The 72089-nt window shown below is 47.5% G+C and overlaps 1 protein-coding gene across 2 annotated transcripts; it reads left to right on the forward strand.

Moving 5' to 3' along the window:
* Nucleotides 1-19817: 19817 nt before the first annotated feature.
* LOC144739944 (PABIR family member 2-like) lies at nucleotides 19818-38140 on the forward strand. Of its 2 annotated transcripts, none has more exons than XM_078622824.1 (9): nucleotides 19818-20379; nucleotides 22613-22691; nucleotides 24638-24684; nucleotides 25713-25764; nucleotides 27444-27608; nucleotides 28332-28411; nucleotides 29539-29603; nucleotides 31690-31807; nucleotides 32980-38140. In XM_078622824.1, the coding sequence occupies exons 1-9, from the start codon at nucleotides 20234-20236 to the stop codon at nucleotides 33119-33121; spliced, it is 894 nt and encodes a 297-aa protein (XP_078478950.1). In that variant the 5' UTR covers nucleotides 19818-20233; the 3' UTR covers nucleotides 33122-38140. The 2 variants fall into 2 exon arrangements, with proteins under 2 accessions (XP_078478950.1, XP_078478951.1); XM_078622825.1 differs by having other exon boundaries at nucleotides 28335-28411.
* The last annotated feature ends 33949 nt before the right edge of the window (nucleotides 38141-72089 follow it).

The raw sequence follows: 72089 nt of genomic DNA on the forward strand, positions 1-72089 counted from the left end.
GTGATGATGATGTTGTTGTTGTGATGATGATGATGTTGTTGTGATGATGATGATGGTGATGTTGTTGTGATGATGTTGTTGTTGTGATGATGATGATGTTGTTGTTGTGATGATGATGTTGTTGTGATGATGATGTTGTTGTGGTGATGATGATGATGATGGTTATGTTGTTGTGATGATGTTGTTGTGATGATGATGATGTTGTTGTGATGGTGATGTTGTTCTGATGATGATGTTGTTGTGATGATGTTGTTGTTGTGATGATGATGATGTTGTTGTGATGGTGATGTTGTTCTGATGATGATGTTGTTGTGATGATGATGTTGTTGTGATGGTGATGTTGTTGTGGTGATGATGATGATGATGTTGTTGTGATGGTGATGTTGTTGTGATGGTGATGTTGTTGTGGTGATGATGATGATGATGTTGTTGTGATGGTGATGTTGTTGTGATGATGATGATGTTGTTGTTAATGATGATGATGGTGGTGGTGATCATGATCATCTTTCAAACCCCTTATCAGTGGCCGACCTTGTTACAGACCAATTCAGACCGCATTGGTCACCACGTGTTCCTTGTAAATCTCAACGTTCATCCTACAAATCGCCATCATCATCATCACCACCACCACCACGAGGGAGATACACGCACAAATAGACAATTAAGATGTGTGGCCCCTATTGACAACGGCTTCACGCCGTATCAACCTGAAGACTCAATTTGCCTGCTCAAGAATACCGGGTGAACCGTGTGGGTTGACAGCTTTGCGATCACGACCACGATGATGGTGGTGTTGGTATTTTCTGAGCTCTTACAGATTTGAATACGCAAAGAATGGGGAAATCCATTTCCGACATGAACGAGATTCCGTTCTCTGCAGCACTGATTTGAGGCTGAGTAGACCTAGGGGAGGCACAGGTTACCGGTTCAGATAATCGTCACCGGTGGTGGTGGTGGCCTTGAGTGGGAATCGAACCCGGGTCGCCAGGTTCGTAGCGCTACGTAGCGCGCTAACCGCTGCACCACCGCTCCCCAGACACACACGTGCACACACACGTGCACACACATACGTGGACACACACACACACGTGTACACACACACACGTACACACACACGCGTGTGTGTGTGTACGTGTACGCGTGTACACACACACGCGTACACACACGCGTACACACACACGCGTGTACACACACACAAGTCGGAAACACCCCGGTGTTTGTGGGCGAATATGAGGAAGTTCTTCCCATGCAAATGTAAACCGGGCCAACGGGTTTCCTTTCTGTCACCCTAACCACTGATTTTTGCATATCGCGTACACGTGTGTGCGCGCGTACACGTGTGTGCGCGCGTACACGTGTGTGCGCGCGTACACGTGTGTGCGCGCGTACACGTGTGTGCGCGCGTACACGTGTGTGCGCGCGTACACGTGTGTGCGTAGATATATTTAGCTCTGTGGCTCCCCCCTCCTTCGAATCGGTGACATGTAGTGTATAGTGTAGTGTATAGTTGTAGTGTATAGTGTAGTGTATAGTGTAGTGTATAGTAGTGTATAGTGTAGTGTATAGTAGTGTAGTGTATAGTGTAGTATAGTAGTGTAGTGTATAGTGTAGTGTATAGTGTAGTGTATAGTAGTGTAGTGTATAGTGTAGTGTAAAGTTGTATTGTATAGTGTAGTGTATAGTAGTGTAGTGTATAGTGTAGTGTATAGTGTTGTGTATAGTAGTGTAGTGTATATTAGTGTAGTGTATAGTAGTGTATAGTGTAGTGTATAGTGTAGTGTATATTTGTAGTGTATAGTGTAGTGTATAGTGTAGTGTATAGTAGTGTATAGTAGTGTAGTGTATAGTGTAGTGTATAGTGTAGTGTATAGTTGTAGTGTATAGTGTAGTGTATAGTAGTGTAGTGTATAGTGTAGTGTATAGTGTTGTGTATAGTAGTGTAGTGTATATTAGTGTAGTGTATAGTAGTGTATAGTGTAGTGTATAGTGTAGTGTATATTTGTAGTGTATAGTGTAGTGTATAGTGTAGTGTATAGTGTAGTGTATAGTAGTGTATAGTGTAGTGTATAGTAGTGTAGTGTATAGTGTAGTGTATAGTGTAGTGTATAGTTGTAGTGTATAGTGTAGTGTATAGTAGTGTAGTGTATAGTGTAGTGTATAGTGTTGTGTATAGTAGTGTAGTGTATATTAGTGTAGTGTATAGTGTAGTGTATAGTAGTGTATAGTAGTGTATAGTGTAGTGTATAGTAGTGTAGTATATAGTGTATAGTAGTGGTGTATAGTAGTGTAGTGTATAGTGTAGTGTATAGTGTAGTGTATATTTGTAGTGTATAGTGTAGTGTATAGTGTAGTGTATAGTGTAGTGTATATTTGTAGTGTATAGTGTAGTGTATAGTGTAGTGTATAGTGTAGTGTATAGTGTAGTGTATAGTTGTAGTGTATAGTGTAGTGTATAGTAGTGTAGTGTATAGTGTAGTGTATAGTGTTGTGTATAGTAGTGTAGTGTATATTAGTGTAGTGTATAGTGTAGTGTATAGTAGTGAATAGTAGTGTATAGTGTAGTGTATAGTAGTGTAGTATATAGTGTATAGTAGTGGTGTATAGTAGTGTATAGTGTAGTGTATAGTGTAGTGCATAGTGTAGCAGTGTATAGTAGTGTAGTATATAGTGTAGTGTATAGTGTAGTGTATAGTGTATAATAGTAGTGTATAGTAGTGTAGTGTATAGTGTAGTGTATAGTGTAGTGTATAGTGTAGTGTATAGTGTATTGTATAGTGTAGTGTATAGTGTATTATAGTAGTGTAGTGTATAGTGTAGTGTATAGTGTAGTGTATAGTGTAGTGTATAGAGTAGTGTATAGTGTAGTGTATAGTAGTGTAGTATATAGTGTATAGTAGTGGTGTATAGTAGTGTATAGTGTAGTGTATAGTAGTGGTGTATAGTAGTGTAAAGTGCATTGTGTAGTAGTGTATAGTAGTGTATAGTGTAGTGTATAGTGTAGTATATAGTGTATAGTAGTGTATAGTGTAGTGTATAGTGTAGTGTATAGAGTAGTGTATAGTGTAGTGTATAGTAGTGTAGTATATAGTGTATAGTAGTGGTGTATAGTAGTGTATAGTGTAGTGTATAGTAGTGGTGTATAGTAGTGTAAAGTGCATTGTGTAGTAGTGTATAGCAGTGTATAGTGTAGTGTATAGTATAGTATATAGTGTATAGTAGTGTATAGTGTAGTGTATAGTAGTGGTGTATAGTAGTGTAAAGTGCATTGTGTAGTAGTGTATAGTAGTGTATAGTGTAGTGTATAGTGTAGTATATAGTGTATAGTAGTGTATAGTAGTCTAGTGTAGTGTATAACAAACCTGTCAACCCTTATTACAAACCAACTCAGACCGTATCCCCCCTGCCCCTTATACGGCTCAACGTTCATCTACAAAGTCCCACCACCACAAGGGAGAGAAACGCGAACAAATAGGCACACGAAACTATTTACTTTATTACCTGTTTGCCCGAATTGTAATTTCTACACACCGTATGGAACTGAAAACTCAATCACAGGAAGACGTGAGGGTGGGAGTGACACGTGCCCCCCCTCACCACCACCCCCCCCCCCCCCAAATGATCCGATCGAAATCCCTAATTTCGATCGGATCATTGGGGTTTATTAGTAATAAATCGATGTTTTGAGACCCCCACTGCCACCGTGTAGCATTTTATTATTATGATGAGATGATAGGACAATAATCCGAGTCTATAATTGGCAATAAGTAACGGCAAAGCGATTATGAGCGACTCAGAATTGTAACTTCCCTGAAGGCATCAACACCTTCAGCGAGCGCGATACCGATCAGCCTGACAAAGCAGTCAACCCACGGCACCTGCTGGGTCTGTCTCGTGACCTCCTCCTGCACCTAGCCTGGCACAGCAGTCAACCCACGGCACCTGCTGGGTCTGTCCCGTGACCTCCTCCTGCACCTAGCCTGGCACAGCAGTCAACCCACGGCACCTGCTGGGTCTGTCTCGTGACCTCCTCCTGCACCTAGCCTGGCACAGCAGTCAACCCACGGCACCTGCAGGGTCTGTCCCGTGACCTCCTCCTGCACCTAGCCTGGCACAGCAGTCAACCCACGGCACATGCTGGGTCTGTCCCGTGACCTCCTCCTGCACCTAGCCTGGCACAGCAGTCAACCCACGGCACATGCTGGGTCTGTCCCGTGACCTCCTCCTGCATCTGGCCTGGCACAGCAGTCAACCCACGGCACCTGCTGGGTCTGTCCCTTGACCTCCTCCTGCACCTAGCCTGGCACAGCAGTCAACCCACGGCACCTGCTGGGTCTGTCCCGTGACCTCCTCCTCCTGCACCTAGCCTGGCACAGCAGTCAACCCACGGCACCTGCTGGGTCTGTCCCGTGACCTCCTCCTGCACCTAGCCTGGCACAGCAGTCAACCCACGGCACATGCTGGGTCTGTCCCGTGACCTCCTCCTGCACCTAGCCTGGCACAGCAGTCAACCCACGGCACATGCTGGGTCTGTCCCGTGACCTCCTCCTGCATCTGGCCTGGCACAGCAGTCAACCCACGGCACCTGCTGGGTCTGTCCCTTGACCTCCTCCTGCACCTAGCCTGGCACAGCAGTCAACCCACGGCACCTGCTGGGTCTGTCCCGTGACCTCCTCCTCCTGCACCTAGCCTGGCACAGCAGTCAACCCACGGCACCTGCTGGGTCTGTCCCGTGACCTCCTCCTGCATCTAGCCTGGCACAGCAGTCAACCCACGGCACCTGCTGGGTCTGTCCCGTGACCTCCTGCCGGCAGCGAGCCTTGGACACGTCACGTGGCTTCTGAGTAGTGGCTGACCGTCGTGGTGACACCACCGCCTCTTAGTGGCGAATGGCGGTTGTTGTTGTTGTTGTTGTGTGGGTATCGTGGATGTGTGTGGGGTGTGTGTAAATGAGTGGGTGGGTGGGTCAGAGGGTAGGTGACGTGTTGGGCGAATTCACGTAGACTCCGAATGTTAAATGTCTGAGTAGAACTAGACTAGAGGAATGTGGATTGTTAGTCAGTTCTTGAGTAAGCATTGAATGCCATTGTTGTTGTAGTCGAATCGAGCATTTAGCAAAGTGTAGGAGGGGGAATGGAAATAACCAGAAAACAATGGTGACGAATGTCCATTGTTCGACGAAACGATCAACTGAACTATTGTCTTGACTTGAAGCTTTCGCAGGAATTCAGATTGTTTTTGGTCTTTCGGTAAAGTCACGTTGGATAGGTTGAAAGTAATAAAAAAATTAACCCGTAAAAACAAAGTTTTTCACTCTAAATCCTTTATATGCGTGGCGGTTAGAGTCCTCTCGTCCTCTGGCTTGAGATGGCTGCCACCTATGGGTCAGATGATTGCCTGCCACCATTAAGCAATTGGTAATTAAATAGTTATTTTAAATTCCCTAAACAGTGTAAAATGTAGGAAAAATTTTTTTTCACGAAAATCAATTGTCACGCACAACGAGTCTGTGTGCAAAATGTCAGCTCGATTGGATCACGGGAAGTGTGTTAAAAAAACGACCGAAAGATTTGCACGGTCGTAAGCGCGCAAGCACGCAAGCACGCAAGCAAGCAAGCAAGCGAACTTAATATAAAGGATTTAAAAATTAAGTCAACAAAACACTACGACGTTTTGATCGCAACACAAGGAGCGAGATAACGATCGCTGGTTGATTACGTTCTTCCTGAGAATGCTCAATTTGAGAGAGAGATCAAACACAGAACCAGAGACATATAGACAGACAGATATCACAGAGATACATAGATATCTGTCTGCTTGTATGTCTGTCTATATGTCTCTGGTTCTGTGTTTGATCTCTCTCTCTCAAATTTAGCATTCTCAGGAAGAACGTCATCAACCAGGTAGGGTGTTGCTGTTATAATCTTAATTTTTGGAGCTTTCGTGACTGCAGGAATAATTATTTGGTTCTTTCGGTTAAGTCACGTCTAAAGATAAAATAATGAATTAAAATAATAAGGGACCGTCACAGAAACGACCCCTCTCTCTGTGCCGATATGTGTCCTCTCTCGGTGTGTCCTTGTGATGTCTGTCTGCTTGTATGTCTGTCTATAGTTTTCTAGTTAGATTTTTGTTGCTATTTCTCTTATGCCTGATGATGATTGCTTGTGTTGCAATCGAAACGTCGCTATTATTTTAATTCATTATTTTATCTTTAGACGTGACTTAACCGAAAGAACCAAAGAATAATGTTGCTGTTATATTATCCGACTCTCTGTTGTATTACATTACATTTCTAAGTGTACTAGATTTGTGTTTCTATTTCATTTATGCCTGATGACGATTGCTTGTGTTGCAATCGAAACGTCGTATGCAAGTATTTAATTTATTATTTTCTCTTGATACGTGACTTTACCGAAAAAAACAAAGAGTAATTCCTGCAGTCACGAAAGCTCCAATTTAAGTTTCAGGTTTTAATTCCCCGAAATCGGGTTTAATTGTATTAAAAAAAACCCGATGCCTGCCGCTGGCAAAATCGGTTTTTAAATCCTTTATATTAAGTTCGCTTGCGTGCTTGCTTGCTTAGGACCGTGCAAATCTTTCGGTCGTTTTTAAACCCACTTCCCGTGATCCAATCGAGCTGACATTTTGCACACAGACTCGTTGTGCGTGACAATTAATTTTCGTGAAAAAATGTACACTGTTAAGGGAAAAAATATATATATTTAATTACCAATTGCTTAATGGTGGCAGACAATCATCTGACCCATAGGTGGCAGCCATCTCAAGCCAGAGGACGAGAGGACTCTAGCCGCCCCGATGCCACGCATATAAAGGATTTATAGTGACAAACTTTGTTTTTACGGGTTAATTTTTTCCCACCCATGCTGTGTTCATAGTTCTTGTTCAGAAGCGACATCACTAATGATAGCTCAGCCAAGCGGCAGATCGTCGTCACCACGTGGAAATGTATCGTAGCAGCCAAATGCTCTGAATACTTCATTAGACCACCTTTGCCAGTACCAAAATATAATAATAGGGTGTTTCCCCTTTTTTTTTTGGCCAAAAGGTTTCAGTTTTGTTTGCCAGAATAAAGGGAAAACCCCCTATTATTACTCTGAATACTATTTCGCTATTTAAATTTCTATTTAAAGCTTTCGTGACTGCAGGGATTCATATGCTTGGTTCTTTCGGTGAAGTCACGTAGAATGGAAATAATAAAATAATAAAAATAAAACATAATAAAATAATTCTCGCGACGTTTCGGCCACAACGCAAGCAGCCGTCCTCAGGTGAAGAACAGGGCTGCCATTCAGACGCTGTCTTTCCGACAGGCCTGTTCTTCACCTGAGGACGGCTGCTTGCGTTGTGGCCGAAACGTCGTGAGAATTATTTTATTATGTTTTATTTGTATTATTTTAATATTTCCCTTCTACGTGACTTTACCGAAAGAACCACGAAGATGAATCCCTGCAGTCACGAAAGCTTTAAATCGAAAGTTGTTGTTGTTGTTTGACTTGCATCCCACTGGGATTTTTGCACACAACGTTGGTGTACGGTGATTTTTTTGGAAGATTCTTGCTGTTTTTTCCTGGATTTTTCTGTTTGCGCATAGTCACTTTAAGATGTTTTCTTGTTCATGTTTTTGTTTTTTGTTTGTTGCGGTTGCACCCGATTCAAGAGCCGAATGGCTCACAGGGCTACACCAAATAAATGAAACTTAAATAAATGAAATGAAACTTCCAAAAACCCTCTGATAGAAATAATGATGCCAGCAACACTATTGTCAGCTGTGAGGAAGGAACTCGTACGAGTTCAGTTTCCAGTAATGCTGTCACTCGCTCAGAGCCATTCTTTGAAGGCGAACCCTGAACAGCTAATGGTATACAAGAACCAGAGGTCGCAAACGGGTTTTGATTCCTTACCCGTACCCGTACCCGGCCGCACCAGGATCGCAAACTCTCCCACTCACTCACCCACCCACCAATTCAGCTACTCACTCACCCACCCACTCACTCACCCACTCACTCACTCATTCACCCACTCACCCACGCACCCACTTACTCACCCACCAACCAGAGGTCGCAAACGGGTTTTGATTCCTTACCCGTACCCGTACCCGGCCGCACCAGGGTCGCAAACGGGTACCCGTGGGAATGTGGTGGGGCCATTCCTGGGCTTTGCGCCAATCGAGAGCCACACTGGTAAAAGTTTAGCAGACTGTGTGACTTTGATGGTGGAGGGTCTTGGGTTGGACCTCTCAAACTGTAGAGGCCAGTCACATGACAATGCAAGCAACGTGTCAGGAAAATACAATGGGGCTACAGGCCCACCTGAAACAAAAAAAAACCCTCTGATAGAGTATGTGCCTTGCGCAGCGCATTCATTTAACTTAGTTGGTGTTAACGCCTTAGACGGCAGTAGCCCAGAGGCTGACGAGTTTTTTTTTAATTCCTTTATATTAAGTTCACTTGCTTGCTTGCTTGCGCGCTTACGACCGTGCAAATCTTTCGGTCGTTTTTTAACCCACTTCCCGTGATCCAATCGAGCTGACATTTTCCACACAGACTCGTTGTGCGTGACAATTAATGTTCGTGAAATTTTTTTTCCAAAATTGTACACTTTATAGGACAAAAATATAATATTTAATTACCAATTGCTTAATGGTGCAATGCAATCATCTGACCCATAGGTGGCAGCCATCTCAAGCCAGAGGACTGTAGCCGCCACGCATATAAAGGATTTATAGTGAAAAACTTTGTTTTTACTGGTTATACTTATTTAACATGTTGCAGTCACTGTACACATTTTGCTCTTCATCCACACACAGAGATGGGGGAACGTCTTTCGGAAGACAGATGTCAGACTGGCATTAAAATCACTGTCCAGTACTCGGTGAAATGCTCGGGCAAAGTCAACCAAGGCACTGTGGAGGAATGACACCCACACATTAGAGAGGCCTTCGGTGGTGTGTGCAATGATTTATAATGAGAAAACAGACACTCGAATTGAGGCCGCTGGACTACGTGCTAAATTGAACACCTTAGGGATGGCGTTCATGGCACATTTATGGGACGTCATACTTGACCGGTTCCACACTACAAGCGTGCACCTACAGAGAAGTGACATTGGCATCTCTGTAGCAGCACAGCTTTTGTCTTCGTTGAGGGACTTTGTGGCGGGACAGCGAGACCAGTTTGAGGCTTTTGAAAGGGCGGCCTTCAATGTGACGGGTGCCTCTCGGTCATCTGAGCACGATCTTCAGCGGAAGAGGAAATGCAAAACATTAGCAGATGAGAGCTCAGAGCCAGATGTGACACTTAAGGGGAGGAAGAAGTTGAAAATAGAAACATTTCGTGTGGTCACTGATAAGCTAGTGGCATGCTTTGAACATCGCTTGGACGCTTACAAGCGTTTGACCGGTCTCTTTGAAGTTCTGTTTATGTCAGATCAGGTGTCTAACAGTGATGTCATCGTGGAAAAGGTAAATGCGATCTCCGCTGCATATCCATCAGACGTGGACATGAACTTTGCCAACGAACTCATCCAATTCTCAAGTCCATCATGTCTGACTCTTGAGGCTGAGAATTGCCCAAGTAAATTGCTAGAGGCGTTGCCTGAAGGCGGTTGCTTGTGTTGCGATCGAAACGTCGTGATCTATGAATTTTCTACCCACGTGACTTTACCGAAAGAACCAAAGAGTATGGATTCCTGCAGCCACGAAAGCTTCAATTCAAGATTGATTCTATGGGAGCGTTTAACATTGAAGTCTATGGGAGCGTTTAACATTGAAGTCTATGGGGAGCCTTTAACATTGAAGTCTATGGGAGCGTTTAACATTGAAGTCTATGGGGAGCCTTTAACATTGAAGTCTATGGGAGCGTTTAACATTTAAGTCTATGTGAGCGTTTAACATTGAAGTCTATGGGAGCGTTTAACATTGAAGTCTATGGGAGCCTTTAACATTGAAGTCTATGGGAGCGTTTAACAATGAAGGCTATGGGAGCGTTTAACATTGAAGTCTATGGGAGCCTTTAACATTGAAGTCTATGGGGAGACTTTAACATTGAAGTCTATGGGGAGACTTTAACATTGAAGTCTATGGGAGCCTTTAACATTGAAGTCTATGGGAGCGTTTAACATTGAAGTATATGGGCGCGTTTAACATTGAAGTCTATGGAAGCCTTTAACATTGAAGTCTATGGGAGCCTTTAACATTGAAGTCTATGGGAGCCTTTAACATTGAAGTCTATGGGAGCGTTTAACATTGAAGTCTATGGGAGCGTTTAACATTGAAGTCTAAGGGAGCGTTTAACATTGAAGTCTATGGGAGCGTTTAACATTGAAGTCTATGGGAGACTTTAACATTGAAGTCTATGGGAGCGTTTAACATTGAAGTCTATGGGAGCGCTTAACATTGAAGTCTATGGGAGCCTTTAACATTGAAGTCTATGGGAGCCTTTAACATTGAAGTCTATGGGAGCCTTTAACATTTAAGTCTACGGGAGCCTTTAACATTGAAGTCTATGGGAGCCTTTAACATTGAAGTCTATGGGAGCCTTTAACATTGAAGTCTATGGGAGCCTTTAACATTGAAGTCTATGGGAGCCTTTAACATTGAAGTCTATGGGAGCGTTTAACATTGAAGTCTATGGGAGCGTTTAACAATGAAGGCTATGGGAGCGTTTAACATTGAAGTCTATGGGAGCCTTTAACATTGAAGTCTATGGGGAGACTTTAACATTGAAGTCTATGGGGAGACTTTAACATTGAAGTCTATGGGAGCGTTTAACATTGAAGTCTATGGGAGCGCTTAACAATGAAGTCTATGGGTGCCTTTAACATTGAAGTCTATGGGAGCGTTTAACATTGCAGTCTATGGGAGCGTTTAACATTTAAATATATGGGAGCGTTTAACATTGAAGTCTATGGGGAGACTTTAACATTGAAGTCTATGGGGAGACTTTAACATTGAAGTCTATGGGAGCGTTTAACATTGAAGTCTATGGGAGCGCTTAACATTGAAGTCTATGGGAGCCTTTAACATTGAAGTCTATGGGAGCGTTTAACATTGCAGTCTATGGGAGCGTTTAACATTTAAATATATGGGAGCGTTTAACATTGAAGTCTATGGGAGCGTTTAACATTGAAGTCTATGGGAGCCTTTAACATTGAAGTCTATGGGAGCGTTTAACATTGAAGTCTATGGGGAGCCTTCAAAATTGAAGTCTATGGGAGACTTTAACATTGAAGTCTATGGGAGCGTTTAACATTGAAGTCTATGGGAGCCTTTAACATTGAAGTCTATGGGAGCCTTTAACATTGAAGTCTATGGGAGCCTTTAACATTGAAGTCTACGGGAGCCTTTAACATTGAAGTCTATGGGAGCCTTTAACATTGAAGTCTATGGGAGCGTTTAACATTGAAGTCTATGGGAGCCTTTAACATTGAAGCCTTTAACATTGAAGTCTATGGGAGCCTTTAACATTGAAGTCTACGGGAGCGTTTAACATTGAAGTCTATGGGAGCCTTTAACATTGAAGTCCACGGGCTGAATGGGATGATAGCACCCTCTCTCGACTCTGTATGGTACCAAATAACATTTCTTTTCGACACATCCCATCAGCCACTCGGCCTCCTGGGAGGGCAATTACTGAGTGAGCAATTTGTCTCATGAACAAGCAACAGTTTGTTTGAATGTTTACAACAAGTATCCATGTGTGGCGGTCAATTTTGGTACTTAATTTCTTGCAAAAGGTTTAATTTATTTGGTGTTTGAACATCTTAACACGACTGTTTTATTCCCAGAAATGTCGTAGTGGGTTCAACTCTCCAACACACAGCAACCGGTTAGTGCTGCACTAGTAACGAGTTGTAAATGTCGTAGTGGGTTTAACTCTCCAACACACAGCAACCGGTTAGTGCTGTACTAGTAACGAGTTGTAAATGTTGTAGTGGGTTTAACTCTCCAACACACAGCAACCGGTTAGTGCTGCACTAGTAACGAATTGTAAATGTTGTAGTGGGTTTAACTCTCCAACACACAGCAACCGGTTAGTGCTGTACTAGTAACGAATTGTGAATGTCGTAGTGGGTTTAACTCTCCAACACACAGCAACCGGTTAGTGCTGCACTAGTAACGAGTTGTAAATGTTGTAGTGGGTTTAACTCTCCAACACACAGCAACCGGTTAGTGCTGTACTAGTAACGAATTGTAAATGTCGTAGTGGGTTTAACTCTCCAACACACAGCAACCGGTTAGTGCTGTACTAGTAACGAATTGTAAATGTCGTAGTGGGTTTAACTCTCCAACACACAGCAACCGGTTAGTGCTGCACTAGTAACGAATTGTGAATGTTGTAGTGGGGTTAACTCTCCAACACACAGCAACCGGTTAGTGCTGCACTAGTAACGAATTGTAAATGTCGTAGTGGGTTTAACTCTCCAACACACAGCAACCGGTTAGTGCTGTACTAGTAACGAATTGTAAATGTTGTAGTGGGTTTAACTCTCCAACACACAGCAACCGGTTAGTCCACACATCTCCTCCATCACCACCATCTCCACCACCTTCACCACAACCACCTCCACCACCATCACTTTCACCATCACCTTCATCACTGCCACCACCATCTCCTCCACCACCACCACCACCTTCACCACAACCATCACCACCACCATCACCTTCACCATTGCCACCACCATCACCACCTCCATCACCACTACCATCTCCTCCACCACCACCATCACCTTCACCACCGCCACCACCACAACCATCGCCACCACCATCACCATCGCCACCACCATTACCATCGCCAGCACGCTTTCGCAACCAACATCATCCACGATAGAGGTTTTTTGGGGTTAGATCGCTTGAATGTATAAACGCTGTGTCGTTAAACCCCGCCACCACCCGACACAGCCAACTAGAAAAAATCGTCACGTGAACAGAACGTGCCAATTCGTCACTGGCGCAGAGGCATTAATCGGCACTCCCCATGCTCCATTGGAACCTCATTTGCCCGTAAAAAATATGATAATTGGTTTTTTACCCTTCTATCTGGCAACAAAACTGACACCTTTTTTTTACAAGGAGTCATGTTTACATAGACCACAATACCTGCAGTCATAATGCAAACATCTGGTCCAACCCATGTGAGACTAGACTCTAAGGAAAGCTGTCTCGGGTGTGGACCAATCAACTTCAAGGACAGTGCATACATTATCAGAGTTATGTGTTTTGTTTGCATTATGACTGCAGGTATTGTGGTCTATGCAAACATGACTCCCTGTAAAAAAAGGTGTCAGTTTTGCTGCCAGATAGAAGGGTAAAAAAGCAATTATCACTCCCCATGCTTCGATTTAAAGCTTTCGTGACTGCAGGGATTCATTTTCTTGGTTCTTTCGGTAAAGTCACGTAGAAGGGAAGTAATAAAATAATAAAAAGAAAACATAATAATAGTGAGAATTATTTTATTATGTTTTATTTTTATTATTTTATTACTTCCCTTCTACGTGACTTTACCGAAATAACCAAGAAGATGACTTCCCCATGCTGTTAGCGGGTAGATCCCCCTTCTCAATTTTGGAGCTTTCGTGACTGCAGGAATTATTCTTTGGTTCTTTCGGTTAAGTCACGTCTAAAGATAAAATAAAAAATTAAATAATAGCATATTACGACGTTTCGATTGCAACACAAGCAATTTCTTTTATGCCTGATGATGATTGCTTGTGTTGCAATCGAAACGTCGTAATATGCTATTATTTAATTTATTACTTTATCTTTAGACGTGACTTAACCGAAAGAACCAAATAATAATCCCCAATTCTCGTCAACAGGGGGCGAAAACGGCCCACTCAGCAACTGTCAGTGACCATGACCCAATGGGCCAACGCCAATCCCTGGAGAAACGGATCCTGGGATGACGTCATCTTCCAGAATGTTCTAGAAGGTAGGCGTGGCTAAGGCAGAGCAAGCCACGGACCTGGTCCGGCTCTGTCATCTCCAAGCCGATAACCAAAGACGGAGCTGAAGGTAGGGACCGGCCATAAATGACGTCACGCGATTTTGTACGATTTTTGACCACCCTCCCCCTCCTCGTCGTCACACGGCGTCACAAAAAGTCAGACCCCCCCCCCCCCTCAAATATGACGTCACAAAGCTCTGCCCACCCCCCCCCCCCCAAAAAAAACTCTGATGTTGTAGGAGAAAACATTTATTAACAAGTCGATTTAATTAAGTAGAACGTGTTCCCTATATTTATTTAAAGTTGCGCATTTTGATGTGACGTCACATTTCTCAACCCCCCCCCCCCTCGTCACAAATGTCTGACCCCCCCCCCCCCCCCCCGGGTGCGTGACGTCATTTATGGACGGCCCCATAGGATCCTGGACCCCAAATTTAAATTAATAAAAATAAAATAAAAATCACGACGTTTCGGAGGCAACACAAGCTCCCGTCTTCAGGTGGAACCATCACACCTGAAGACGGAAGCTTGTGTTGCCTCCGAAACGTCGTGATTTTTATTTTTATTTTACTTTTATTAATTTAAATTTTTTACCTACGTGACTTTACCGAAAAACCCTAAGAATATGAATCCTTGCAGTCACGAAAGCTTCAAATCTAGAATCTCCTGGTCTTGACCACTGACCTCACTCAGCTCCGACCCTTAGAAGGACAGTGGAGTTTGGGGTCCAGGATCCTATGGTCCGTCCATAAATGACGTCACGTACCCGGGGGGGGGGGGGTCAGACATTTGTGACGAGGGAGGGGGGGTTGAGAAATGTGACGTCACATCAAAATGCGCAACTTTAAATAAATATAGGCAACACGTTCTACTTACTTAAATCGACTTGTTCATAAATGTTTCGTACCTACGTGACTTTACCGAAAAACCCTAAGAATATAAAGACCAGGAGGCCTTGGGACGGTCAGGTCCCGAGCCAGAGGGCTCAGAGCGAGCGTGGTCCCAGTGTTAGGAGGCAGTGTAGCCCAGAGGCTATACCTCCTTAGGTATCGGGTGGAAAGCAGAGGTTGCAAACGGGTTTTGATTCCTAACCCGTACCCGTACCCGGCCGCACCAGGGTCGCAAACGGGTACCCGTACCCTACCCGATACCCGGCTACCCGTACCCGGCCGGGTATCGGGTACGGGTACGGGTATGGGTACCCGATTGCGACCTCTGGGATGAAGCCACGTTGCAGGCGCGGGTGGGTTGATTCTAGGAACTTGAATTGTGAGAAGAGACAAGACGTTGGGAAATGAGTGACAATCACGGTGACTCACCAGTGACTCACGGCCTACCCGTACCCGGCCGCACCAGGGTCGCAAACGGGTACCCGTACCCGGCCGGGTAGCCGGGTATCGGGTAGGGTACGGGTATCGGGTACCCGATTGCTACCTCTGGTGGAAGGGGCCGTTACCCCTTTGTGTTAGGGACCTTGTATTCAGTGTAGTTTAATAAATACAGGAAAACCTTGGATTGCGAGTAACTTGGTCTGCGAGTGTTTTGCAAGACGAGCAAAAACTTTAAATAAACATTTATTTGATAAACGAGCGAGGTCTTGCAATACGAGTACTGTAGTACGTACAGTATACGCTTTGTCTGCCAAGCGTCACGTGATCACAACTGAGCCGATGGTTCTCTCGCTGCGGGATTGTGGGTAATCGTCTCCCATGCTCGGTCTCAGTCAGCGTGCCTCACTCGTATAGTTAACATTCGTGCGAGCGTAGACTGTTTACTACAGTATAGTGTTGTGACCACGTGTGTGTGCGTGAAACATTCTTTTAATTTGTGTCCAAGTGTAGTGACTGTTCTTTAGTAACTGTACTGCAAGTGAAAGTCGTCCTACACAATAACCCTCCTCTCGTCTCTCTCGTCTCCCTCACACCAGCCACGGTCAAATTTAATTAAGAAATTGTATTACTTTATATTACATTTAAATAATACAAATATAAAAAGGTATTTTGTATTAATCATTTTTATATGAATACAGTGTTTTTGGGTTGTGGAACGAATCATCTGAGTTTCCATTATTTCTTATGGGGAAATTCGCTTTGATATACGAGTGCTTTGGATTACGAACACATTTCTAGAACGAATTATAATGCCCGCAATCCAAGGTTTTACTGTATTGTCTTTCCTCACCTACGTTTTCCTCTGGTTCCTGACCCACTACACTACTGTAAATTTCCACATGATGATGATGATGATTCACTTGGTTGAACTATGATTTGTGATGGTCAGGGTGACTTCTTTGTGCTGTGTACGCCTTTTGGCGTCCTCTGGTCTAGCACCAATTGAGACGAGGCTCAAAAGAAAGCCGTCTCTGGTGTGGACCAATCAATTTCAAGGACAATGTCAACACAGTAAAACCTCGGAGATCGAACGCTCCAGAACTCGAACAATTTGGTGATTGAACAAAATTTTCGACCATTTTTTGTCCCCGGACATCGAACAAAAATTCGGAGGTCGAACAACTGGAAAGAACCTGTTTGGGCCGAAACGCGTAACCAGGGACAAAGGCGATTGACCCAGTTTACACGTAGCTCTCGCCCAGTGCAGACCCGCAAAACATCGTTCCGTTAACACCATTGGAACCTCATTTGCCAGTAAAAAATATGATAATAGTTTTTTTACCCTTCTATCTGGCAAACAAAACTGACACCTTTTTAAAATCCTTTATATTAAGTTCACTTGCTTGCTTGCTTAGGACCGTGCAAATCTTTCGGTCGTTTTTTAACCCACTTCCCGTGATCCAATCGAGCTGACATTTTCCACACAGACTCGTTGTGCGTGACAATTAATGTTCGTGAAAATGTTTTTCCAAAATTTTACACTTTTTAGGACAAAAATATTATATTTAATTACCAATTGCTTAATGCTGCCATGCAATCATCTGACCAATAGGTGGCAGCCATCTCAAGCCAGAGGACGAGAGGACTCTAGCCGCCACGCATATAAAGGATTTATAGTGAAAACTTTGTTTTTACGGGTTATACTTGTTACAATGCTTACCCCGAGCTCTCATACGCTGATGGTGCATTGTCTTTGAGTTGTGCGCCTTTTGGCGTCATCTGGTCCAACCCATGTGAGACTAGGCTCTAAGGAAAGCTGTCTCGGGTGTGGACCAATCAACTTCAAGGACAGTGCATATATTATCAGAGTTATGTTTTTTGTTTGAAATTATGGCTGCAGGTATTGTGGTCTATGTAAACATGACTCCTTGTAAAAACAAAGTGTCAGTTTTGTTGCCAGATAGAAGGGTAAACAAACAATTATCATCGCTCCGTTAACTTTTTCGTTAATTTAATTTATTTTAGTGGTTTTTTTTGTGTTTATCCATACACAATGGCTCCTGAAAAGGTTAGTAGCAGTGATAAGCCACAAAGGAAGGTTTCGTTTTTATGGAGGGGGACTCTCCTTCCAAGAAACACTGACACCTCCTCCTCCTCCCCCCTCCTCACCACCTTCCACCGAAGCCATCCACTCTCCTTACTACAGGTAAAGTGAAGTTCAATGTTCATTTATTCTATGAATTATAAATGTGTTGCTTGTTTTTTTAATGCTTTTATGTACTGTACTGTATTTTAATATTGTACACTTTGTGTAAAAATGGACCATAATAGGAGCATCCTTGAGTGGGGAACCAATCGATGCTATTTCCATTCATTCTTATGGGGACAATTGATTCGGTGTTCGAACAAATCGGTGTTCGAACACGGTTTTGGAACGAATTAAGTTCGATCTCAGAGGTACCAATGTATATTATCAGGGTGGTTTTTTGTTTGCATTTTGAAGACACATGTATTGTGGTTATTGCAGATATGATTCCTTGTTAAAAGGTTTCAGTTTTGTTGCCAGAAAAAGGGGGAAAACCCCTATTATTATACTATATAGCAGCTCAGTGGGACCTTACACCTGATGAAATGAAAAAAATAGTTTAAAAGTTTAAAAGCACTATACTATGAGACATCTCCTTTACCAGTGGCAAAATATAGTAATAGGTTTTTACCCTTTCAACTGGTACAAAAACTGACACCTTTATACAAGGCATCATGTTTGCAATAACCACAACACAAGCAGTCAAAATGCAAACAAAAAGAAACAACTCTGATAATGATAATGATATGCACTGTCCTTGAAGTTGATTGGTCCACACCCGAGACAGCTTTTTTAGAGCCTAGTCTCCATTGGTGTTGGACCAGATGACGCCAAAAGGCGTACAAAGGTGTCAGTTTTTGTACCAGTTGAAAGGGTAAAAAACCTATTACTACAGTTTAAAAGTATTTAGAGTAATTGTCTGCTGATACAAGTTTCTAAATGATGATGATACGCTCACTCCACTGAGCTATCATTTGTTATAGCCAGGCCAACTTCTGAATAAAACAGATACTTTATTGCATTTCAGTGAGGCATTACCTGGTGAAATAAAAAATATAGTGAAATAGTATGCAGAGTATTTGACTGTTACTATAATGTTTTACATGATAAGCCACTTGGCTGAGCTATTATCATTTGCGATAACCAAGTCCACTTATAAAACACATTCCTGCGGAGGGAGCTGGTAGGGACGTTGGGTTGCTCGGTCAATTGCCAGGGTCAACGGCGGCGTAGTGTATTCCGCAAATATGGCCGACTGTGAGGGCGGGCACAAGCCGGCGTGAGTAGGTGAAACGTTGAGTTTTATAAGGGCACCACGGGGTGACCAGCCCCTCCCCACCCAGCCCCACCCCTCCCACCCCCCCACCCAGCCCCCCCCTCCCCACCCAGCCCCTCCCCACCCTCCCCACCCAGCCCCTCCCCACCCTCCCCACCCAGCCCCTCCCCACCCTCCCCTTCCCACCCAGCCCCTCCTCACCCTCCCCACCCTCCCCTCTCCACCCAGCCCCACCCCTCCCATTTTTGGATGCACGACGGACGGACAGAATAATCCCCTGTGGGCTGGTGTAACCAGGAGGTTCCTACCAGTAAAAAAAATAGCTCCTACATAGCAGTTCAGTGGGGCATTACACCTGGTGTAAGATTTAACAAATAACAGCTTAGTTCTAAAATAAGGTTATGAAAGACCAATCACCCCCGCTTCGCTGATGAAGACTGCGAATTATAATCGCGTTGAAACGTATGGATAGGGGGAGACGAGGGGGAGGGGGGGCCTTTACACCTGGTGTAAGAAACAAAATGACATTGTTTATAGTTTTAAAATAAAATAAATAAAGATCAGCCTCTTACACCAGGTGTAAAGGACCCCCCCCCCCTTGCCTATGCAGACTGCGAATACTGATCGCGTTGAAACGTATGGATGAGGGGCAAGGGGGGGTAGGGGGTTTGGGGGGGGGGACGAGGGGGGGGGCGAGGGGGGGCGAGGGGGGGATGGGGAGGGGGGGGATGGGGGCGAGGGGAGCGAGGGGGGGGGATGGGGACGAGGGGGGGGGCGAGGGGGACCTAGGGGTGGGTACGAGGGGAGCGAGGGGGGGGGGTGAGGACGAGAGGGGGGTACGAGGAGGGGGAGGAGTAGGGGACGAGGGGGGGGGGACTACGGGGGGGTACGAGGGGGGGAGTAGGGGGGGGGCGAGGACGAGGGGGGGGGACTAGGGGGGTACGAGGGGGAGGGGAGTAGGGGACGAGGGGGGGGGGATGAGGGGGGCGAGGACGAGGGGGGGGCTAGGGGGGGTACGAGGGGGGGGGGGTAAGGACCGAGGGGGGGGGGGGCGAGGGGGGGGGCAGGGGGGGGGGGCGAGGGGGGGGGACCAGGGGGGGGGGGTAAGAGACGAGGCCTCTTAAGCGAAGTGGGATATCTAAACGCAGCGGGCTCCTCCACAAGTTGAGCCCCAGCAAAGTTATCGGTCCCCGCGGGCCGCCTGAGCGAGTCGCCGCGTTTCACTTTTTTGTCGTCGTTTTTAATTCCCGCGGTGTTTTGTTTCACGTGTAATGCTTCACATATATGTGTAAAATCTTACGAAAAAGTTTAGAAAGTTTAAGCGGCGTGAGGAGAAAGAAAGAGAGAGAGAGGTTTGAGGGAGAACTCCCGCTTGACGAGTCATCTCGAACGTGTGGCCATTTACGAAATTATTTTAATTAACTTTTTTTTTGACGCGTTATAATTTTATTATCGTTGCTTTTTCACGTTGCCCAACACATTTCGCGATTAGAAGTCGACGTTTTAAAACGATCGCTCTTTCCCTCGCTCCTTTTTTACCTTGAAACAAACGGCGAGCGGAGCCGCTTTTTGGATTATGTGCAACGGCGTTTGCCGCCCAGGTTTAAGCGACCGAGTTTTCAGGATGGCACAGGAGTGCATGGAGTTGGAGTTTTGCGGCGAATCGATGCCCGAGAATGCCCTTCGACGCTCCAACAGCCTGCCCATGATCAACAACGCCTGGTGAGACGACCGATTCTATTTGGGTTCGTGAAAATGTAAAAATGTTAAGAAATAAAATTCAGGCCTACTCCACCACCCCCCTCCCCGTCCAAAACGGAAGCCTACGGCCTTTCCTAGCGGGCTCTGCCGGCCGAGGTGCACCGTACCCCGTTGGTGTAGAGCCATCGCACCCCCCCCCCCCCACACTCCCACACACTCCTATCGCACCCCCCCCCCCCCACACTCCCACACACTCCTACACCACCACTCCTACCGCCACTTTCACCTATCGCGATCTGCATTTGAGACCGCAGTTGCTGCTGTTAGATTATTATTTGAACTTGTCAGCGCGGGTTTTAACGAGTTTAAAGAAGTTGAAGGCGTTACACTGTCGACTTTGAAGTCTGCGTGAAGAGTGGACATGATAAAGACATCCAGACCCAGTGATCGAACCCATGCCCTCTCAGCAGGCATGGGTCAGTGTCTCTGACATAACTATCACGAACCCACACTTTATAGAGACATCAAGACCCAGTGCTTGAACCCATACCCTCAGAGGTCATGGGTCAGTGTCTCTGACATGGCCATCACGAACCCACACTTTATAGAGACATCAAGACCCAGTGCTTGAACCCATACCCTCAGAGGTATGGGTCAGTGTCTCTGACATGGCCATCACGAACCCACACTTTATAGAGACATCAAGACCCAGTGCTTGAACCCATACCCTCAGAGGTCATGGGTCAGTGTCTCTGACATGGCCATCACGAACCCACACTTTATCAAGACAGCCAGACCCAGTGCTTGAACCCATACCCTCAGAGGTCATGGGTCAGTGTCTCTGACATGGCCATCATGAACCCACACTTTATAAAGACATCCAGACCCAGTGCTTGAACCCATACCCTCAGTAGGCATGGGTCAGCGTCTCTGTCTCACTCGGTGCGTGTCTCACTCTGCGTGTGTCTCTCTCGGGTCTCACTCTGCGTGTCTCTCCACCGTGTCTCACTCTGCGTGTGTGTCTCTCCCCCGTGTCTCACTCTACGCGCGTGTCTCTCCCCCGTGTCTCACTCTGCGTGTGTCTCTCCCCCATGTCTCTCTCTGCGTGTCTCACTCTGCGTGTCTCACTCTGCGTGTCTCACTCTGCGTGTCTCACTCTGCATTTTTCACTCTGTGTGTCTCTCCACCGTGTCTCACTCTGCGCGCGTGTCTCACCCCCGTGTCTCACTCTGCGTGTCTCTCCCCGTGTCTCACTCTGCGTGTCTCACTCTGCGTGTCTCTCTCTGCGTGTCTCACTCTGCGTGTCTCTCCCCCGTGTCTCTCTCCGTGTCTCACTCTGCGCGTGTCTCTCCCCCGTATCTCACTGCGTGTCTCACTCTGTGTGTCTCACTCTGCGTGTCTCTCTCTGCGTTTCTCTCCCCCGTGTCTCTCTCTGCGCGTGTCTCTCTCCGTGTCTCACTCTGCGTGTGTCTCCTCCGTGTCTCACTCTTCGTGTGTCTCTCTCCGTGTCTCACTCTGCGTGTCTCTCCCCCGTGTCTCACTCTGCGCGTGTCTCTCCCCCGTGTCTCACTCTGTGCGTGTCTCACTCTGCGTGTGTCTCTCCCCGTGTCTCACTCTGCGTGTCTCACTCTGTGTGTCTCACTCTGCGTGTCTCTCTCTGCGTGTCTCTCCCCCGTGTCTCTCTCTGCGCGTGTCTCTCTCCGTGTCTCACTCTGCGTGTCTCTCCCCCGTGTCTCACTCTGCGTGTCTCTCCCCCGTGTCTCACTCTGCGCGTGTCTCTCCCCCGTGTCTCACTCTGTGCGTGTCTCACTCTGCGTGTGTCTCTCCCCGTGTCTCACTCTGCGTGTCTCACTCTGTGTGTCTCACTCTGCGTGTCTCTCTCTGCGTGTCTCTCCCCCGTGTCTCTCTCTGCGCGTGTCTCTCTCCGTGTCTCACTCTGCGTGTCTCTCCCCCGTGTCTCACTCTGCGCGTGTCTCTCCCCCGTGTCTCACTCTGCGCGTGTCTCCCCCGTGTCTCACTCTGCGTGTGTCTCCCCCGTGTCTCACTCTGCGTGTCTCACTCTGCGTGTGTCTCCCCCGTGTCTCACTCTGCGTGTGTCTCCCCCGTGTCTCACTCTGCGTGTCTCACTCTGCGTGTGTCTCCCCCGTGTCTCACTCTGCGCGTGTCTCCCCCGTGTCTCACTCTGCGTGTCTCACTCTGCGTGTGTCTCCCCCGTGTCTCACTCTGCGTGTGTCTCTCTCCCGTGTCCGTGCAGCGAGAGCTTCCAGGTCACCATGCCCGGCTTTCCCCGCCAGCGCAGAAACAGCATCAGCCTCTCGGGGGGACACTCTCTGGTGAGACCCACGGTCTCCCTCGCCCGTCTCGCCCGTGACCCCATGTCAGAGGTCGCAACCGGGTACCCAATACCCGGCTACCCGTACCCGGCTGGGTACGGATACAGGTACCCGTTTGTAACCTTGGTGCGGCCGGGTACGGGTAGGCCGTGGGTCACTGGTGAGTCACCGTGATTGTCACTCATTTCCCAACGTCTTGTCTCTTCTCACAATTCAAGTTCCTAGAATGAACCCACCCGCGCCTGCAACATGGCTTCATCCCAGAGGTCGCAATTAGGTACCCGATACCCGTACCCTACCCGTACCCGGCCGGGTACGGGTAGGGTACGGGTAGTGGCAGGGGGCTCACCGCGACGCTTTCGGACGCGCCGCTTCTGCGGCCGTCTGGAACGCTCTCTTCCGTCCGATGTTAGGACGCCACTGGGTGCTGTGTTGCCACTTTTAAATCGTCGTCGAGATTGACAAACTCGTTTTGTTTGTAGTTTGTTGAACTTCTCCCGCACCTCTGGGTAGCGCGGCTGGCTACGTACGGTGCGACAGAAGTTGAACACACACACACACACCCTACCCCACAGTACAGCAGAACCCCTGTTAACTCCACCCCCGTTAACGACTCATCGCTTAAAGATGGGCCTCCATAGAGCCCAATGCGTAGTGTCGAGTCGTGTAGTTTGTAGTGTAGTGTATGATGTAGTGTAGTGTATAATGTGGTGTAGTGTATAATGTGTTGTATAATATAGTGTGGTGTATAGTGAGGTGTGGTGTATAGTGTAGTGTGTAGTGTAATATATAGTGTAGTGTATAGTAGTGTAGTGGATAATGTAGTGTAGTGTGTGGCGTGGTGTATAATGTAGTGTGGTGTATGATGTCGTGTAATGTATAATGTAGTGTATAGTGTAGTGTGGTGTATAGTGTAGTATATAGTGTAGTGTATAATGTGATGTGTATAATGTGGTGTATAATGTAGTGTAGTGTGTGGTGTATAATGTAGTGTAGTGTGTTGTGTGGTATATAGTGTAGTGTATAACGTAGTGTATAGTGTAGTGTAGTGTATAGTGTAGTGTATAGTAGTGTAGTGTATAATGTAGTGTATAACGTAGTGAGGTGTGTAGTGTAGTGTATAGTGTAGTATATAGTGTAGTATATAGTGTAGTATATAGTGTAGTGTAGTATATAGTGTAGTGTATAGTAATGTAGTGCCTCCAAAGAGCCGAATGTGTTCGCTTACCGACCATTCCGCTGTTAATGAGGGGCCGATGTCGGCACGGTAAATATCAATCGATGCCTCGATTAACGGCATCAAAATTAATGTCATGGGCGTTCCAACGTCGTCTGCGTCTTTACGGTGCCAATGTCCATCGTTTGAGTGTCATGAAGTTCGCTTTTTTCAGGGCAACGAAAGGTGGGGGGCGGGGGTTAACTTTCCAGGCTCTGTCGGAACGAGCGATCGATCGAGCCCTTGAAAGGGCACGTCAAATCGCTTGCAGTCGAGAACAGATTCATAGTTTGTTGAAAGAGAGAGAGCGATAGAGAGCAGGGGGGCATCCTGCCCAGAGGTTGCAACCGGGTACCCGATACCCGTACCCTACCCGATACCCGGCTACCTGATACCCGTACCCTACCCGTACCCTACCCGTACCCGATGCCCGTACCCTACCCGATACCCGGCTACCCGTACCCGGCCGGGTACGGGTACGGGTAGGCCGTGAGTCACTGGTGAGTCACCGTTTGTCACTCATTTCGGGTAGGGTACGGGTAGGATACGGCTACCTGTATCCGGCCGGGTACGGGTACCCATTTGCGACCCTGGTGCGGCCGGGTACGGGTAAGGAATCAAAACCCGTTTGCGACCTCTGATCCTGCCCTACTGACGCTTTACCTCCCCGACTACCCTGCGCCCCCCCCCCCTGCCCCCCCCCCCCCCCACCGCCCTGCCCGTGACTCAGGAGGAGGGGATGGACGTGATGAACAGGGAGTCCACTGCCCAAGACAGGTGAGCGTCGACCTAAATTTCCCCGCCAGGCCCAACGACAAACGGCAAAAAATCAGCAGCAACAGCAGAAACCGAACGGTTCTCTCAACTGTGGTGTGAACGCCCCCCCCCCCCGCCGATCGATAAGGGACACCCCGCAGACAGTCCCATGTCGCGGACGAATCTATGGGGATGTCCGTCGCCTGGTATACAGGAGGTCGTGGGTTCGATTCTGACCCTGACAATTCCTCTATTTTTGCATGATGCTAACTACCTCGCACGGTATACAGGAGGTTGTGGGTTCGAACCCTACCGCCCAATGCCTGTTGTGTATTTGGAGTTTGCGAATCTACGGGAATGTCCCGTTGCCTGGTATACAGGAGGTCGTGGGTTCGAACCCTTTAGTGCTAATGCCTGTTGTGTATTTGGAGTTTGCGAAACGCCGGGTTGTTCGTCGCCTGGTATACAGGAGGTCGTGGGTTCGAACCCTACCGCTAATGCCTGTTGTGTATTTGGAGTTTGCGAATCAACGGGGATGTCCGTCGCCTGGTATACAGGAGGTCGTGGGTTCGAACCCTACCGCTAATGCCTGTTGTGTATTTGGAGTTTGTGAATCAACGGGGATGTCCGTCGCCTGGTATGCAGGAGGTCGTGGGTTCGAACCCTACCGCTAATGCCTGTTGTGTATTTGGAGTTTGTGAATGAACGGGGATGTCCGTCGCCTGGTATACAGGAGGTCGTGGGTTCGAACCCTACCGCCAAAAGGCGCACAGGTGCGCCCATGTGAGACTAGGCTCTAAGCAAAGCTGTCTCAGGTGTGGACCAATCAACTTCAATGACAGTGCATACATTATCAGAGTTATGTTTTTTGTTTGCATTATGACTGCAGGTATTGTGGTCTATGCAAACATGACTCCTTGTAAAAAAGGTGTCAGTTTTGTTGCCAGATAGAAGGGTAAAAAAACAATTATCGGTGTGAAAGATGTTCTGCGTACGTGCGCCGTGTAATAATTGCGTGTGCTCTTTCGCCCTGTCTGCCGCTTCGACAGAGACGTGCAGGCCGCCATGCAGGTCGGCCAGCCTTGGGAAGACTTCTCCCTGGTGAGCGTCCCCTACCCCGGCAGGCGATGCCGTGACCTCATCCCTCGCTCGCTTGGGGTGCGGCTGCGAAACAACGGCCATATCGGGCCCGGCCGGCACGTCTGATCGGCGGTGGTCGCCACGGGGCGCGTGGTGAACTTAGGGAGATGTCCAACCTACGAGGCTTGCGAGCTCGGCATTTATTTGACAGGGGGAGCCTGGAGATCCATGTTTTTGGCGGGGCACTTTCATATCCAGACAGCAGAGTGGAGAGGGGTGGGGAGCATCTTTAATAAGAGGTTTTTTTGTTCGTTACTAGTACAGCACTAACCGGTTGCTGTGTGTTGGAGAGTTAAACCCACTACGACATTTACAATTCGTTACTAGTACAGCACTAACCGGTTGCTGTGTGTTGGAGAGTTAAACCCACTACGACATTTACAATTCGTTACTAGTACAGCACTAACCGGTTGCTGTGTGTTGGAGAGTTAAACCCACTACGACATTTACAATTCGTTACTAGTGCAGCACTAACCGGTTGCTGTGTGTTGGAGAGTTAAACCCACTACGACATTTACAATTCGTTACTAGTGCAGCACTAACCGGTTGCTGTGTGTTGGAGAGTTAAACCCACTACGACATTTACAATTCGTTACTAGTACAGCACTAACCGGTTGCTGTGTGTTGATGCTGACAATGCTTGTATTTTGGCACGATGTTAACTACCTCGCCTGGTATACAGGAGGTCGTGGGTTCGAACCCTACCGCTAATGCCTGTTGTATATTTGGAGTTTGCGAATCACTCTCCCCGCGTAGTCACGTTAATTTTTCTCCGGGTCCTCCGGTTTTCCCCTCCACATTTAGAATCGATTTCACGTTTTGAGTTCCTTTTGCTGATTAAAATTTCCACGTGAGGATGGTAACCAGTCACTTGCTTGAGCTGATTTCATTTCGCTTCTGAAAAAACGAGTCGCTGCATCGCAGCTGAGTGGAGCCTCACCTGGTAAAATATAAAAATAGTCACGTAGCATCTCGAGTATTTTGACGCTACTATAAGTTTCCACATGGCGGTGATGGTGGTGGTGATGGTGGTGGTGGTGATGGTGATTGTGATGGTGATTGTGATGGTGGTAATGATGATGGTGGTGATGGCTGCGATGGCGGTGACGACGACGATGATGATGATGATGATGATGTTGATGGTGGTGGTGGTGATGGTGGTATGATGGTGGTAGTGGTGGTATGATGGTGGTGATGGTGGTGGTGATGATGATGGTCGTGGTGATGATGATGATGGTGGTGATGATGGTGGTGATGATGATGGTGGTGATGATTGTGATTGTGATGGTGATGATGATGGTGGTGATGATGGTGATGATGATGATTGTGATGGTGGTGATGATAATGATGGTGGTGATGATGGTGGTGATGATGATGATGATGGTGGTGATGTAGATGATGGTGATGTAGATGATGGTGGTGATGATGGTGGTGATGGCAATGGTGGTATGATGGTGGTGATTGTGGTGATGATGGTGGCGGTGACGGTGGTGATGATGGTGATAATGATGATGGTGGTGATGGCGGCGATGGCGGTGACGACGGCGATGATGATGAATGGTGGTGATGATGATTCTGGTGATGATGATGACGGTGACGGTGTCGTCGTCCTGTGTGCGTCGTCGCCGGCGGTGCGTCAGTGCGAGCAGATGTGCGACACGGAGAGGCCGGCCGCACCGGCGTCTACCGTGTCGGCGCAGCGACGCACCGACTCGTTCCCACCACCTCTACCACCTCCACCGCCGTCGTGCCCAGCGGCTGCGGCGTCGTCGGCATCGTCGTCGAACACTCGCGCCTTCGGCCGGGTAACAATGACGAGGGTCCCCCGTGTAGCCTCTAATAGGCTGTGGGGGCAAGTGCTGTGAGTAGCGAGCAGCAGCTATAGACACACAGACAAAGGTCCCCCGTGTAGCCTCTAACAGGCTGTAGGGGCAAGTGCTGTTAGTAGCGAGCACTTGGATTTTCTGTTTGCACATAGTCACTTTAAGATGTTTTCTTGTTCATGTTTTTTTGTTTGTTGCGGTTGCACCCGATTCAAGAGCCGAATGGCTCACAGGGCTACACCTAATACATGAACTTTGAACTTTGAGCAGCACCTATAGACACAGACAAAGGTCCCCCGTGTAGCCTCTAACAGACTGTAGGGGCAAGTGCTGTTAGCGAGCACCTACGAAGGCCGGCACGGCGGCACACGAGGGGGTGGGTGGCCAGCACCACTCCCGGCCGCCTTTGTCTCCCCAGTGGCGATGTTTACTGCACACCGCACCAGGTACCCGTTTGGGGCCGAGTCGACCTAGGGGAGGCCCAGGACCGGTTCAGGTAATCGTCACTGGCGGTGTTGGCCGTGAGCGGGAATCGAACTCGGGTCACAGCCGGCTTCGTAGCGCTTACCGCTACAACTACCGCTCCCCATAACTATGCTAACACGAATACACGCACGCAGACGCGCGTGTTTGTGTGTGTGTAAGTCGTAACCCTGCTCCCCCCCACCACCAACCCCAATCCACCTCCCCCCCGTGTCTCCGTAGCAGCTGTTTGCTCCGTCGTTGCAGCAGGCGGTGGTGAGTGGAGGGGGGGGAGCGTTCTTCCAGCGGAGGCCGCAGCCTGCGTGAGTGAGCAGCACCAGTTACACGCACACACGTACGTACACACACGCGCACGTACACGCACACACGTACACGCACGCACATGTACACACGCGTACGTACACGCACACACACGTACACGCACGCACGTACACGCACGCACATACGTACGCGTACGTACACACGCACGTACGTACAAAGACGAAGATCACCACCCCCCACCCATAGCCTTAACATTTCCATCATGACACGGTAGATGCCACTGGTTCTTCACGTTCTGCAGATGTAGATGCCACTGGTTCTTCACATTCTATAGATGCCACTGGCTCTTCACGTTCTATAGATGTAGATGCCACTGGTTCTTCATGTTCTGTAGATGTAGATGCCACTGGTTTTTCACGTTCTGCAGATGTAGATGTCACTGGTTTTTCACGTTCTGCAGATGTAGATGCCACTGGTTCTTCACGTTCTGCAGATGTAGATGTCACTGGTTTTTCACGTTCTGCAGATGTAGATGTCACTGGTTTTTCACGTTCTGCAGATGTAGATGCCACTGGTTCTTCACGTTCTGCAGATGTAGATGCCACTGGTTTTTCACGTTCTGCAGATGTAGATGTCACTGGTTTTTCACGTTCTGCAGATGTAGATGTCACTGGTTCTTCACGTTCTGCAGATGTAGATGCCACTGGTTCTTCACGTTCTGCAGATGTAGATGCCACTGGTTCTTCACGTTCTATAGATGCCACTGGTTCTTCACGTTCTGCAGATGTAGATGTCACTGGTTCTTCACGTTTTATAGATGCCACTGGTTCTTCACGTTCTGCAGATGTAGATGCCACTGGTTCTTCACGTTCTGTAGATGTAGATGCCACTGGTTCTTCACGTTCTGCAGATGTAGATGCCACTGGTTCTTCACGTTCTGCAGATGTAGATGTCACTGGTTCTTCACGTTCTATAGATGCCACTGGTTCTTCACGTTCTGCAGATGTAGATGTCACTGGTTCTTCACGTTTTATAGATGCCACTGGTTCTTCACGTTCTGTAGATGTAGATGCCACTGGTTCTTCACGTTCTGCAGATGTAGATGCCACTGGTTCTCCCTCCTCTCCCCCCCCCCCGCAACCGCCCCCGTGTCTCCGTGTGGCGCTAGGAGGAGGAGTAACAGCCCCGGTAGCTGCCCGAGACCCGGCACCTTTGGCTGTCTCAAGCGTAAAGGTGAGGGCCCCCCCCACTGTTCACTGACGACGTGCGAGCGTTTTGTGAGGGTGTGAAGCTTTCGCAACCGCAGGAAATCCGTAACAAAAAAAGTAAATTTTAAAATTAAAATAATAAAAAATGAAAGCAAAAAGCCACGATAAAAATTGTCAAATAAAATAAAAAATAAATTGAAAATGAAAGCAAATGTTTATTATTTTATTATTTTCTATTTATTATTTTTATCTTGATATGAACCTTTCGCGACCGCAGGAATCCGTAACAAAAAAGTTAATTTTAAAATTAAAATAATGAAAAATAAAAGCAGAAAACCACGATAAAAATAGTCAAATAAAATTAAAAATAAATTGAAAATGAAAGCAAACTTATTTTATTATTTTCTATTTATTATTTTTATCTTGATTTGAAGCTTTCGCGACCGCAGGAATCCGTAACAAAAAAAATACATTTTAAAATTAATATAATAAAAAATAAAAGTCAAAAAACCACGATAAAAATAGTCAAATAAAATAAAAAATTAATTGAAAATGAAACCAAATTTATTTTCATTTTATTTCACTATTTTATTATTTTCTATTTCTTATTTTCATCTTGATTTGAAGCTTTCGCGACCGCAGGAATCCGTACTCTTTGGTTCTTTCGGTAAAGCCATGATGGGCACAAATAGGCCTCGGCAAGGTAAGGTAAAAGTGTAAAAACAACGAGCCTACCTTTACACCCTACCTTTTACCTTACCACAATACAATCACTCTACCCTACCTTTTACCCTTTAGCAGGTAAGGTAAAAGGTAAAAAGCAACGAGCCTACCTTTACCCTACCTTTTACCTTACCACAATACAATCACTCTACCCTACCTTTTACCCTTTAGCAGGTAAGGTAAAAGTGTAAAAACAACGAGCCTACCTTTACACCCTACCTTTTACCTTACCACAATACAATCATTCTACCCTACCTTTTACCCTTTAGCAGGTAAGGTAAAAGGTAAAAAGCAACGGAAAAAGCAACGAGCCTACCTTTTACCCTACCCTTTACCCTTACCCCTCGGCATGTCGACACCTTTACCCTTTTACCCGGTAAAAAGGGTACAATTACCTTACCTTGCCAAGGCCTAGGTACAAATCATTGGAGAGATGTTATTAACCACGTAAAGAAGACTTGACTACGCATATCTGGACCATCTTATTTGACGGGCACTATTCTACTTTACCGAGTGTTGACATCCCCAGCGTTTAACAGCACTCTCCTTTTTGTATTTGGATTGTCAACCAACACCGGGTACGACTTGTGCTAATGTTGTTCTCTCTTAGCCCTGCCCACCCCCCCCCCCCAACACGTTCCATTCATTGGCTACCACATTCACATAAGCCCCTCCCTCCCTCACCCCCTTAACTTGTATTTAAGAGCTTGCATCTTGGAATTTTTGCCTCACTTGATACAGCAAATCTGGCTGTGACGGTCCCACCTGATGACGGAGACTTGTGTTGCCTCCGAAACGTCGTGATTTTTATTATTTTATTTCTATTATTACTTCAATTTTATTCTTTATTTTTACCTACGTGACTTTAAATTTCGATTTTAAACTTTCGTGACTGCAGGCGCTGTCTTCCCGACAGACCTGTTCTTCACCTGAGGACGGCTGCTTGCGTTGTGGCCGAAACGTCGTGAGAATTATTTAATGTTTTATTTTTATTATTTTATTATTTCCATTCTACGTGACTTTACCGAAAGAACCAAGAAGTTGTATTTAAGAGCTTGTCTCTTGGAATTTTTGCCTCACTTGAGACAGTAAATTTGGCTGTGACGGTCCCACCTGATGACGGAGACTTGTGTTGCCTCCGAAACGTCGTGATTTTTATCATTTTATTTTTATTAATTTTAATTTCAATTTTTTACCTACATGGTGACTTTACCGAAAGAACTAAGAGTATGAATCCTTGCAGTCACGAAAGCTTCAAATCTAGAAAGAGAATGGATTCCTGCAGTCACGAAAGCTTCAAATCAAGATCCAACAGTTTCGTCAAGGCTACGCGGGGAAGCGTGGCTGGGTGAGATATTTGTCTTGGCGTGTCGTCTTTGTGCGTGCAGTCGATCCAAGCAACGAGATGCCCTCTAAGAGGTCATTCACAGGCCCCGCCGCGGCCGCCGCCACCTTACTCTCCACCTCGCCAGAATTCCCCATCATGCCTCACCCGCTCACGCACAGGTACGGCCCCCGAGTGACGTCCTCGCGTCAAAGTGAACGCCCACCCCGCCCCCCGCAAGTCTCCAAGGTGCCCGACTCCTTTCCCTGGTGTCTCTGACGCATCCCCGACCGCCTCTCCCACGTGCCTACCCACCCTCCCCCGCTTGTCAGGGTGGCTAGGAGATGTTAACTACCTCGCCTGGTGTGCAGGAGGTCGTGGGTTCGATCCCGACCCTGACGATGCCTGCTGCTGTATATTTGGAGTCTGCGTCTCTCTCTCATCATCATCATCATCACGGTGGCTAGGAGATGTTGACTACCTCGCCTGGTACACAGGAGGTCGTGGGTTCGATCCCGACCCTGACGCCTGCTGCTGCTGTATATTTGGAGTCTGCGTCTCTCTCTCATCATCATCATCACGGTGGCTAGGAGATGTTAACTACCTCGCCTGGTGTACAGGAGGTCGTGGGTTTGATCCCGACCCTGACGACGCCTGCTGCTGTATATTTGGAGTTTGCGTCTCTCTCTCTCATCAACTTCACGGTGGCTAGGAGATGTTCACTACCTCGCCTGGTGTGCAGGAGGTCGTGGGTTCGATCCCTACCCTGACAATGCCTGCTGCTGTATATTTGGAGTCTGCGTCTCTCTCTCATCATCATCATCATGGTGGCTAGGAGATGTTGACTACCTCGCCTGGTACACAGGAGGTCGTGGGTTCGATCCCGACCCTGACGACGCCTGCTGCTGCTGTATATTTGGAGTCTGCGTCTCTCTCATCATCATCATCACGGTGGCTAGGAGATGTTGACTACCTCGCCTGTTACGCAGGAGGTCGTGGGTTCGATCCCGACCCTGACGATGCCTGCTGCTACTGTATATTTGGAGTTTGAGTCTCTTTCTCTCTCATCAACATCACGGTGGCTGGAAGATGTGTCTCAGTGTCTCACACACGCCCCCTTGTGTCTCTCTTTGGTGTGTCCCCCGTGTGTCTCCCACGTGTCTCCGTGTCTCTCACACCGCCCCCTTGTGTCTCTCTCTTGTGTGTGTCCCGCGTGTGTCTCCATGTCTCTCACAACGCCCCCCCCCCGTGTCTCTCATGTGTCCCCCGTGTGTCTCTGTCTTATCTCCGTGTCTCTCACACAAAGCCCGCTTGCGTCTCACTCTTGTGTCCCCGCCGTTCCCCCCCCCCCCAGCCTATCGTGGAGCAGCCTGGAGAGTGGAGGGAGCTGCAGCCCCCCACAAAAGGTGCCCCCCTCGGGACCCCAACCGGAGGCCCCCAAAGCGGACACCTTCCTGCCGCCCTTCACTCCCGCCTCGCGCCCCTCCGCCATGTGACGTCATTGTCACGGCGACGGTGGAATCGAGACTCTGCGCGGGCGTGTGACCGTCATCGGCGGGATTTGCCGCCGATGGGGCAATTTCACGTCGTTGGACGCGGCACGCAAAGGAGTGGTGTCGTCGCCGGCAGGAAGTGATGTCGTCGCCGGCAGGAAGTGATGTCGACGGCGGCAGGAAGTGATGTCGGCGGCGTCATGAGGTGATGGTGTCATCGGCGGGAAGCGATGTCGTCGCCGGGAAGTGATGTCGTCGCCGGGAAGTGATGTCGTCGTCGGCAGGAAGTGATGTCGTCGTCGCCGGGAAGTGATGTCATCAGCGGCAGGAAGTGATGTCGTCGGCGGCAAGAAGTGATGTCATCGTTGCCAAGAAGTGATGTCGTCGGCAGGAAGTGATGTCGTCGTCGCCGGGAAGTGATGTCACCGACGGGAAGTGACGGTGGAACGTTACGTCATCCGCAGGGCGCGCGACACCTCCCCGGCACGGTTGCAAGTGGTGTCCTCACGACGATATCGAACGTGCGGTCCGTGGGATGCGTTGTCGTCGTCTCTGGGGATGGCGCAGAGATGGGGGACGGACAGACGGTGGTGCCACGTCACAACGTCTGATCAAGGTCGTCTCCCTTTGGATCGTGCGACGTTCGTATCGCGACGTTCCCCTCCTCGGGGAGGTTTTTTTTATTTTTGAAAACGAAACTTTTTTTATTTTTCCACGAAAGGTTTATTTTTCTCGTTCTTGCAACATTTTTACGCTCACGCCAAAAACCCCCCCCCCCCCCCCCCCCAAAAATACTCGGAGGCAGCACGAAGATGCGCGGCAAGAGTCGGGGTGCCGTGTGGCGAGATGTTGACTACCTCGCCTGGTGTACAGGAGGTGGTGGGTTCGATCCAGACCCTGACGCCTGCTGTATATGTGGAGTCTACGTCTCTCTCTCATCATCATCACGGTGGCTATGAGATGTTGACTACCTCGCCTGGTGTACAGGAGGTGGTGGGTTCGATCCAGACCCTGACGCCTGCTGTATATGTGGAGTCTACGTCTCTCTCTCATCATCATCATCATCATCACGGTGGCTAGGAGATGTTGACTACCTCGCCTGGTACACAGGAGGTGGTGGGTTCGATCCAGACCCTGACGCCTGCTGTATATGTGGAGTCTACGTCTCTCTCTCATCATCATCATCATCACGGTGGCTAGGAGATGTTGACTACCTCGCCTGGTACACAGGAGGTGGTGGGTTCGATCCAGACCCTGACGCCTGCTGTATATGTGGAGTCTACGTCTCTCTCTCATCATCATCATCATCATCACGGTGGCTAGGAGATGTTGACTACCTCGCCTGGTGTACAGGAGGTGGTGGGTTCGATCCAGACCCTGACGCCTGCTGTATATGTGGAGTCTACGTCTCTCTCTCATCATCATCATCATCATCACGGTGGCTAGGAGATGTTGACTACCTCGCCTGGTACACAGGAGGTCGTGGGTTCGATCCCGACCTTGACGACGCCTGCTGCTGTATATTTGGAGTCTGCGTCTCTCTCATCATCATCAGAGACACGGCACGTCTGAGATGCCCGTAATGCGAACGGGACGTTGCCACAGCGGTGTAATGGTTCACAGCAAACTGAGAGCTCCAATCCAGCGGTCGCCGGTTTGATTCGATGTCTCCCGGCACGTGATTTCAAAGTTTCTTAAATCCATGCACTCCCCACCCCCCCTCCTCCCAGATGTCACTTGAAGGGATCTTCTTGGAGGTAGTTCTCTGACGTCTGCTTCTGCGAACCGTTCTGTGTGTACCAGAGGTCACTTGAATGAGGAGGGATCTCAGATGTAGCCCTGCTACATCTGCTTCCGCGGACCCTTCCATGTGGGCCAGAGCATCACTTGAATGAGGGGAGGGAGCGCTATGAGGGTAGCTTTGCGATGTCCGCCTCCATGGGGCCGTTCCCTGACACGATAATCATCGTGCTGCTTCTGCGTGAGATGCGGGCGGATTCCTTTTTGTCTCGTGTTTCTACTCCGATAGCCGCAATTAGATTTATTACCCCACCCCGCCTTCTCCCCCCCCCCCCCCCCGTCAAAGTCTGTGGTAATTTTTCTTTAAAGGCACTTTCAAGGATCCGCGGTATAGATCGTAGAGAGGGGGGCACACACACGCATTGTATTCGTCTCTTGTGTCCAGTTTTCATTTCAGGTGGCGGAAGGGTCAATGATTGCATTTCTTTTTAAACACCCAGTAGGCTTTATTGAGGATGCTACCAGCACACGGAGTGAAACATTGAACGTTCAGTTCAGTTCTTGAGGATGCTACCAGCACACGGAGTGAAACATTGAACGTTCAGTTCAGTTCTTGAGGACGCTACCAACGCACGGAGTGAGACATTGAACGTTCAGTTCAGTTCTTGAGGACGCTACCAGCACACGGAGTGAAGCATTGAACGTTCAGTTCAGTTCTCGAGGACGCTACCAGCACACGGAGTGAAGCATTGAACGTTCAGTTCAGTTCTCGAGGACGCTACCAGCGCACGGAGTGAAACATTGAACGTTCAGTTCAGTTCTCGAGGACGCTACCAACGCACGGAGTGAAACATTGAACGTTCAGTTCAGTTCTTGAGGACGCTACCAGCGCACGGAGTGAAACATTGAACGTTCAGTTCAGTTCTTGAGGACGCTACCAGCACACGGAGTGAAACATTGAACGTTCAGTTCAGTTCTTGAGGACGCTACCAGCGCACGGAGTGAAACATTGAACGTTCAGTTCAGTTCTTGAGGACGCTACCAGCGCACGGAGTGAAACATTGAACGTTCAGTTCAGTTCTTGAGGACGCTACCAACGCACGGAGTGAGACATTGAACGTTCAGTTCAGTTCTTGAGGACGCTACCAACGCACGGAGTGAAACATTGAACGTTCAGTTCAGTTCTTGAGGACGCTACCAGCACACGGAGTGAAACATTGAACGTTCAGTTCAGTTCTTGAGGACGCTACCAGCACACGGAGTCCAACATTGGACGTTCAATTCAGTTCTTGAGGACGCTACCAACGCACGGAGTGAAACATTGAACGTTCAGTTCAGTTCTTGAGGACGCTACCAGCACACGGAGTGAAACATTGAACGTTCAGTTCAGTTCTTGAGGACGCTACCAGCGCACGGAGTGAAACATTGAACGTTCAGTTCAGTTCTCGAGGACGCTACCAACGCACGGAGTGAAACATTGAACGTTCAGTTCAGTTCTTGAGGACGCTACCAGCGCACGGAGTGAAACATTGAACGTTCAGTTCAGTTCTTGAGGACGCTACCAGCACACGGAGTGAAACATTGAACGTTCAGTTCAGTTCTTGAGGACGCTACCAGCACACGGAGTCCAACATTGGACGTTCAATTCAGTTCTTGAGGAAGCTACCAACGCACGGAGTGAAGCATTGAACGTTCAGTTCAGTTCTTGAGGAAGCTACCAACGCACGGAGTGAAGCATTGAACGTTCAGTTCAGTTCTTGAGGAAGCTACCAACGCACGGAGTGAAGCATTGAACGCTCAGTTCAGTTCTTGAGGAAGCTACCAGCGCACGGAGTGAAGCATTGAACGTTCAGTTCAGTTCTTGAGGAAGCTACCAACGTACGGCGTGAGACTTTGAACGTTCAGTTCTTGAGGAAGCTACCAGCGCACGGAGTGAAACATTGGGCGTTCAGTTCAGTTCTTGAGGAAGCTACCAACGTACGGCGTGAGACTTTGAACGTTCAGTTCTTGAGGAAGCTACCAGCGCACGGAGTGAAGCATTGAACGTTCAGTTCAGTTCTTGAGGAAGCTACCAACGCACGGAGTGAAGCATTGAACGTTCAGTTCAGTTCTTGAGGAAGCTACCAACGTACGGCGTGAGACTTTGAACGTTCAGTTCTTGAGGAAGCTACCAGCGCACGGAGTGAAACATTGGGCGTTCAGTTCAGTTCTTGAGGAAGCTACCAGCGTACGGAGTGAGACATTGGACGTTCAATTCAGTTCTTGAGGAAGCTACCAGCGCCCGGAGTGAAACATTGAACGTTCAATTCAGTTCTTGAGGAAGCTACCAGCGCCCGGAGTGAGACATTGAACGTTCAATTCAGTTCTTGAGGAAGCTACCAGCGCCCGGAGTGAGACATTGAACGTTCAATTCAGTTCTTGAGGAAGCTACCAGCGCCCGGAGTGAAACATTGAACGTTCAGTTCAGTTCTTGAGGAAGCTACCAGCGCACGGAGTGAAAGGTTGGACGTTGAGTTCAGTTCTCGAGGAAGCTACCAGCGCACGGAGTGAAGCATTGAACGTTCAGTTCAGTTCTCGAGGACGCTACCAGCACACGGAGTGAAGCATTGAACGTTCAGTTCAGTTCTCGAGGACGCTACCAGCACACGGAGTGAAGCATTGAACGTTCAGTTCAGTTCTTGAGGACGCTACCAGCGCACGGAGTGAGACATTGAACGTTCAGTTCAGTTCTTGAGGACGCTACCAGCACACGGAGTGAAGCATTGAACGTTCAGTTCAGTTCTTGAGGACGCTACCAACGCACGGAGTGAAACATTGAACGTTCAGTTCAGTTCTCGAGGACGCTACCAGCGCACGGAGTGAGACATTGAACGTTCAGTTCAGTTCTTGAGGACGCTACCAGCGCACGGAGTGAGGCTTTGAACGTTCAGTTCTTGAGGAAGCTACCAGCGCACGGAGTCCAACAATGGACGTTCAATTCAGTGTCTTGAGGTGGGGATTTAAACAAACCGAGGTCGAATATTCGATGGAAGTGAATGGCCACGCCTTTGAGGGGCAATGCAGGAAAAGGGCCTGGCACACTTGGCAGAGGTGGTGGGGGGGGGGGGCAGCGCTCGTGACCAGATAAAGGCAGTTAAATTTCGATTTAAAGCTTTCGTGACTGCAGGGATTCATCTTCTTGGTTCTTTCGGTAAAGTCACGTAGAAGGGAAATAATAAAATAATAAAAATAAAACTATAAAATACAATTCTCACGACGTTTCGGCCACAACGCAAGCAGCCGTCCTCAGGTGAAGAACAGGTCTGTCGGAAAGACAGCGTCCTCATTCAGACACTGTCCTCATTCAGACACTGTCTTTCCGACAGACCTGTTCTCATTCAGACGCTGTCTTTCCGACAGACCTGTTCTTCACCTGAGGACGGCTGCTTGCGTTGTGGCCGAAGCGTCGTGAGAATTATTTTATTATGTTGTATTTTTATTATTTTATTATTTCCCTTCTACGTGACTTTACCGAAAGAACCAAGAAGACAGATAGAGGCAGTTGTTGCCCGGAGGCAAGGGGCTGTGCATTGCAGGTGGTCGCTTTGTGTTGCGTTTGCTTCCTTCTCCACCTTTGTGTGCGAGCAGTGGGTGAGTGTCTGTGTGTGTCTGTGTAAATGTGCGCGCTTCGATGTAGATGTACGTATAAGTTGCGTGCGTTTTTAAAACGCGCGCGTATTTTCCGATGTTTGTATTGTAATGCAAATGTACGTGTTACAAGTGTGGTTTGTGTTCAATGTGTATGCAAGTACGTGTGTATTAATACGTACAGTGTGGGGAGATGTGCGTTAATTAGTAGTGCATATGACAGTTAAGGTGCCAATGTTAGTGTGGGTATGTTTAAAAAGTGAGCGAATTTCTGTACAGCCAAACAAGTGGCGTGTGTTTTAACACGTAGCCTTACGCGACCAATATCCCAAAAAAGTTTGTATTATGGACAAGTGGGTGTGTGTTTATAATGTAAGTGCGCGATTGTTTAATGTTGATATGTAGTGTGCACATCTGTGAGCTGCAAGAGGCAGCAACCGAGGGTAAAGGGACCAGGGCAGAGAAAGTTGCCGCTAAAAATATAAAATAATATAACGTAGACCATACTCTTACGATTTAAAACTTTCGTGACTGCAGGGATTCATATTATTGGTTCTTTCGGTAAAGTCACGTAGAAGGGAAGTAATAAAATAATACAAATAAAACAATAAAATAATTCTCGATTTAAAGCTTTCGTGACTGCAGGGATTCATATTATTGGTTCTTTCGGTAAAGTCACGTAGAAGGGAAATAATAAAATAATAAAAACAGGTTTGAAAACCACAGCAAAAACATTTTTGCTGTGGTTTTAACACCTGATGATGATTGCTTGTGTTGCAATCGAAACGTCGTGAGAATTTTATTGTTTTATTATTTTATTCTTTCCCTACTACGTGACTTTACCGAAAGGGCCAAGAATATGCAGACCATACTCTTTGGTTCTTTCGGTAAAGTCACGTAGGTAGAAAACTAATAGATCACGACGTTTCGATCGCAACACACAAGCGACCGTCATCACCTGATGATGGTTGCTTGTGTTGCGATCGAAACGTCGTGATCTATTATTTTATTTACCTACGTGACTTTACCGAAAGAACCAAAGAGTATGGATTCCTGCAGTCACGAAAGCTTCAAAACAAGATTATAATACAGAACCTATAAAACAAATACAAATCGCAGCGGTACAAATGAGCTAAAAGCATCAATAAAAAAATTAGCAAAAGTTCAAAACGTAAGCAGCAACGCTGGTAGCGACACGAAGTCTCACGGCGTCTGCCAACACTGAACGGATTTAAATTTCCATCTTTTCAGTTGATGTTTGGGCACATTCTAACTGCGTGGCTTTTGGAATTCAAACATCAACAACAACAAAAAACCCACCAGCAACATCGCCAAATGTAAACTTTTTAGATGCTCGTTTCTAGTGCACTTGTTTTGACTGCAATTGTTACCGTTTTCCTTCCTGTAAACAATTGCTTTTAATCCACGCTTCCCTAAAAAAATAATTAGACTCCCTCGAGAGCGAGAGAGCTCTCAACCTGGTAAATTAAAGGCGGAGAGAAGTGATCGTGAGCTATTTAGTATGGGGGTAGGGGGGGGGGGGTTGCACAAATTCGTGTCTAAGAATACCGCAAAGATAGCGATATTCTTAAGCATTGCAGAAAGTTAGTGAGTGGTAGCGACCGCTCCTGGCTGCCTCGAAGTGCGTAAAACGACGACGCTGAACGTGTGCACGGACTGAAAGACCCGTGAGTGATGATCGACGAGCGGGGCAGGGGGGGGGGTGGTGGGTACGCGACGGGAGCGGCGTTGAGGCCCGCAGCGAAGAGTCTCTAAAGGTGGATGAGCGTTGAGAGGGGGGTCCCATCGGACTACCTGAAAGCTTGCCGGGCCAACACCGTTCTCCTGCGTCGGAGACTAAAACGTTGAATGGAGCCAACGAGCTGATGTTGCTTTTCAATTGAGCAATGCTGTCCACTTTCGAAAGCGGAATTGAAGAACCAGTGGCATCTGTAGAACATTAAGAACCAGTAGCATCTACATCTGCAGAACGCGAAGAACCAGTGGCATCTACATCTGTAGAACATGAAGAACCAGTGGCATCTACATCTACAGAACGTGAAGAACCAGTAGCATCTACATCTGCAGAACGCGAAGAACCAGTGGCATCTACATCTGCAGAACGCGAAGAACCAGTGGCATCTACATCTGTAGAACGTGAAGAACCAGTTGCATCTACATCTGTAGAACATGAAGAACCAGTGGCATCTACATCTACAGAACGTGAAGAACCAGTAGCATCTACATCTGCAGAACGCGAAGAACCAGTGGCATCTACATCTGCAGAACGCGAAGAACCAGTGGCATCTACATCTGTAGAACGTGAAGAACCAGTTGCATCTACATCTGTAGAACATGAAGAACCAGTGGCATCTACATCTACAGAACGTGAAGAACCAGTGGCATCTACATCTGCAGAACGCGAAGAACCAGTGGCATCTACATCTGCAGAACGCGAAGAACCAGTTGCATCTACATCTGCAGAACGCGAAGAACCAGTTGCATCTACATCTGCAAAACGCGAAGAACCAGTGGCAACTACAGGAGATTAAACAACGACTTACGAACAGACCTCTGGAACCTAACTTTATTCGTAAGTAGAGGGGAGTCCGTGTATTTATCAACATGCTTTTTGTTTTTAACGATTCAGAACCAAAGGGGTGCAGGGTTGCAGTAAAAGGTTCAAGGGCGTCTGATGTAAATAATCGTCACGTTGCCTCATTCGTCGTCATCTCCCGTTCCCACGTCGGTGTCTCTGCTACCGCTGTTCCTGTTCTCCGCCTTTGACCGCCACACACAAACATACGATCGGAATACGCCAAATAACATGTGTCAGGACATGTTTGCACCTTGGGGGGGAAAGATTTTGGAGGAACAAGGATTTGAAGCAGGTGTTTTATACAAATGTAGTTTTATAAGTCGAGACGATGGCGCAGGAACCCTTCCGTTTGTCGCTCTGTTTAAGCGTTGTGTGTGTGTGTGTATATATAACGTTGTTTTATTACCATGTACATATGTGACTTGGTGACATCGCTTCCGAGGGCCGGAGAGTTACTCTTGCAATATTATCGTGGTGAAACTGACGTAAGCGAGGTTTTCTTCGCGTATATGCAATAAACGCCGCGCATTTCAAGTATGCCCACCTGGCATCTATACAGACACACGGCTGAAAAAAAAGAAACCCCAACGGGTTGTTAAACAAGTATTTTTTGTAAGCGTTGCATAGGCAAATGTTTTTTTTGCCATTTTGTTCATAATTTAGACTGTAAATGTTCGTCACGCTTCAGCTCGTCGTCAAGACGCGAAGCTGCGCTTGACTTGTCGTTGGCCGGTTGGCGTGCCCTGCGCGCACGCCGATATGACCAGCGCATTGCGTGTGCTACGCTCTCAGCCTTGCCTAGACCACCAACTCCTTGCCTAGACCACAAACTCACGAGCTTTAACAACACGCAAAGCTGCGTTTGCTCGCAGGCAACGGGAAGATGCGACTGCCGTTCGCGTGCCTTGCACGCACGCCAATGTGACCAGCGCACTGAGTGTGCTACGCTCTCAGCCTTGCCTAGACCACCATCTCAGAAGGAAAAAAAACGATTTCAAAGAGCCGCGATGCAACGGTGATGTGAAATACGAGACGGCACGATACAGCAGTCCTTGAAGGACTCCTTGATTTAGGCCGACAACTCTAGAGGGTTGAAAATTGCGGACGTCCCATTGGGCGGCAGTGGAACGGACGACTACAGACCGACCTCGTCCCGAGGACTCATCATCCTCAGCGCAGTGAGGCTTGAGAGCATTGCTCATTTTTTAACGTCCCGGTCACATGACATCCACGCAGGACATATGTGAGCAGTAGCAGCAGCAGCAGCACCCTTGCGTGTTGTTCAATTTCTCGATATGGTGGTCTGGACAAAGCTTATGAGAGCATTGTTCATGCAACGTAGCGGTCACATTACATCCACACAGGGCATATAGGAGCAGTAGCAGCAGCAGCAGCACCTTTGCGTGTTCAATTTCTCGATACGGTGGTCTGGACAAAAGCTTGCGAGAGCGTTCGTTCAATGTACGAGTGGTCACATGACGCCTCCTGAGGCCACGCATCCTTGAGTGTTGCTATTTCTGTAACTTGTTTTCTAGCCTGTACGACGATGTGTGGTTAGGGTTTGTTGTTTTTTTGTCTGCCCACATGCGCACGCACACAGAGAGAGTTGCATTTGTACGCGTCGTCGTCGTCACACACGCGGTCATATCAAACGGCGCACACGCTGTGATGTGTGTTAACGTACCGTCGTGTGTGTATATACGTGTCGTTTTGTTATACAAAAGCACCTTGCGAGGTAACCGCGTTGCCTTGCCATTTCTTGGTTTTCACAAATCGACTCTGGCGAGCGAGTCTGATTGGTTAAATGGAGAAGGGGGGGAGGAAAAACCCAACGGCTCAAAAAAAAAGCGTGGCCTTTTTTTCGTAATAAATGAAAAAAACCGGCAGTAAAAACAAACAACTTGACAACCTCCGTGCTAGCGTCCACTCTCACCAAGGGGGATGGTCAGCGCAGCGTCTAACTCCCCTGCTGTAGTAGCCCTACTGCCAAAACGTCGTGCCGATAAATTCACTGCAGGGGGTGGCGACTTGGGTTGGAGGGTCGCTTGAATTGAGCGGACGACAGCTGTTGGTTTGAAGTAGTCGCGCCGTTAAGGGCTGTGTCTCTGATCGTGCAAAAGTAAAACAAAATCCAAAGAGCAGTATTGTTTTTGGCGGGGGGGGGGCGGTTGAAACCAATCAAACACCAGCCAGCATTAATGACCACGGCTTAGGCGGTCACGGTTTTTCTGCAGCGCAAAACTCGGGGTTTTACCGCGTGTTGTTTGGCCCAGTATTCACGACGTTTCCCTCCACGTGCTAGGAAAAACTAGCATCGGGTTGCCCACGTAGAAGCGTGTGTACGGCTTGCTGTGGATGATGAACACTCGCCACGGGGATTGGCGGAGGGAAAAAAAATCCCAATCTCGTACCCCATAGAGCATGGGCAATTGTTGACGCCACTTTTGGCTGCCTTGCCGCTCTCGTTTCTGGCTTTCCCATGCCTCGAAATCGTTAACGAAAGCAAATAAAATAGAAAAAATACATCTGCGAGGGGGGGCGAATCGTCAGGCATCGTTTTGACGAGCGATACGCAGCGCAACCCGGTAGCGCATCGGGAGAGCCCAAAGTTTCGTGACAAGGCGAATCAAAAGCATCGAATTGCGACAGGGCAGGGCTTCACAATTTGCTGGCGATGGCGAATGCGATCGTTTGATCGGTTACTCGCTTAACTTGCGCGTCCCAAGTGCCGTCGAGTAACGGGGGGTGTGCTCGTCACTATAAATGTTACTTTGCTTTCTTAGAATGATTATATTATCATCCCAGAGTGCCATTCACCGCTTTGTCTGATAACTCACAAGTGTTACATATATTTTTTTGTTTCTTTCTCGGTCGGGCCTCGCAGTTTGTTTCTGGGAATTGTTTATCAGTTTGCGTTCGTGCGTGATGGCGACTGTGACGTGTAACGCCCCCCCTGGCCATTGTTGGCGGTCGCCTTCGACACCGATAGCGTGGCAAGCAAGTGGACACCAAAATGGCCACCGCCTTCGCACGCATGCCATGGGCTACTCGGACGATGAAAGTCGCATTTGTGTTCTTTGCTTAATGTGGCACGTGCCGACCGCCAATATGGAAGTTGCCCACCGTCAATATAGATGCTCCCCCACCGCTAATATCGAAGCTCCCCCACCGCCAAAATGGAGGCTCGCCAACCGTCAAAATGGAGATTTGCCCACCGCCAAAATGGACGCTCGCCAACCGTCAAAATGGAGGCTCGCGGGTTTTGCCCGTGTACTTTATATGGAGCCCGAAGGTTTTTTTGCAAAAAAAATTCTCGTCGCGTGTTACCGTTAACTTTAACGTATTCATATTTTTATATTTATGCTGTAAAAAAATACAGAAGTAAAAAAAAACAACAGTTCAACTGTTTAAACTTGTAAATTAAACAACTTGTACAGTGGCGGTCGCCTTGTGGTATGGTTTTGATGAGAGCGATGAACAAATACAAGTGTGCATACACTCATATACACCAATACAGTTGAGTCACAATATACATAGTTTAATAGTTATAATTTGAACTTATATACAGTAAAACCTTGGATTGCGAGCATAATTCGTTTTGGAAACGTGTTTATAATCCAAAGCACTCGTATATCAAAGCACTCGTATATCAGTTGTGATCACGTGACGCTCGGCAGACAAAGCGTATACGTACTACTCGTATTGCAAGACCTCGCTCGTTTATAAAATTCATATTTATTTTAAAAAATTACTCGTTGGAACCTCATTTGCCAGTAAAAATATGATGATTGTTTTTTTACCCTTCTATCTGGCAACAAAACTGACACCTTTTTACAAGGAGTCATGTTTGCATAGACCACAATACCTGCAGTCATAATGCAAACAAAAAACATAACTCTGATAATGTGCACTGTCCTTGAAGTTGATTGGTCCACACCCGAGACAGCTTTCCTTAGAGCCTAGTCTCACATGGGTTGGACCAGATGACGCCAAAAGGCGCACAACTCAAAGACAATGCACCATCAGAGTATGAGAGCTCGGGGTAAGCATTTACACCATTAATGTTTACCCCGAGCTCTCATACTCTGATGGTGCATTGTCTTTGAGTTGTGCGCCTTTTGGCGTCATCTGGTCCAACCCATGTGAGACTAGCCTCTAAGGAAAGCTGTCTCGGGTGTGGACCAATCAACTTCAAGGATAGTGCACATTATCAGAGTTATGTTTTTTGTTTGCATTATGACTGCAGGTATTGTGGTCTATGCAAACATGACTCCTTGTAAAAAGGTGTCAGTTTTGTTGCCAGATAGAAGGGTAAAAAACCAATTATCAAATTTGCTCGTCTTGCAAAACACAAGTTACTCGCGGGATAATCACTTGGAGGCACGAGGAACCACACAGGCAGGAAGGCAGCAGACAAGACGGTGGGCCGGTGAGACACAACAATTTCCCAAGTTCTGCGGTGGCTCGGAGATGTTAACTACATCGCCTGGTGAACAGGAGTTCGTGGGTTCAATCCCGACCCTGACGCCTGCTGCTGTATATTTGGAGCTTGCATGTTCTCCCCGTGGTTGTGTGGATTTTTCTCGGGGTCGTCTGGTTTTTCCCTCCACATTCCGAAACATGCATTTAAGATTTGAAGCTTTCGTGACTGCAGGGATTCATATTCTTTGGTTCTTTCGGTAAAGTCACGTAGGTATAAAATAAATCACGACGTTTCGGGCACAACACAAGCGTCCATCATCAGGTGAGGCAGCAGACCATGCTTTCCCACCTGTTGATGGATTTTCCTTGAAGCCATAATTGTTCATCTAAAAGTTCTACGTTGTCATTCTTGGAAATGTTTATTACAAGCCACGTGCTTAAACCGAACAAAAACGTTGCTCCGGTTCATCTGATATCCACGTGATCGCCTCTACAGCACAGTAGTTGCCATATCTTTACAACAGTAGGGCGGAGTTTGATGTTGATTGGCTGTGGCTCTGCTGCTGTCCACTTAGTGGGCCGATAATTCTATCACTGAGTACGCGCATCAATCGATACATTATTTCCTGCAAATGTTTTGTTAATTAACAAACTCAATTTTCTTAACCTCAACAAGTTACACCTGTAGTAGTGGTTTTTGGCATAGAGGTCCGCGGGAAAATTTATATTTTTGGATCTATCCGCGATTTTGAATTGTCCACAGCCGTCCTCCCCGTCATGAGCGCGGATAATTGAGAGGCGACTGTTCAGGGACTTCTCTACTTAGGAACATGAAGAGATGTGAACAAAGCCGTCCGTATGTCCAATTTTTCGTTCACACCGAGATTCGTGAGTTCAACCGCAGCGCAATAGATGGCGGTGGTGGCATCTACATCTGCAGAACGTGAAGAACCAGTGGCACCTACATCTACAGAACGTGAAGAACCAGTGGCACCTACATCTACAGAACGTGAAGAACCAGTGGCATCTACATCTGCAGAACGTGAAGAACCAGTGGCACCTACATCTACAGAACGTGAAGAACCAGTGGCTTCTGCAGAACGTGAGGAACCAGTGGCATCTACATCTGCACAACATGAAGAACTAGTGGCATCTGTAGAACGTGAATCAGTGGCGTCTACATATGTAGAACGTGAAGAACCAGTGGCATCTACATCTGGAGAACGTGAAGAACCAGTGGCATTTGCAGAACGCGAAGAACCAGTGGCATCTCCATCTGTAGAACGTGAAGAACCAGTGGCATTTGCAGAACGCGAAGAACCAGTGGCATCTCCATCTGTAGAACGTGAAGAACCAGTGGCATCTACATCTGCAGAACGTGAAGAACCAGTGGCATCTACATCTGCAGAACGTGAAGAACCAGTGGCATCTACATCTGCAGAACGTGAAGAACCAGTGGCATCTACATTTGCAGAACGTGAAGAACTATTGGCATCTACATCTGTAGAACGTGAAGAACCAGTGGCATCTACATCTGTAGAACGTGAAGAAACCAGTGGCATCTACATCTACAGAACGTGAAGAACCAGTGGCATCTATAGAACGTGAAAACCCAGTGACATCTACATCTGCAGAACGTGAAGAACCAGTGGCATCTATAGAACGTGAAAACCCAGTGACATCTACATCTGCAGAACATGAAGAACCTGTGGCATCTACATCTGCAGAACGTGAAAACCCAGTGACATCTACATCTGCAGAACGTGAAGAACCAGTGGCATCTACATCTGTAGAACGTGAAGAACCAGTGGCATCTACATCTGTAGAACGTGAAGAACCAGTGGCATCTACATCTGTAGAACGTGAAGAACCAGTGGCATCTACATCTGTAGAACGTGAAGAACCAGTGGCATCTACATCTGTAGAACGTGAAGAACCAGTGGCATCTACATCTGTAGAACGTGAAGAACCAGTGGCATCTACATCTACAGAACGTGAAGAACCAGTGGCATCTACATCTGTAGAACGTGAAGAACCAGTGGCATCTACATCTGTAGAACGTGAAGAACCAGTGGCATCTACATCTACAGAACGTGAAGAACCAGTGGCATCTACATCTGTAGAACGTGAAGAACCAGTGGCATCTACATCTACAGAACGTGAAGAACCAGTGGCATCTACAGAACGTGAAGAACCAGTGGCATCTACATCTACAGAACGTGAAGAACCAGTGGCATCTACATCTACAGAACGTGAAGAACCAGTGGCATCTACATCTGTAGAACGTGAAGAACCAGTGGCATCTACATCTGTAGAACGTGAAGAACCAGTGGCATCTACATCTGTAGAACGTGAAGAACCAGTGGCATCTACATCTGTAGAACGTGAAGAACCAGTGGCATCTACATCTACAGAACGTGAAGAACCAGTGGCATCTACATCTGTAGAACGTGAAGAACCAGTGGCATCTACATCTGTAGAACGTGAAGAACCAGTGGCATCTACATCTACAGAACGTGAAGAACCAGTGGCATCTACATCTGTAGAACGTGAAGAACCAGTGGCATCTACATCTACAGAACGTGAAGAACCAGTGGCATCTACAGAACGTGAAGAACCAGTGGCATCTACATCTACAGAACGTGAAGAACCAGTGGCATCTACATCTACAGAACGTGAAGAACCAGTGGCATCTACATCTGTAGAACGTGAAGAACCAGTGGCATCTACATCTGTAGAACGTGAAGAACCAGTGGCATCTACATCTGTAGAACGTGAAGAACCAGTGGCATCTACATCTACAGAACGTGAAGAACCAGTGGCATCTACATCTGTAGAACGTGAAGAACCAGTGGCATCTACATCTACAGAACGTGAAGAACCAGTGGCATCTACATCTGTAGAACGTGAAGAACCAGTGGCATCTACATCTACAGAACGTGAAGAACCAGTGGCATCTACAGAACGTGAAGAACCAGTGGCATCTACATCTACAGAACGTGAAGAACCAGTGGCATCTACATCTACAGAACGTGAAGAACCAGTGGCATCTACATCTGTAGAACGTGAAGAACCAGTGGCATCTACATCTGTAGAACGTGAAGAACCAGTGGCATCTACATCTGTAGAACGTGAAGAACCAGTGGCATCTACATCTACAGAACGTGAAGAACCAGTGGCATCTACATCTGTAGAACGTGAAGAACCAGTGGCATCTACATCTACAGAACGTGAAGAACCAGTGGCATCTACAGAACGTGAAGAACCAGTGGCATCTACATCTACAGAACGTGAAGAACCAGTGGCATCTACATCTACAGAACGTGAAGAACCAGTGGCATCTACATCTGTAGAACGTGAAGAACCAGTGGCATCTACAGAACGTGAAGAACCAGCGACATCTGGGTCTGGCACCAAACAGCCTCGTCTGGAGGTAAAAACCTCTGAGTCTGGCACCAATGAACCGAAAGCAGCCTCGTCTGGAGGTAAAAAACCTCTGATTCTGGCACCGAACAGCCTCGTCTGGAGGTAAAAAACCTCTGAGTCTGGCACCAATGAACCGAAAGCAGCCTCGTCTGGAGGTAAAAAAAACCTCTGAGTCTGGCACCAAACAGCCTCGTCTGGAGGTAAAAACCTCTGAGTCTGGCACCAAACAGCCTCGTCTGGAGGTAAAAACCTCTGAGTCTGGCATGCGCGGTGCTGCCCGGCCGTGCCCGTGTCCTCGCTTAACCCATTGACGCGCTCACCGCCGCTTTAAAAAATCATCGGCCCATTTTTAAACTTTACAAGAGGCAAGATTTAAACAACAAACGTTGTTATGACACAACACTCGGCAACAACAACTGCACTAATCGTGGTTGGGAACTGTTATGTTTTGATTGTGGCGAATGGCACGGGGTTTTTTGTTGTTGTTAAGCCCTGTTGTTACTCGCCCATATTAATTCGATTTAAAAGATATATTTGTGTTATTTTTTTTTGTTCGAGGCAGCTAGCTGCTCGTCTGCAGTGCAGAAACAACGTTTTTAATTGTCGCCTGTTATGGTTAGGAATGAGTTTGCGTAGAGTTAACGCGGTTATCGTTTTCCCGCCAAAAAATCGCACGGGTACAGTAGTGTACAGTGCGCACAACGAATTGCGTAAGCAAATTACATTCTAGCGTTACCTCACGTAACATAATCTAACTATTAAATGCGTGTGTGTATAATATATACTCTACGTATACACACTTATGCACAATGCTTCAAGATGTTTGATACTGAACAATATACAGAAGTTATATTTTCTTGTGTGACACCACTCATGTAACAATCTTAATTAATTGTTTTATATAATCAATGTCTACACACAATGCTTCAATATTTTATACACAACAATATAAATAAGTTGTCTTATGACTAACATTACCTCATGTAACAATATTAATTAATTAATTAATTGTGTTTATATAATAAATGTCTACACACAATGCTTCAATATTTTATACACAACAATATAAATAAGTTGTCTTATGACTAACATTACCTCATGTAACAATCTTAATTGTTTTATATAATCAATGTCTACACACAATGCTTCAATATTTTATACACAACAATATAAATAAGTTGTCTTATGACTAACATTACCTCATGTAACAATCTTAATTAATTAATTGTGTTTATAACAGGACCCTGCGGGGTGGGCTGGTAGGAATAATACTAATACCGGTACAGGGATATCGACCGGGTATAGAGGAGTTAAAGAAAAAAATACTGTATTCTAGTGTAACGTTAATTAAAAGTGTTTGTTTTGACAAGAAACGCTGTGAGATTTAAAGACTCGTAGTCTTTCATTTCCAAACGATCACATCTGACATTAATTGACCTTAGATGGGGAAACTCGAATGCATTTACTAGTATATTGGAGCAGATAGAGCAACTGGAAAGCATACCAGTGAACGATGTAGTGAACACGACAGAGATGTGGTGAACACGACAGAGATGTGGTGAACACGACAGAGATGTGGTGAACACGGCAGAGATGTGGTGAACACGGCAGAGATGTGGTGAACACGACAGAGATGTGGTGAACACGACAGAGATGTGGTGAACACGGCAGAGATGTGGTGAACACGGCAGAGATGTGGTGAACACGACAGAGATGTGGTGAACACGGCAGAGATGTGGTGAACACGACAGAGATGTAGAGATGATAGTGAACACGACAGAGATATAGTGAACACGACAGAGATATAGTGAACACGACAGAGATGTAGAGATGATAGTGAACACGGCAGAGATGTAGTGAACACAGCAGATGTAGTGAACACGGCAGAGATGTGGTGAACACGGCAGAGATGTGGTGAACACGGCAGAGATGTGGTGAACACGGCAGAGATGTAGAGATGATAGTGAACACGACAGAGATGTAGAGATGATAGTGAACACGGCAGAGATGTAGTGAACACAGCAGATGTAGTGAACACGACAGAGATGTAGTGAACACGGTAGAACTATAAGCGAGTGAATAGCAGCAGCGACGAGGCCTCTCGCTGCCTCTGCTCTGCCGCTGCCGGGCTGCAGATTCATCCGAGTCAGGTACCACTGCCAATATGCACAACAACAACAATAAACGTGCTGCGTTTCATCTCTGTGTTAATAAGCCTGCCGCACTAGGCCTCACGAAGCCTGCCGCACTAGGCCTCGTGCCGTGCTTTTCGTGCACAAATAAGGCGATTAAATGTATCTCGTCTCTGTGTTAATAAATGTTTATTGTCTCTGTGTTATAAAAACGTGCTGCGTTTCAGTAAAATAATTGTTTTTAAATAAACGTGCTGCGTTTCATCTCTGTGTTAATAAGCCTGCCGCACTAGGCCTCACGAAGCCTGCCGCACTAGGCCTCGTGCCGTGCTTTTCGTTGCTAAATAAGGCGATTAAATGTATCTTGTCTCTGTGTTAATAAATGTTTCTTGTCTCTGTGTTATAAAAACGTGCTGCGTTTCAGTTAAATAATTGTTTTTAAATAAACGTGCTGCGTTTCATCTCTGTGTTAATAAGCCTGCCGCACTAGGCCTCACGAAGCCTGCCGCACTAGGCCTCGTGCCGTGCTTTTCGTGCACAAATAAGGCAATTAAATGTATCTCGTCTCTGTGTTAATAAATGTTTCTTGTCTCTGTGTTATAAAAACGTGCTGCGTTTCAGTAAAATAATTGTTTTTAAATAAACGTGCTGCGTTTCATCTCTGTGTTAATAAGCCTGCCGCACTAGGCCTCACGAAGCCTGCCGCACTAGGCCTCGTGCCGTGCTTTTCGTGCACAAATAAGGCGATTAAATGTATCTCGTCTCTGTGTTAATAAATGTTTCTTGTCTCTGTGTTAAAAAAACGTGCTGCGTTTCAGTAAAGTAATTGTTTTTAAATAAACGTGCTGCGTTTCATCTCTGTGTTAATAAGCCTGCCGCACTAGGCCTCAAGAAGCCTGCCGCACTAGGCCTCGTGCCGTGCTTTTCGTGCACAAATAAGGCGATTAAATGTATCTCGTCTCTGTGTTAATAAATGTTTCTTGTCTCTGTGTTAAAAAAACGTGCTGCGTTTCAGTAAAGTAATTGTTTTTAAATAAACGTGCTGCGTTTCAGTAAAGTAATTTTGAAGCGAAGTTTAAAGTTTTGCCGTGATGCGCCGGAAGCGACGGCCATCTTGTTTAATTCACATATCGCAGGGGGAGCGGGCGGCCATCTTGTCAGACAGGGTCATTCCAAGTGTTTGCAGTAGGGGGCGATGTTGATACACGGACGGACGGACGGACAAACGCGGACGGACGGACGGACAAACGCGGACGGACGGACGGACAAACGCGGACGGACGGACGGACAAACGCGGACGGACGGACGGACAAACGCGGACGGACGGACAAACGCGGACGGACGGACAAACGCGGACGGACGGACAAACGCGGACGGACGGACGGACGGACACATTAATCTATTGGTGGTCTGGTCCACTTCGTTCCTACCAGTATAATCAATGTCTACACACACAATGCTTCAATATTTTATACACAACAATATAAAGAAGTTATTTACTTGTGTAACTAACATTACCTCACATAACAATCTTAATTGATTTATATAATCAATGTCTACACACACAATGCTTCAATATTTTATACTCAATATAAATAAGTTGTCTTGTGTTACTAACATTACCTCACGTGACAATCTTAATTAATTGTGTTTATATAATCAATGTCTACACACACAATTCTTCGATATTTTTTACACTGAACAATATACAGCAGTTATATTTTCTTGTGTAACTAACATTACCTCACGTAACAATATTAACAATTAAATGTGTATATACACTACGTGTACACACTTATACACAATGCGTCAATATTTTTTACACTGAATAATAGTTGTCTTGTGTGACTAACATTACCTCACGTAACATTATAATCTCACAAATAAATGTGTGTATATGATATATACTCAACGTGTACACACTTATACACAATATTTTTTACATTGATGACGATTGCTTGTGGTGTGATCGAAACGTAGTTTTTATTTCATTTGTATTAATTTGAACCTATCTACGTGACTTTACCGAAAGACCCAAATAATATAATATGCAGTAAGTTGTCTTACGTGACGAACATTACCTCACGTAACATAATCTAACAATTTAATGTGTGTGTATAACACATTCCTGCGGAGGGAGCTGGTAGGAACGTTGGGTTGCTCGGTCAAAGGCCTGCAGGGTCAACGGCGGCGTGGTGTATTCCGCAAATATGGCCGACTGTGAGGGCGGGCACAAGCCGGCGTGAGTAGGTGAAACGTTGAGTTTTATAAGGACACCACGGGGTGACCAGCCCCTCCCCACCCAGCCCCACCTCTCCCACCCCCCACCCAGCCCCACCCTCCCCACCCAGTCCCTCCCCACCCTACCCACCCAGCCCCTCCCTCCCCACCCAGCCCATCCCCACCCAGCCCATCCCCACCCAGCCCCTCCCTCCCCAGCCCATCCCCACCCTCCCCACCCAGCCCCTCCCTCCCCACCCACCCCACCCAGCCCTTCCCCACCCCTCCCACCCCCACCCAGCCCCACAACTCCCCAACCCAGCCCCGCCCCACCGAGCCAGTCATCTCAGCCAACCCATGGCACCTGCTGGGTCTGTCCCGTGACCTCTTGCACCTAGCCTGGCACAGCTTATGCATCTGCCAGTCATCTCAGCCAACCCATGGCACCTGCTGGGTCTGTCCCGTGACCTCTTGCACCTAGCCTGGCACAGCTTATGCATCTGCCAGTCATCTCAGCCAACCCATAGCATCTGCTGGGTCTGTCCCGTGACCTCTTGCACCTAGCCTGGCACAGCTGATGCATCTGCCAGTCATCTCAGCCAACCCATAGCATCTGCTGGGTCTGTCCCGTGACCTCTTGCACCTAGCCTGGCACAGCTGATGCATCTGCCAGTCATCTCAGCCAACCCATGGCACCTGCTGGGTCTGTCCCGTGACCTCTTGCACCTAGCCTGGCACAGCTGATGCATCTGCCAGTCATCTCAGCCAACCCATGGCACCTGCAGGGTCTGTCCCGTGACCTCCTCCTGCCAGCAGGGAGCCTTCTCCACAAATCTGGCCGCCGCCTGATGATGCCTGTTGTAATTGATGGCGAAACGTCGTAACTCGGATTGTTAATGTTGTGGGTTTGCTCTTCAACACACAACAACCGGTTAGTGCTGTACTAGTAGCGCCTTTTGGCGTCATCTGGTCCAACCCATGTGAGACTAGGCTCTAAGGAAAGCTGTCTCGGGTGTGGACCAATCAACTTCAAGGACAGTGCACATTATCAGAGTTATGTTCTTTTGTTTGTATTATGACTGCAGGTATTGCGGTCTATGCAAACATGACTCCTTGTAATAAGGTGTCAGTTTTGTTGCCAGATAGAAGGATAAAAAACCAATTATCCTATTTTTACTGGCAAATGAGGTTCCCATAGTAGTAGCGAATTGCCTACGATCTGTTTACGTGACAACCCCCTTACTAATTGGTCGTGGCGGGTTTAACGTCACATTTGTATATTTACGTGAGCTAACTGAAAAAAACTTTTATGGATGATTGTGGTTGAGACCCCACCCACTCCCCCCATTAACCCCCACCCCACCAACTCCCCCCCCACCAGCCCCCATCCCACCCCCCCCCACCAACTCCCCCCCACCAGCCCCCACCCCACCAACTCCCCCCATTAACCCCCACCCCACCAGCCCCCACCCCACCAACCCCTACCCCCACCAACTCCCCCCCCACCAACTCCCCCCCACCAGCCCCCATCCCACCCCCCCACCAACTCCCCCCCACCAGCCCCCACCCCACCAACTCCCCCCATTAACCCCCACCCCACCAGCCCCCACCCCACCAACTCCTCCCCCACCCGACCAACTCCCCCTCACCAATTCCCCACCATACCCCCCACCCCACTAACTCCCCCCACCAATTCCCCCCCACAGCTCCCACCCACCAGCCCCCACCCCACCAACTCCCCCCCACCAGCCCCCACCCCACCAACTCCCCCTCACCAGCCCCCCCACCCCTCCAACCCCCACCCCACCAACCCCCTCTCCACCCATCAACTCCCCCCCACGCTACCAACTCCCCCCCCACCAGCCCCCACCCACCAACTCCCCCACCCCACCAACTCCCCCCCCTCCACCAATCCCCCCTCCACCAACCCCCACTCCAAAACCCCTCCTCCACTAACCCCCACCCGACCAACTCCCCCCCACCAGCCCCCTTCCCACCACCCCCCCCACCACCAACTCCCCCTCCACCCCACCCCACCAACTCCCCCTCACCAATTCCTCCTCACCAGGCCCCCCACCCCTCCAACCCCCACCCCACCAGCCCCCACCAACTCCCCCTCACCAGCCCCCCCACCCCACCAACCCCCACCCACCAACCCCCACCCCACCAGCCCCCACCCCACAAACTCCCCCCCACCAGCCCCCACCCCACCAGCCCCCCCACCAACTCCCCCACCCCACCAACGCCCCCTCACCAGCCCCCACCCCACCAACTCCCCCCACCAGCCCCCACCCCACCAACCCCCACCCCACCAGCCCCCACCCCACAAACTCCCCCCCACCAACCCCCACCCCACCAGCCCCCACCCCACCAACCCCCCCACCCCACCAACGCCCCCTCACCAGCCCCCACCCCACCAACTCCCCCCACCAGCCCCCACCCCACCAACCCCCACCCCACCAGCCCCCACCCCACAAACTCCCCCCCACCAACCCCCACCCCACCAGCCCCCACCCCACCAACGCCCCCTCACCAGCCCCCACCCCACCAACTCCCCCCACCAGCCCCCACCCCACCAACCCCCACCCCACCAGCCCCCACCCCACAAACTCCCCCCCACCAACCCCCACCCCACCAGCCCCCACCCCACCAACCCCCCCACCCCACCAACTCCCCCCACCAGCCCCCACCCCACCCCACCAACCCCCACCCCACCAGCCCCCACCCCACCAACCCCCACCCCACCAATTCCCCCCACAGCCCCCACCCCACCAACTCCCCCCACCAGCCCCCACCCCACCAACCCCCACCCCACCAGCCCCCACCCCATCAACCCCCCCCCCACCCCTCCAACCCCCACCCCACCAACCCCCCCACCAACTCCCCCCCTACCCCCACAATGCCCCGCGCGCGCTAACGGATTTTCAAAGTTGTCCGCCGTTTTCGGCGCCATTTTCGAGTGAGGCGCCTCTCGAGCGGGACACGCGCGGGAGTGCGCGGCGCTCTGTTTGTTGTTGTTGTTGTTGTCGTCGTTGTTGTTGTTGTCGTCTCTTAGGGAGGACAAGGGGGGGGGAGGGTGGGGGGTGCCTTCTACCCCTAACCAAACCATCCGCTCAGCGGCGGCTTCTTAAAAAAAAAAATTTCGCCCGACGCGACAACGCTGCTGCCCGGTCCGCTGCTGCCCGCTGCTGCCCGGTCCGCTGCTGCCGGCGACGCGAGGCAAGCGAAACGCGACCCTAAGAACTTTGTTTTAAAAAAGGAAAAAAAAAACGCGCGCTGAGGTAAAGGGGGGGACCCCCCACAACTCACACCCCCCACCGAAACGTGAGAATTGTCTTATTATGGTTTATTTTATTATTATTTCCACTCTCCGTTCTTTTCTTGATATGCAAATTATTTTGTCAAGGCGCTCTTCCTCCTCCTCCCTCCCAGCTTAAATAGACGCTCCAAGCCAACAGGACGTGTCATTCAGACTCTTGTCTTGTCGACGGACCTGTTCTTCACCTGAGGACGGCTGCTTGCGTTGTGGCCGAAACGTCGTGAGAATTATTTTATTTTATTCTTTTTAATTTTTATTATTTCCCTTCTACGTGACTTTACCGAAAGAACCAATAAGATAAAATTAAGAGTTAACATTTTACCATTAAATTTCGATTTTAAGCTTTCGTGACTGCAGGGATTCATCTTCTTGGTTCTTTCGGTAAAGTCACGTAGAATGGAAATAATAAAAATAAACTAATTCTCACGACGTTTCGGCCACAACGCAAGCAGCATTTTACCATTAATTTCGTTATCTTGTCGAGTTAAAAGTGCGCGTAGGCTGCTTGTAGATGAGCGATTTTAACCCTTCGTAATGTTTTTACCTACGCGCGTGTACGTTTTCTTTGTAATGTGTCATTATAACTGCAATGACACGCAATTTTTTTTTATGTTTTAACTTGATCTGACTTGAGACGAATTTTAGTGTGAAGAACGTCGCTTTTTTGGGGTCAGTTGCGGAGATTCATATCGTCAAAGTTTTTCAGTTTTGTTTGACGCAGATTTTCTCTAATCCAGTAAAAGTAGTCTTCAATATAATGACTTTGCTGGCATTAGAACCCGAAGTTTTGAGAAAGATTTGTGTAGTTTGAAGAGGTGTAAAGTATATTTTTCTCCGTCTTAAAAAATGTATTTTCATTAAACGTATAAAGTGCGTATAGTCGTATTTTTAAAGTGTAAAGAAATATAAAAATAGCAACGTTCCTTATGCATTGCGGTTAATGTAAATCTTATGTCCGCTCATAAGGTAAACCAGTAAACTTTTTTGACTTTAAAAGAATATATATCGTAAATATATAACGTGCATGCTATTCTTGCTTTTTAAAGTGTAAAGAAATTTGAATGTAGCAACATTCGGGGGCATTGCGGTTAATGTAAATCAATAAGTCCCCTCATGAGGTAAACCAGTAAACTTTTTATACTTTTTTTTAAAATATCGTAAATATATAACGTGGATGCTATTTGTAAATCTACTATCCATCTTACTCAAACTGTTAACAGTGTAACGTAACAGTATTTTAAACGTGTCATTTGAATAATTTTATTTATTTTTGCCGATTTTGGCTGTGTGGGGCGTGATTCCTTAGAGTCGTTAATGTTTAAATGTAAAATAAAAATGCGTTTTTGTATTTTAACAAAATCAAGTAACCATTTTGTTTAACCTAACGATGGCGTAACGTTACAATTGGATATATATAAAGTGTCTAACTTTTGAAAATAAAAGTCAATTTATTTATAAACTGCATAACTATTCTCTTGGGAAGCGTCTCCAAATCGCGTTGTGTGATCTTAAATTAAGTGTAAATACATCTTAAGTAAAGTACTGTATATAGTGATATGCCGACTAATGACATGGTAATACATTATAACGAGTATGACGACACTTTCAATGCAATGCTGTTTGTGATAACACTTAATTATAAGTGTATACCCGTAGAATTTCGCGTAACATTCTTAAGTCTTATACTGTACACTGCTTCATATTTTATATGCTGACATGTATACTGCATTTAACCGCATGTGTGTGTGTATACTGCATCGATATGAAGACGTGTATTATAGAACAGGGTAGATGCATCACATTTATATTTATCCAGCAGTGGATAGGCCATGATGCTAATGAAACATGAGAGATGCATACAGGAACATATTTGGGTTGTATAGGTTACAGGGACATAATTGGGTGTATAGGATACAGGGACATACTTGGGTGTATAGGATACAGGAACATACTTGGGTGTATAGGATACAGGGACATACTTGGGTGTATAGGATACAGGAACATACTTGGGTGTATAGGATACAGGGACATACTTAGGTGTATAGGATACAGGAACATACTTGGGTGTATAGGGTACAGGAACATAATTGGGTGTATAGGGTACAGGAACATACTTGGGTGTATAGGGTACAGAAACATACTTGGGTGTATAGGATACAGGGACATACTTGGGTTTATATGATCAGGAGACATAAGCAAGTTAATGACAATCATCCAAACTGTTATAAGAAAATCTAATTCAGTGGGCATGGTTGGAATCAGAGTCTGTATTTTATACTGCAGGAGGAATCCGATTATCTATAAAGCTCTTTGTCACAGATGTCCAGTTAGGGGGCACGGTGGTCAGAAAGTTACAAAAACAAACAAAATTCCAAAACACGATTGGAGTGCACCATATAAAGGTGAGCAAATTACTAAATATATAGATTATCTTATATTTATTTTACGAGGTAAAGCCCACTGAGCTATTAACTTCGTTTTCAGAAGCGACGACGTGGCCATCGAAAATTATAGCTCAACGAAGTGGCTTATCATCATCATGTGGACATTTCTAGCAGCCAAAATACTCTTAAACACATGACGGCTATAATGGATGATGGGTCCAGTGGTCAAGAATGATTTGTGTTTAGTTGTTGTTCTCCCCCCCCCCCGCACCTCCCGATTAGCACTGTTGGCTAAGTATGGTGCGAAAGAAATTCAACATACAGTACATACATAATAATAACGGGAGTAACAGCTAAGCAATGTGATAGCCACCGAGGAGATGGGAGTGATGAAATTATTTTGTGTGGTGGCTGGATTAATGGATTAGATTTTGACTTAAAACTTTCGTGACTGCAGGAATTCATATTCTTTGGTTCTTTCGGTAAAGTCACGTAGATGAAAAAAAAATCAAGGGAATAAAAATATCACGACGTTTTCCTGATGACGACCGTTGGTGTTGCGATCGAAATGCTAGTGCAATTCGCGCTGTTATAAGTATGGTATAAAACGGGTCAAATGTACGTTGAACGTCTGTCGCACCTTATGTAGCCAACCGTGCCAATCGGAGTGACCAGTTGTCTATGCTGTGGATGGACTACTCCTGTCATAGGGCTGTGTAGTTACCAAGCACCGCCTTGGTTTCCACATGAGGCCTTTTGGTGATCATTTACATTGTGTGTAATGTGTTAATGTCTCTCTGCCACTGACACATCTGAATATTTATTACTGGAGGAATCCGGTGAGCTATAAAGCTCTTTTTGTTTGTTCACAGACGCTCAGTAGGTTTTCACAAGATGGGTGGGGGAAATGGCGGGCGAGCGAGACTTGACACAACTGTTAAACTATTTTATTTTACTAAGTGTAAGCCCCCACTGAGCTATTAGCTCCCCTTCAGAAGTGACCCTGGCTGTCATGAACGATAGACAATGGAGGCATTTCTTTCCCGCACCTGATTGGCTTACAAGTGACGACATCACACGTATCCCTCTATTTAGGACCCGAAACGGGAGGAGGATTTTTCCACAACTCTGGGCTGTCGCTTTGACGATGCTGGTTGGAATTACCGGTGAAATGTCACAGTCCTCGAATGGTAAATGTTGTCGTGGGTTTACTCTCCCAACACACCGGTTAGTGCTGAACTAGTAACGAATTTGCATCTTTTGTTTACGTGACAAACAGGTTTTTTGGGTTAAATCACATTAATATAAATGTGCCGTTAAACCCGCCACCACCCGACATAGGGGGTTTGTCACGTTAAAAAAACGGGCCAATTCGTTTCTCGTACACCACACACCTGTGCGTTGGAGAGTAAACCAACCACATTTACAATTCAAACGCGACGTTTCGCCAGTAATTACAACTAGAATCATCAGGAAACAGCCAGAGTTGTGGATGTATGTTGATAACCTATGAATAACCCAACTGGTAATGGTTATCCAGGGCGAGGATTTCTACACAACTCTGTGGCTGTCGCCTGACGATGCTGGTTGTAATTACCGGCGAAATGTCACGGTACTTGAATTGCAAATGTCGTAGTGGGGTTAACTCTCCCAACACACAACCGGTGTGCTGAACTAGTAACGAATTGGCATCGTTTGTTTACGTGAAAAAACTTACTAATTGGCTGCGGTGGTGTGTCGGTGGCGGGTCAAACGACAAATTTATATTTACGCGATCTAACCCCAAAAAAAACTTGATGATAGACAAGCGTGTTCCTGACGTTGCTTCACATTTACGTTATGTTTACGAATCAAATACGAAACTTAATGTTGTTTCTGGCCATCCAAAATGTTCACTATGAGCCTATTTTTCAAATTCTTGGGTCGAAATAAAAGATGATCTTTAACAAATCCTTAGTATATATTCTCTCTAGTAAGTGAACTCTGGTAAAATCTTAAGTTAATTAAATCCGGTAAAATCCTAAGTATTAGTGAAGATTTTGCCTTGAGAATATTGTTAAATCACCCAGTATTATAAAAATGGTGCAATAATATATCTATCCAGGCGCTGACCTATCTTGTGTTTTATAAAGAGCACTTGTGTTCATGTATACATCGCAGACATAACCGAGCATTGATAAAGTGGGTCTCAATGGAATCACTTTGTGCCACTGAGCGGTTATGGAGTCAATCGCTTGGCTTTGCAGCTTTGATTAATACAATTGTATGCATGCATGGGGTTAACCCACGTCCAATAATTGCTGCAAATGCCCTGGTGCCACCTAATGAAGCAGTTTTAAGTTTGGGCAAGACTGCTGAACAAAGTAGTCTAAATCAACACTGTTCCTAACCATAAACCCTGAATCTGAACTCCTAACCATAACACCTTTAGCAATCCTAAACGGTAATCCCTCGTCTGAACAATAACCCCTAATCCTAACCCCTGAACCTCTAACACTAATCGCTAAACCTTAGCGCCTCTCCCTAATCTTAGACCAAACTAAAGAAGCTTTGTCCATGTTTCATTAACTGAAAGTTCAGGAATCAGGATTGGGCAATGACTGTTACTGCATACCTGTCAACCCCTTATCAGTGCCCTACCTTATTACAGACCAATTCCGACCTAACTGGTCACCCGTGCTCCTTATAAAGCTCAACGTTCATCCTACAAAGTCCCATCACAAGGGAGAATCATAAACAAATAGACGAAAATATATTTTTTGTTGCCAGTATTGAAACGGCTGTACGCCCTATGGACCTGAAAACTCAATTTCCCTGTTACAAGAATCTGGGGTAAACCGTATGGGTAGACAGGTATGGTATAGTGTCGTTTATAGTAGTGTATAGTATAGCTGTCAACCCGTTATCAGGGCCCTACCGTATTACAGACCAATTCACACCTTATAGGTCACCCCTTGCCCCTTACAAACCTGAACGTTCATCCGACAAAGTCCCATCGCAAGGGAGAGAACACACAAGCAAATACGTCCCGGAGAAGAGCGGCGGTGAACACGGAACCAAGCGGGAATTCCAGTCTGCTATGGGAATCTACTGCACGAGCAACCACGGCGGAATCCTTCGTCATCCGGTAAAGTTGCAGGAGTTGGAACCCCACCCCAATAACAGCAGTGTTGAGTTTATGGTGCAGTGTTGAGTCTATGGGCAGTGCTGAGTCTATGGGTAGTGCCGAGTCTATGGTGCAGTGTTGAGTCTATGGGTAGTGCCGAGTCTATGGTGCAGTGTTGAGTTTATGGGCAGTGCTGAGTCTATGGCGCAGTGTTGAGTTTATGAGCAGTGCTGAGTCTGTGGTGCAGTGTTGAGTCTATGGGCAGTGCTGAGTCTATGGACAGTGCTGAGTCTATGGTGCAGTGCTGAGTCTATGGTGCAGTGCTGAGTCTATGGGCAGTGCTGAGTCTATGGTGCAGTGTTGAGTCTGGTGCAGTGCCGAGTCTGGTGCAGTGCCGAGTCTATGGTGCAGTGTTGAGTCTATGGGCAGTGCCGAGTCAATTGTGAAAACTGGGGAGTGCAGTAGGTGGAGAATATGTGCAGTGGGTAAAACACCCTCGGTTCAGTAGATAAAAGCCCTCCCCAGGGTTGGAGCTACTGTTGCGACGGATAAAGCCCCGTGCTGAAGGTGTGGAGCCGCCCCCCTTTGCAATGCGTCAACTCCCTAGGTGTGGAGTCCCAAGACGCAACAGCTCTCTGTTTAACCAGGGGAGGGTTATGTATGTTGAACTTCTTTCTCGCCATACGTAGGCAACAGAGGTGCGGGTGAAGGACAACAAACTGAAACGCAACAAAGGAGTTTTAAAGGAATGTGTTTTTGATCGAGATGATTTAAAAGTGCATCACAGTTCCCGGTGGCTTCCTAATATCGGGAAGGAAGAGCGTTCCAGACGGCCGCAAGAAGAAGCGCGCCCCAAAAAAGCGCCGCGCGACGACGCGGTGAACCGGCTTTGTTCGATGGCTCGCCAAAAGCTGCCGCTGCCAGGATGAGCGGAGTTGGCGTGACCCGACGGTTCATCGCTCCTGGACGAGATGAAGCTTCAGAGACCAGGATAGAGTCGTTTTGCAAGACTGCGACCCCTTGGGCCGCCAAAGTTCGGCCAGAGAAGTACGGCGATGAAGCAAGCGATAGAGAAAGAAAAACAAAACGGGCGCGGAAGATTGGGAATTGCCCCCAAAGCATGGCACAGGTGGGGAGGCCCCTGGTACCGTAGCAGCACATCATGGATTGCGGGTGTTTGTAGATGCAAGCCATGCTGTGCGGCCTTGGTGCCAGGGAGCGCTAGCAACTGGTGAAATGAAAAGAAAAAGTAGTTTTTAAACAGATCTATCCCCAAAAGAGCGACGGAGTTACGAGTGAAGATTTTTTGGCGGTGGCGGCGGCGATGCTGCTGCTGCTCCATACGGGACGTGTTTTGTCGCGATTGTCCGCGCTAATGACGGGGAGGACTGCCGCAGATAACTCATCGCGGATAATCCAAAAGTATCCATTTACCGCGGATGTCTATGTCAAAAACCACTCGTATGGGTATAAAGTGTGTTTAAGTTAATAAAATTGAGTTTGTTAGTGAACAAAAATTGTAGTACTAACGATCGACTGATCGATGCGCGTGCTCAGTGATGTTGATTGGATGTGGCTCTTTTGCTGTCCACTTAGTGGGCCAAAGTCTTCTGCTGGGCGGGAGCAGGAAAGTGTTATTATAATTATAATAATTTGAAGACTCGGCCCACTAAGTGGATAACAGCAGAGCCACAGCCAATCAACATCAATCAAACTCCGCCCCACTGTTGTAAAGATATTGCAACTACTGTGCTGTAGAGGCAATCATGTGGATTTCAGATTAACCGGAGCAACGTATTTGTTTGGTTTAAGCACGTGACTTGTAATAAAGATTTCCAAGAATGACAACGTTGCATAACTGTTTTCAGATTATTAATTTGGGCTGAAAGGGAAAATCCACGCGTGATAAATTTATGTTAAAATCTCAGGTGCGCGGGTTAATCCGCAGATCGGATAACAACTGCACACAGTTAATCAAGAGTCTTAATTGTATTTCAGAAATGTAGTTTTTTGGGTTTTATCGTGTAACTATAAATGCGTCGTTAAACCCGCCACCACCCGATGCAGCCAATTGGTAAGGGTTGTCACGTAAACAGAACATGCCAATTCGTTACTCGTACAGCACTAACCGGTGTGTTGGAGAGCAAATCCACAACATTTACGATCGGTTGCGGATTTGTGGATTTGCTCTCCAACACAACCGGTGTGCTGTACTCGTAACAAATTGGCTACATTCTGTCTACTTGACATAACCTTATTATTGATTGGCAGTGTCGGGTGGTGGCGGGTTTAACGGCACGTTTATATTTACGTGATCTAACCCACAAAAAACCTGTTACCGATGGTATTGCTCTCGAAAGCCTACTGCGTGTTAAATTGTATTTCAGAAATTCTGCAAATAATATTGCCAGTTACGGTTGTCCACAGCACGACAGGGCATTCCCCGACTTACGAACACCCACGCTTAAGATTTATTCTTATTTTTTTACTTTGAACCGTCCGCACTTTGCGAACGCAAACTCGCTACATGCCAACCGAACCAGGGAAACTTATTTGGCTTTGGTTAAAAAGTTGCACAACGTTTCTTCTTATGAGTTGAACAACGTTGCTTTCCCTGTGTTGCACCGTCACACATTTCATGACACTGAACTCCGCGCATTTGAATACGGCGCTGTTGCTGTGTTCCAAGCCTAACCTACGATCCACGCTCTCGCCATCAACTGCGCCATCAACTCACAGCAGCGACGACCGGTGGTGAGGCCTCGTGTGCTTCAAAGATCCCCGACGACCATGTCGGTGGGGGTGTCTGGCACCCGGCAGCTTTAACCGTACCGGCGGTGAGGCTTGTGTGCTTCAAAGATCCCCAACGGCCATGCCGGTGGGGGTGTCTGGCACCCGGCAGGTTTAACTGTATCGGCGGTGAGGCTTGTGTGCTTCAAAGATCCCTGAGAGCCATGCCGGTGGGGGTGTCTGGCACCCGGCAGGTTTAACCGTATCGGCGGTGAGGCTTGTGTGCTTCAAAGATCCCCGAGGGCCATGCCGGGGGGGGGTGTCTGGCACCCGGCAGGTTTAACCGTACCGGATTGGTCTCGGGCAAAGGGGCATACCGGCGCTTTCCGGGTTGGCGGTTTGGGCGTACCGCTCGCAACGCTTCCCACGGGGAAAAAATGGTTACGGAAACCGAAATGAGAAAGGGAGACGACGCTAGGGCCACGGGAGGGCGGCTCAAGCCTCTACCGGCAGTATGACCACTCCCGATAGGTTTTACCCTTTCTGGCAATAAAACTGGAGTTGTGTTGATGTTCAAACACCAAAGGGATTATAGTTCTTGCAAGGAATCAAGTTGCTGCATTAACCACACACCAGTTTAATTTATTTGGTGTAGCCCTGTGAGCCATTCGGCTCTTGAATCGGGTGCAACCGCAACAAACAACAAACATGAACAAGAAAACATCTTAAAGTGACTATGCTTGTGGTGAACATGCAAACACACGTGGCTCTGATGAAAATAAATACATAATATTTTTTGCAACTTTTTAAAAAACACGCTTTAATGCAATGTACCGTACTAGTATTGGAAGAACTCCACGACTCCAGGAAGTGGCCCCGAAGCTTGCCATAGTGTAAGTTGACCGTGGACAATTAGACCCAAGCCGAAAATAATATAACAAAGAATGTTTTACAATGTGTTTTTTAATGAGAGATTATAGTATTGTCATAAGTATGACATAAGTTTACCAAGTTTGCAGTCGAGACCACATTGGGAAGTGAGTAAAAATTGGGTTACAAGATTTGATACAGCTTCCATGAATGTGTCTTTTTTAAATCCTTTATATTAAGTTCGCTTGCTTGCTTAGGACCGTGCAAATCTTTCGGTCGTTTTTTAACCCACTTCCCGTGATCCAATCGAGCTGACATTTTCCACACAGACTCGTTGTGCGTGACAATTAATGTTCGTGAATTTTTTTTTCAAAAATTTTACACTTTTTAGGACAAAAATATATTTAATTACCAATTGCTTAATGGTGCAATACAATCATCTGACCCATAGGTGGCAGCCATCTCAAGCCAGATGACGAGAGGACTCTAGCCGCCACGCATATAAAGGATTTATAGTGAAAAACTTTGTTTTTACGGATTATACTTGTTAACTCATCGACTTACAACAACGCGAACTCTTCACTTGCAAACTGAACCGCGGTTTGAGACGGGCGATCCTCCCAGCGAGATGCAAATGAGTCGGCCTCACGCTCGCGGTAGTGAGCGTTTGTGTGTGTGCATGGTGGGGGGGGGGGGGTCATTTAAATACACAGTAGATTACAGGTAGTCCCCGACTTGCGATATTTCGATCTTACGATAGCGATACGACAAAATTGTAAAATATTTTACATTTTGCGCGGCAGGCAAACGCAGCAGCGTACGAGCTACGATACTGTACGTTGGGATTTCATTTTAGGGTTACCACGATACGATACGTTCAATGCATGTTAAACGTTTTTATAGCAGATAGGATTGTTTCCTGAAAAAACTTTCTATTCAATTGCAGTTCATATAGGTGGGCTAAGAATTTACCTTATTTTTTACTTTACATTTTACTGTGCAATACAGTATTGTAATTAATAAATACAAACAGTATATAGTTTATACAGTACGGTACTGTAAATTGCTCTGTTTTGCTAAATTATCTCCATTCTTTAAGACTCCTGGGTAGGCTGGGCCATCTTCGACTTACGATAATTTCGACTTACGATAATTTCGACTTAATATGGGGCAGAGGTCGCAAACGGGGTTTGATTCGTTACCCGTACCCGGCCGCACCAGGGTCGCAAACAGCTACCCGTACCCAGCCGGCTACAGGTATCGGGTACCTGATTGCGACCTCTGGGATGAAGCCATGTTGCAGGCGCGGGTGGGTTGATTCTGGGAACTTGAATTGTGAGAAGAGACAAGACGTTGGGAAATGAGTGACAATCACGGTGACTCACCAGTGACTCACGGCCTACCCGTACCCGGCCACACCAGGGTCGCAAACGGGTACCCGTACCCAGCCGGGTACGGGTATCGGGTAGGGTACGGGTATCGGGTACCCGGTTGCGACCTCTGCGATGGGGTCGTTGTAACGCATCTCCATCGTAAGTCGGGGACTACCTACTGTGTTCCGACTTACGAACAGTTCCGACTTACGAACGGGTCTAAGGAACTCTGTGTTCTCGGGTTCTTACGGTAAAGTCGCGTCGGTAGAACGTGACTTTACCGAAAGAACCAAGATATTATGGATCCCTGCAGTCACGAAAGCTTCAAATCGAGACTGAACACGGTCTGTTCGCAAGTTGAAGGCTGCCGACACATGACGAGCAATTTTACAGGCTGGTCCAGATGTCTTGTGACCCCCCTCCCTCCCCCACCAATTTAATTCTCTAAAACGTAATTTTTTTTCGCGTGCCAATGGGTGTGTATAATGTCAAGGCAAGCAACGTGACCTTGACCGAATATCGTCACTGTGAAACTTTCACGCGCACGTAAGTGTACATTCTAGTGACTCGTTAACGATTATCACCACTCTTGAGCTCGGTCTGTTCGCAAGTCGAGGGCTGCCAACACATGACGGGCAATTTTACAGGCTGGTCCAGATGTCTTGTGACCCCCCTCCCTCCCCCACCAATTTAATTCTCTAAAACGTAATTTTTTTTCGCGTGCCAATGGGTGTGTATAATGTCAAGGCAAGCAACGTGACCTTGACCGAATATCGTCACTGTGAAACTTTCACGCGCACGTAAGTGTACATTCTAGTGACTCGTTAACGATTATCACCACTCTTGAGCTCGGTCTATTCGCAAGTCGAGGGCTGCCAACACATGACGGGCAATTTTACAGGCTGGTCCAGATGTCTTGTGACCCCCCTCCCTCCCCCACCAATTTAATTCTCTAAAACGTAATTTTTTTTCGCGTGCCAATGGGTGTGTATAATGTCAAGGCAAGCAACGTGACCTTGACCGAATATCGTCACTGTGAAACTTTCACGCGCACGTAAGTGTACATTCTAGTGACTCGTTAACGATTATCACCACTCTTGAGCTCGGTCTGTTCGCAAGTCGAGGGCTGCCAACACATGACGGGCAATTTTACAGGCTGGTCCAGATGTCTTGTGACCCCCCCCCCCGCCAATTTATTTATCTAAAACGCAGTCTTTTTTGCGTGCCAAAAAAGATTTTGAACGATGTTTGACCCCCCCCCCCCTTCGTCACACGGCGTCACAAAAAGTCGGGCCCCCCCCCTCAAATATGACGTCACAAAGCTCTGCCACCCCTCCCCAAAAAAAATATGTTTCAAATCGCTTTAAACTATTGTCATTGTAGTGCGTATTTAATGTGGCGCTGCACTCTGATGTTGTAGGAGAAAACATTTATTACAAAGTCTATTAACCAAGTAGAACGTGTTGTCTATATTTATTTAAAGTTGCGCATTTTGATGTGACGTCACATTTCTCAAACCCCCCCCCCCCCCTTCGTCACACATCGTCACAAATGTCTGACCCTACCCCTCCCCCCTAGGTGAGTGACGTCATTTATGGACGGTCCCTAAACCCCGGGAACCGACATCGGACGGACCAATCGACGCTAACACACAAGATTTATTCTAGATTTAAAGTTTTCGTGACTGCAAGGATCCATACTCTGTTTTTTTCTGTAAAGCCACGTGGGTGAAAAATAAATTAAAATTAAAACAACTAAATTAAATCACGACGTTTCGGGCGCAACACAAGCGTCCTCCTTCAGGTGGGGACATCGTAGTCGAAAGCACAAACGCTCAAGTGTGTCTCAGAGGTGGCTGTGACGAGGGATTATTTAGTCGCGGGGCATGGAGGGAGGGGCCATGGCAGAGGTCGCAAACGGGTTTTGATTCCTTACTCGTACCCGGCCGCACCAGGGTCGCAAACGGGTACCCTACCCGTACCCGGCCGGGTAGGGTACAGGTATCGGGTAGCTGATTGCGACCTCTGGGATGAAGCCATGTTGCAGGCGCGGGTGGGTTGATTCTAGGAACTTGAATTGTGAGAAGAGACAAGACGTTGGGAAATGAGTGACAAACGGTGACTCACCAGTGACTCACGGCCTACCCGTACCAGGGTCGCAAATGGGTACCCGTACCCGGCCGGGTAGGGTACAGGTACCTGATTGCGACCTCTGGGATGAAGCCATGTTGCAGGCGCGGGTGGGTTGATTCTAGGAACTTGAAATGTGAGAAGAGACAAGACGTTGGGAAATGAGTGACGGTTACCAGTGACTCACGGTCTACCCGTACCCATACCCGGCCGCATCAGGGTCGCAAACGGGTACCCGTACCCGGCCGGGTAGGGTACAGGTATCGGGTACCTGATTGCGACCTCTGGGATGAAGCCATGTTGCAGGCGCGGGTGGGTTGATTCTAGGAATCTTGAATTGTGAGAAGAGACAAGACTTTGGGAAATGAGTGACAAACGGTGACTCACCAGTGACTCACGGTCTACCCGTACCAGGGTCGCAAATGGGTACCCGTACCCGGCCGGGTACGGGTATCGGGTAGGGTACGGGTATCGGGTACCCGGTTGCGACCTCTGGGCCATGGTGAGTGTGGGGAAGGGGTGTGGGCTGGGAGGCACACGACTGGAGCCAAAACTGAGGCTTTGTGATGCAGATGGCGGAATCAGCTCATCGGATTTCTCTCCTCCCTGCAGTTGCAAATAGATGGTCTGGCGTGGGCTAAACGGGTGTGCGGTGTGTGCGTGTCGCAAGGCCCTAGTAGCCATGGAGTCAACATTGGGGGGGGGGGACCAAATCTTCCGACCCCCCCAGAAAAAAAATCTAAATTTAAAACTAATTTCCTGCCATTTAAAATATTTTAAAAATTCACTAACACATGGGATGGACTTTTTATTTATTTTTTACAATAATGTCTAATAGTGTATTGTATTACATTGGTCTGTTTTTTTCTTTTTTTCTACCTTTTCTTGTTTCATTGTATGTAATGGCAGAGATTCGGGATTAATACTGGTAGGAACCTCCTGGTTACACCAGCCCACAGGGGATTATTGTGTCCGTCCGTCCGTCGTGAATCCAAAAATGTGAGGGGTGGGGCTGGGTGGAGAGGGGAGGGGCTGGGTGGGGGTGGGTGGGGGAGAGGTGGGGAGTGGAGGGGTAGGGCTGGGTGGGGAGGGGCTGGTCACCCCGTGGTGTCCTTATAAAACTCAACGTTTCACCTACTCACGCCGGCTTTGCCCGCCCTCACAGTCGGGCATATTTGCGGAATACACCACGCCGCCGTTGACCCTGCAGGCCATTGACCGAGCAACCCAACGTTCCTACCAGCTCCCTCCGCAGGAATGTGTTAAAGTACAACCATAACCATATAGACAGAAATCTATTTTATAGCAATATATGGGGTGGGGGGGGATTTTGAGCACAATATATATTTTAATTACACCTTGGCGTGTCGTATCTTGTCGATCAGTGTGAACCCAAGCGGCCAGGTTCGTAGCGCAGCGTGCTACCCGCGACACTATCACTCCCCACAACAAAGACACGCACAGACACACATCGACACACACAGACACACACACAGACACGCACACAGACACACATCGACAGACACACACATCGACCGACACACACACACCGACACACGCACATAGACACACACAGACACACACACAGACACACACACTGCTGGGGTGAGTGGCCGTTGGTGGTAGACACCGGTGGGGTTGTCGCCCCCTTGTGACCGAATGTAGCAGCTGCGTAAGCGAAGCCACCCCACCCAACCACCTCACCCCACCCACCAACCCAGCCAACCCACCCACCCCAGCCGACCCCAACCAACCCACCCACCCCACCCACCCCAGCCAACCCCAACCACCCCCAACTAATCCACCCAACCCACCCACCCCAACCCACCCCAGCCAACCCACCCAACCCACCCCAACCAACCCAGCCAACCCACCCACCCCAACCCACCCCACCCCAACCCACCCCAGCCAACCCCAACCACCCCCAACTAATCCACCCAACCCACCCACCCCAACCCACCCCAACCCACCCCAACCAACCCAGCCAACCCACCCCACCCACCCCAACCCACCCCAACCCACCCCAACCAACCCACCCAACCCACCCCAACCAACCCAGCCAACCCACTCACCCCAACCCACCACAGGCAACCCCAACCAACCCGTGGTGTGTCGTTAATACCCGCCATGGCAAATTAGTTTATGGCGTTTGTGTCACGTAAACAGAACGTGGTCAATTCGTTACTAGTACAGCACTAACCAGTTGCTGTGTTGGAGAACAAATCCACAACATGTACAATCTGAGTTACGACGTTTCGCCAGTAATTACAACCGGCATCATCAGGCGGACGGCCAAATTTGTGGATAAATCCTCCCGTTTCGTTCCTTAAATCGAGAGGTAGATGTGATGACGTCACATCTAACGCGTCCGGTTAGCGCAGTACGAGCTTCGTGGCGGGGAACTGCGGCTTGCAGCAGCTCTGACGTCAGCAGGCCACGTGATAGACCAGAGGGGGATCTAGGGGGGGGTGGAAGGTCACAGAAGGGTCACACCAGGAACACAGTTTTCAGTTTCATGTATTAGGTAGAAGTAGGTGTAGCCCTGTGAGCCATTCGGCTCTTGAATCGGGTGCAACCGTAACAAACAAAAACAAGAAACGTCTTAAAATGATTCATCTTCTTGGTTCTTTCGGTAAAGTCACGTAGAAGGGAAATAATAAAATTATAAAAATAAAACATAAATACAATTATCGCGACGTTTCGGCCACAACGCAAGCAGCCGTCCTCAGGTGAAGAACAGGTCTGTCGGGAAGACAGCGTCTGAATGAACACCCCCAGGCTTGGCAGCGTATATTTAAGCTGGGTTGGAGGGGGAAGAGCGCCTTGACAAAGGAATTTGCATATCAAGAGGAATTTAGCATATTTATTGGGGAATGCAGATATGGGATTAGTCA

Source organism: Lampetra planeri, unplaced genomic scaffold, assembly GCF_965212315.1.
Source record: "Lampetra planeri unplaced genomic scaffold, kcLamPlan1.2.h2 scaffold_180, whole genome shotgun sequence".
NCBI classification, from domain to species: Eukaryota; Metazoa; Chordata; class Hyperoartia; order Petromyzontiformes; family Petromyzontidae; genus Lampetra; species Lampetra planeri.

What these genes read in the sequence shown, in the direction of transcription:
- LOC144739944 (XM_078622824.1), top strand. Translation starts at nt 20,234, where the DNA reads ATGTGCAACGGCGTTTGCCGCCCAGGTTTAAGCGACCGAGTTTTCAGG. An exon ending in CTTGGGAAGACTTCTCCCTG is followed by an intron (nt 25,765 to 27,443) that starts GTGAGCGTCCCC and finishes GCGGTGCGTCAG; the next exon opens with TGCGAGCAGATGTGCGACAC. An exon ending in ACACTCGCGCCTTCGGCCGG is followed by an intron (nt 27,609 to 28,331) that starts GTAACAATGACG and finishes GTGTCTCCGTAG; the next exon opens with CAGCTGTTTGCTCCGTCGTT.